Here is a 72089-nt window from a genome sequence, read left to right as displayed (position 1 = left end):
CTACTCAGTGTTCTTCCCTTATATCTTTTTGGAGTAGTTTGTCATTTACTCACGTGCTTCACGTATATCCTATGAGTAAATGGTTGAATGAATTGAATATCATAAATTTGAAATTATATACGTTTCATATGCTTATAACATGGGGAGTAATGACTTCACACATAATAATTATAGGTAGTAAACTTATTGAAAGTTAGCAAACGCAGAATTGGTCACTTGAATAATTCATGAAAGAATATTGAAGGAAGAGAGATTTCACATATAAATATACTATCTTGGACATCTTTTGTAATTGTGAGCACTCATTAAAATATGATATGCTAAAAAGTTGATGTTGGACAAGGAGGACAACTTAATGGGTTATGTTTTCCTATATTCGAAACGTTATATTGTCTTGGATCATCCAACATGTTGAGCTTGCCTTTCCCTCTCATGCTAGCCAAATTCTTTGCACCAAGTAGAGATACTACTTGTGCTTCCAAAAATTCCTTAACCCAGTTTTGCCATGAGAGTCCATTATACCTACCTATGGATTGAGTAAGATCCTTCAACTAAGTTGTCATCGGTGCATGCAATAAAAATTGCTCTTTAAATATGTATGATCTATTAGTGCGAAGAAAATAAGCTTTATACGAACTTGTGATAGGGAAGAAATAAAAGCGATGGACTACATAATAAAGGTCTTTATCACAAGCGGCAATATAAAGTGACATTCTTTTGCATTAAGATTTTGTGCATGCAACCATAAAAGCACATGACAACCTCTGCTTCCCTCTGCGAAGGGCCTAAATTTTAGTTTTACCTTCTACCCTATACAAGAGTCATGGTGATTTTCACCTTTCCTTTTACACTTTTTCCTTTGGAAATCACTTTGTGTTGGAGCGATCCGGATATATATATCCACTTGGATGTAGGTTTTCATAAAGTATTATTGTTGACATTACCCTTGAGGTAAAAGGTTGGGAGGCGAAACTATAAGCCCCTATCTTTCTCTGTGTCCGATTAAAACTTTAAACCCATAAATATCACGTGAGTGTTAGCAATTGTGAAAGATTAAATGATAGTTGAGTATGTGGAGTTTGCTTAATCAAAGCTCTTACGTAGACCCTTCCCGAAATAAAATGAATTGCAATTGTTTGATGACTAAGAGCACGATTTGTTAGTTTTCAAGAAAGTTTATAATCTATATTTTAACATGTGAATAGCTTGTTACTTGATCATGAGAAGTTTCACGAGTTGAGCTATTGTTATGATATATAATGATGCTAGAAAAAGTGATTGGAACTATCATTTATCAGACTTATGCACTTGCTAGCATTCACACTTCATAAATTATTTCTTTTATCATTTACCTACCCGAGGACGAGCAGGAATTAAGCTTGGGGATGCTGATACGTCTCCAACGTATCTATAATTTATGAAGTATTCATGCCATGTTTACAATAGTTTTTTATGATTTTGGTATGATTTGATTAGTACTAACCCGGACTGACGCTGTTTTCAGCAGAACTATCGAGGTGTTGTTTTTGTGCAGAAATAAAAGTTCTCGGAATGCGATGAAAATCAACGAAGAATTTTTCTAGAAAATATAAAAAATACTAGAACGAAGAGTTACTGGAGGGGAGGCCCGTGGGTCCCACGAGGGTGGAGGGTGCGCCCCTGTGCCTCGTGGACTTCCCGTGGGGCCCCCTGACTTGTTCTCGACGCCAACCTCTCCTATAAATACCCAAACCTCCAGAAAATAACCTAGATCGGAAGTTCCACCGCCGCAAGCCTCTGTAGCCATGAGAAATCAATCTAGTCCCTCTCTGGCACCATGCCGGAGGGGGCCATCATCACCGGAGGCTATGGAGAAGGATCCATGAGGGGCCATCATCGCCATGAAGGCCAAGATCCAGAAGGAGAACCTCTCCCCATCCAGTGGGGACGCCATGGAGGAGGAAGCACAAGGGGGAGAACCTCTCCTCCTCTCTCTCTCGGTGGAGCCACAGTGCGATTGGGAGGGGAATCATTGCCGCGGTGATCGTCTTCATCAACATCACCATCATCATCACCATCCTCATCTCTTTTACGCGGTCCACTCTCCCGCACCCCGCTGTAATACCTACTTGAACATGGTGCTTTATGCCACATATTATGATCCAATTATGTGTTGCCATCCTATGATGTTTTGAGTAGATATCCTTTGTCTTTGGGTTGATTGATGATCTAGATTGGTATGAGTTGTATGTTTTATTTTGGTGCTGTCTATTGTGTCCTCCGTGTCGCGCAAGTGTGAGGGATTCCCTCTGTAGGGTGTTGCAATACGTTCCTGATTCGCTTATAGTGGGTTGCTTGAGTGACAGAAGCATAAACCCGAGGAAGGGGGTTGTTGCATATGGGATAAAGGGGACTTGATGCTTTAATGCTATGGTTGGGTTTTACCTTAATGATCTTTCGTAGTTGTGTATGCTTGCTAGAGTTCCAATCATAAGTGCATATGATCCAAGAAGAGAAAGTATGTTAGCTTATGCCTCTCCCTCATATGAAATTGCAATGACGACTACCAGTCTTGTTAACGATTGCCTAGGATAATTCCACACACTGATCCATCATTATTTCACACTCGCTATTTATAATATTTATTAATATATTCTAACTTTATGATAACAGCCCCTACTTTTATATTTTATCTCTCCGATACCATGCAAAGTTATCCTCTTCATACCCACAACGTAGTTTTATTTCTCGTTTCTAGTTGGAAGCAAACGTTCGGTGTACGTAGAGTCGTATCAGTGGCAGACAGGACTTGAGAGAATATTGATCTTACCTTTAGCTCCTTGTGGGTTCGACACTCCATACTTATCACTTCCACCATTTGGAATTGCTACGATGATTCCCTGCACTTGGGGATTATCAAGGAGGAGGATTTGTTGTCAAAGGCTACTGCAGCCGCCGACGAGGAGGAGCACGAGGATGACCAAATCTTTAATGTTTTTGTGAATTATTTCTCACTATTGTAACACCCTTGTTAGTTCCAAAAATGGTCATGTTATCATGTACAGTGTCATGTAGATGCTCATGGGTATGGCCATCTTAGTTGAAAGTCATTGATCTTCATATGAGATAGGTTAGTTTTGTGAAGGTTTTTTTCCAAGTATGTGGTATTGTCAGTTTATCATTTTCCCACAAGCCATTACACATGAGAGGCCACCATGCAAAAGGATTTGAATGTTTGAGCATTTTTTTCATTTTCTACAATTTATTTCATAGTGTTGTCAAAATTGCATGGATGACTAATCATATAAAATGGTTGGGAATTAGAGTTTCCTTTGTGGGTACTACCTACATTAGTAATGTGGAAGGTGAAAATGATTTTTAAGAATTTATTGGACCAAACTAGAGCACACTTGTAGTTCAAATTTGAATTACTTGATGTAAATCACCGGAAATTCAATAAATCAATGAAAAATGGCAACATCACTTAGAAATTCATGAAAAATGGCAGTTGGAATACCATGTGGCATAATTCATGTGAAAATTGTAATGGAACTATTTGTAATATTATTTATGGCACTTGCTTCACAAAAAAGTCATGTATGGCACTAGAAAAATGAAAAATTAACCTTTTATTTGTGGTATTGTCAGTTTATCATTTTTCCCACAAGCCCTTGCACACAAGAGGGCCCCATGCAAAAGGATTTCAATTTTTGAGCCTTTGTTCTTTTTCTATAATTTATTTCAATGTGTTGTCAAAATTGCATGGATGACTAACCATATAAAATGGTTGGGAATTAGAGTTTCCTTTGTGGGTACTGCCTACATTCCTAATGTGGAAGGTGAAAAATGATTTTATGGAATTTATTGGACCAAACTAGAGCACACTTGTAGTTCAAATTTGAATTACTTAATGTAAATCACCGAAAATTCAATAAATCAATGAAAAATGGCAACATCACTTGGAAATTCATGAAATATTGGCAGTTGGAATACCATGTGGTATAATTCATGTGAAAATTGTAATGGCACTACTTACAATATTATTTATGGCACTTGCTTCACAAAAAAGTCATGTATGGCACTAGAAAAATGAAAAATCAACTTTTTATTTGTGGTATTGTCAGTTCATTGTTTTTCCCACAAGCCCTTGCACATAAGAGGGCCCCATTCAAAAGGATTTTACTTTTTGAGCCTTTTTTCTATAATTTTTTTCCAGAGTTGACGAGTTATTCCAAGTGCGTGCAAATAACTATAAACACAATCATTCCAAATGATTTCTGCGCATAAATCATGAGTCATTCTAAGTGCATGCAAAACAACTCCAAATACAATCTTTCCAAATGTTTGCACACATATTTAATACTAATTCATACATATTTTATTCAAATTAAATGACAACTTTGGCACGGCCCTACTCCCAAATCTGAAACTAATCTTCTTCGGCAACCTGCGAGCGGCACACGACAATGATCTCATCAAAGCTCATACCGTTCCAGAAGGCACGTCGCCCGACGATGTTAAAGCACGACATGGGTTGGGGCCGTCGGACTGCTGGATCCAAGTGGCGCGGTCCTTGTTGAGGATTTGCGGCCAGGTTGGGGCGTTAGGCTCGAAGCCTGAATGTGCCCTCTTCTCTTGCGTCATACGTGCTCGAAACCTACGGACAACATGCGCAAAGGCAACCATACCGATGGGGGGGAGGACAGGTGCCATAAGAAGACCCCCCCCCCCCCCCCCCCCCCGCACTCAGAATCCATACCATTGGCTGGCGCATGTCCGACGGCGCCGGTATGTCGCAGATGGCAAGAAGCTCTATGCGGCCACGCCATGGAAACGGAATGGGGGGAGTGAAAGGAGAGCTAGGGTTTGTACTGCAGTGGCGTCGGTGGTGGATAAGGTTGAGGAGGCGAGCGACGAAATGTGGCGGGGGCTGCATATATGGCATGGGAAGGGGTGGGTTGCGGTGTTAAGCCACCATTAACTGGAGTGGCGGCACGACTCCCGGTGTGTGAAAACGCGGGCGGCAGACGCTTACAGCATGCGTCGCTAATTCAGTTCTACATGCCAACGCGAATGCATGCGGCCGCCGTGCCCAGCCGAATGCATGTGGCCTTACGTGTCGGTGCCACGTGAATGCATGCGACCACCGTGCCAAGCCGAATGCATGTGTGATGACCCACATGTATAGAGGATCAATCATAGTCCTTTCGATAAGTAAGAGTGTCAAACCCAACGAGGAGCAGAAGAAAATGACAAGCGGTTTTCAGCAAGGTAATCTCTGCAAGCACTGAAATTGTCGGTAACAAGTAGTTCGATAGTGAGATAATTTGTAATGGGCAAGTAACGGTAACGGTAATAAAAGTGCATCAAGGTAGCCCAATCCTTTTTTAGCAAAGGATAGGCCGGAACGATCTCTTGTAATAAGCAAAGCGTTCTTGAGGACACACGGGAATTTCATCTAGTCACTTTCATCATGTTGGTTTGATTTGCGTTCACTACTTTTATAATTTGATATGTGGGTGGACTGGTGTTTGGGTGCTGTTCTTACTTGAACAAGCCTCCCACTTATGATTAACCCCCTCGCAAGCATCTGCAACTATGAAAGAAGAATTAAGATAACAATCTAACCATAGCATTAAACATATGGATCCAAATCAGCCCCTTACGGAATTGCGCATAAACTAGGGTTTAAGCTATGTCACTCTAGCAACCCATCATCTAATAAATACTCCACAATGCATTCCCTTAGGCCCAAAGATGGTGAAGTTTCATGTAGTCGACGTTTACATAACACCACTAAGGGGATCACAACATACATATCATCAAAATATCGAACGAATATCAAATTCACACGATTACTTGCAACATGACTTCTCCTATGGCCTCAAGAACAAGGGAAACTAATCACAAATAATATTCATGCTCAAGATCAGAGGGATATTAAATAGCATAATGGAGCTGAACATATAATCTTCCACCAAATAAACCATCTAGCATCAACTACAAGATGTAATCAACACTACTAGTCACCCACAGGTACCGATCTGAGGTTTTGATACAGAGATTGAACACAAGCAATGGACTAGGGTTTGAGATGAGATGGTTCTGTTGAAGATGTTGATGAAGATTGGCCTCCCAAAGATGATAGGGTTGTTGGTGATGACGATGGCTTCGATTTCCCCTTCCCGGAGGGAATTTCCCCCGGCGGAATCGCTCCGCCAGAGGGCAAAAGTGCTCCTGCCCAAGTTCCGCCTTGATACGGCGGCATTCCGTCCCGAAAGTCCTCTCCTCATTTTTCTAGGTCAAATGACCTTATGTACAAGAAGATGGGCACCAGAGGTGGGCCAGGGAGGCCACTACCCACGAGGGCGCGCCTGGCGCCCTAGTGCCTAGTGGGAACCTGGGTGGCCCCCTGTGGTATTTCTTTTCTCCAATATTTATTATATATTACAAAATAATTCTCCGTGAAATTTCAGCTCATTTGGAGATGTGCAGAATAGGTATATCTGACATAGCTTTTTCAGGTCCAGAATTCCAGCTGCTGGTATTCTCCCTCTTTGTGTAAACCTTGCATATTATGAGAGAAAAGGCATTAGAATTACTCCACAAAGTGTTAAAATGCATAAAAACACTATAAGTAATAGTAGGAAAATAGGATGCAAAATGGACGTATCAATGCGACATTACATGTCGGTCCCACGCGAATGCATGCGGCCTTTAGTCCCACATGAATGCATGCGGCCTTACATGTCGGCCCCATGAGTCAGCACCGGTGAAGTAATGGTCAAAGGCTCTGACCGGACTGCAATTCACTGCTTAGTCTTTTGTGAGGCGCGGGCGAGTGGAGGAGGGCAAAATTGAGCAAAGTTAGATGGGCTGGGGAAAAATGAGCACAACTAAGGAAGGAAGGGCACATAAATAGAAATCCCAAAAAACTATAGAGATGTTGGAGACACATCAGCACCCCCAAGCTTAATTCCCGCTCGTCCTCGAGTAGGTAAATGATAAAATTAAATTTTTGATGTTGAATGCTACCTAACATGTGCATCATGTAATTTCCATGAATATAAGAAGAATAATCATTAATTTTTCAAAATATATGATCCTTAATGATTGTTATCCCTACTCTTTTTATCATGTTAGCATGGCATGACTTCGCCTTCACCATGTAAATATAAATCATGAGCACCCCGATTTCAAACCATGCAATTGGATCGTACTTCTAATGTGCTTCAGCATTTTCATCTCCACATAATACATGAGCATGAGCCATGGATATAGCACTATAGGTGGAATAGAATGCGGTGGTAGAGATCAATAAGGGAAGTCAAAAAGGAAGAAAGTCTCGCATCAGCGCAGCTGATCAACGGGCAATGGAGAGGCCCATCAGTCGATCACTACTAGGGAAAAATCTAGCGGTAGCACCGGTTTTAGGTATAGCAGTAGCGCGGGATAGAACACTACTGCTACGGCGCTACGCTACAGCTAAAGGGTAGCAGTAGCGTGGGTTGGCCCACACTACTGCTATTCCTACTTAGCAGTAGCGCTTTCGGTACAATGCTCTACTGGTAGTTACTAGTAGTGCGCCTCTCTACCCGCACTACTACTATTATTACGTATTCTATTTTTTTATTTTATGTCGTATTCATACACCACTATACAAGTTTTCATACAATAGCAATTTAGAGATTGTTTTTACATCATTGGGTGAAAGAACCGCGAATTAGTTTCAAGTGGATGGATCCAAAGTGACCATCGCGGTTCTTTCACCTAATGACATAATAAGTCATCATCATCATCATCATCATATCATTAAAAACTTATCATCATGATACATCATTTTCATATAACAACTCCTCATCATCATCATTTTCGTCCATGAGACATCATGTAACAACCTGGTCACTAGTTATAATAACAACTCCTCCTCCTCATCATCATAGTACTCATAATCACTAATCCTCCTCCTCCTCATCATCAACTCTAACACATTGTAGCACATAATAAAAACTTCTCATCATCATCATAGTCATATATAATCAACACTAACTAATTGTTCTTAATACCTAGGACCTACTCTTCTCTCCTATGTAAAATACCATAAAACAGATAAACTGTCCATCTCCATAATGGAGAATGGAGATAAACCTATCTCCAGCTTGTGGCTTGCGCACATTCATTTTGTCTTCAATTAGTTGCGTGTGCGCATTCATCACTTTGCTCCATTCTTTGATTTTGAGCCTTCCATCGTTTGAAGAAATTGAGTATGCACTGTGGTAAGCCTTCGAAGGAGTTGGTCGTAAGCTATCCATATGCATATCACCTTCAATAAACATCAAGTCAGGCACAACCTCCTTCGGGAGCCTCTGTTGAAAATGTAATAGTAACATATATAGTTAGCAATGTAGTTTATGAAGAATAACGTATGCAATGAAGTTACCATCATTAACAGAATCTTACCAAGTTTTTGGCAATGAAGTTACCATCAAGCATTTTATGGACTAGTGGCACGTATCTAGTATAATTTGGGCTGATAGAGTGATTGGTTTTGAAGGCCTCAACTCTTCTATGAATGAGACAAGATAACCTTTCTCCTCACAATTAAGCTCAGACTCATAGATGTAGTATGTGTTGTCTACAACCTTCCGAGTATTTCTTGAAGATAAGAAATAAGCTTACAATTATAAATAAATAAGTTTAGTACCGAAGAACACCAAATATTTTTAAATTAGCAATATAAATTAGTTAACTTAACAAATTAGTTTGACAAACTCACATCTAGGCAAAACTAGAGGCATATCCACATCCACCCAAATGTCGATATTATCATCATAATCTTCGGGACGAATATCAAATCTTATTTGCATAACCTCCTCAAATCCATATGCCTTATAGAGAGTTTCCCAATTTGAGCAACCGAAATGGGAGTGATTGGCCGCATTGTACAACTTAACCATAAACTCATAACCATGTTTAGTTCTTAAGTTAGCCCTCCTCGTCTCGACATTCTCAAAGTCATCTAAACCAAAACCAAGCTTCTCCAATACATATGGTCTAGCATGGCATGGGATGTACTCATCGAATAGAAAAAAATCCAGAAATTACACGTTGAACAAAAGAAGCACAAGTGATGATATTAATTACAATGAAATGCTTGTCGTTGCGTACCGTACAAACATCAAAGGTCTCTTCCAGCTTCACGGTGAAAAACCTATCGTTTTGCAGGTGAGGAAACCTATCGCATAAAGCCTAGTCATCGTAGAAGTAAATACACTCCGGGATCCCATCATCATCAGACATCTCCTGTGTTCAAAATTCAAAGATTATAACTCGATGGCAAAACCAAAAATGGCGTTAAATGCTCTTTCCGGCATTTTCAATGCACTCGATATTTCCTATATTATAGCACAAGCCATGCCAAAATTCATGGAAAAATCCGGCATGACCTTTGCTAAAAAAGGACATATCGAGCGCCTGAAATTTGCCAGAATGGAAATTAAGCAACACTCCAGCAAAACATAGGCCACTCGGAGGTGTTCCCTACAAACATGGCCACTTGGGCAAGAACATATCCTATTTGAGCAACACTAGATATACATGCTTATATCTACATGATATGAGCATTCAAACTTGATGGTCATTGAATTTCAATCGTTGAAAATATGAACAAAAATATTTCAAAATATCTTATATATAATCCTAACATAACTAAATTTGCCAATATAGGTCTCTCTACACTAGTTCTATTAAGCACTTACTAAATAAACTAGCTCTATTAAGTACTTACTAAATAAACTAGTTCCATTAACTACTTACTAAATAAACTAGTTCTATTAAGCACTTACTATAAATAAACTAGTTATATTAACCACTTACTAAATAAATTATTTCTATTAAACACTTGCTAAAAATTCTAGTACCCTACTTCTACCCTAAATTTTCTTACTTCTATTAATAAATTTAATACTTAAAAATTTCCATTCTTAATACCTAAAAATTTCTACACTAAGTGGAGGGAGTAGGAACGAAGGGAGGGATGAGTGAGGGTGGAGAGGGAAGGAGGGATCAGGAGAGGGACGAGGCATGGAGGAAGGTGGGAGGGAGGAGGCGAGAGTGAGGAGGGAGAGGGACGAAGGGAGGGATCAGGAGAGGGATGAGGAGGGGACGGAGGTGGAAGGAGGAGGGATGGAGGAACTACCTCAGTGGAGGAGGAGCAGGAGCGCCGGCGGCGGCGGGCGACGACGGTGGTCGGGGAACGACAGCGGCAGACGACGGGAGGTGTGGGGAGATTGAGAGTGGAGTGGAGAGAGGAGAGTGAGGGGCGGCCGGTTGGAGAAGATAGGATGGCTTTAACAGTAGCACGCATTAGGATAAAGAACTACTGCTAAACGCCATAGCACTAGCGCCTTTTACTCGAGAAGCGCTACTATTATGCCTACAACGATAGTGCCTTCTATGAAAACACGCTACTGCTAAGGCTAAGCATGTAAAAATAAACATAAAAAATACATTGGTCATCAATGATCTTTTTGTGTACAATCTGAATTGTCAATATGAGTCCTCATTGGTTTAGGAACCGGTGAAGACTCATATTGCGGCCACAAATCCTACACATGGAGTTCAATGAAGACCAAGTGGTTGTGATAGTTTGAGAAGTAACATATTTAAGGTGGTAAACACCCTGTTCGCGGAGTGAGGTGGGACTAAACTTAGTTGCAAGGAGTGGACTAAACTTAGCAGTAGCTGGCGTTAGCAAAAGTGCTACTACTAAGCTCAATAGTAGTAGTGCGTTCATGAAACAGGCGCTACTGCTATACCTAGTCTGGTGGCAAGCTCGTGGCAATTGTAGTAGTAGCGTTGTTTCCTCCTGACGAGCTACTGCTATGTGGATATCAGTAGCGCGGGTTGCTGTCACGCGCTACTGCTAAGTAGCAGTAGCGCCTTATTTTAAACCGCGCTGTTGGTAAGATTCTGTGTATAAGGTTTTCCCTGGTAGTGGATATCAATGCGACGAGTAGGGATTTCCATGAAACGGATGCACTAAGAGCTATAAGTGTATGAAAGCTCAACGGAAACTAAGTGGGTGAGTATCCAACTTTCTTGATCATGAAGACCTCGGGCTTGAGGAAGCCCATCATCGGAATATACAAGCCAAGTTCTATAATGAAAAATTCCCACTAGTATATGAAAGTAAGAGGATACTCTCTATATGAAGAACATGGTGCTACTCTGAAGCACAAATGTGGTAAGAAGATAGTAACATTGCCCCTTCTCTCATCTTTTTGTTGGGCTCTTTTTAGCCTCTTTTTCATTTTATTTTATTTTTCATCCAGAGTCTCATCCCGACTTGTGGGGGAATCATAGTCTCCATCATCCTTTCCTCATTGGGACAATGCTATAATAGTGATGATCATCACACTTTTATTTACTTATAACTTGATAAAACTGAAACAAATATGACTATATGAATGCCTCTGGCAGTGTATGAGGATGTGCAATGATCTAGCATAACATGTATAATAATGATGAATGGTGTTTGTTCCACAAATATCATGTCAACTCTATATGATCATGCAAAGCAATATGATGATGAACACACAAGTCATGTGACGGAACGGTGGAAGTTGCATGGAAATATATCTCGGAATGGCTATGCAAATGCTATGGTAGGTACGTATGGTGTGTTTTCTGAGGAAGATATAAGGAAGCTTATGTGTGATAGAGTGTATCATATCACAGGGTTTGGGTGCACCGAAGAAGTTTGCACCAACTCTCGAGGTGAGAAAGGGCAATGCATGGTACCGAAGAGGCTAGAAAATTGTGGAAAGGTAGGAGTGCATATAATCCATGGACTCACATTATTCATAAAGAACTCATATACTTATTATCCAAGTTTATTAGCCCTCGAAGGAAATTACTACTCGCATGCCCCTTTGGAATTGGTTGGTAGGAATTAACCATCATGCGCATCCAATTATAACATCACTCAAGGATTTCAATCAGAAATACAAATGCTCAAACCTCCCCTCCATGCCATGACCAACACTTAGATGCGAAGTTAATAACAAGCTTTAATACCGATATTTGTACTAACCAATGATCATGAACCAATATCCTCTCATATTATGACATAAATATAATTAAACCATACATTTCATATTTAGTGATCTACATGAAAGTTTTTATTATACCCCCCTTGAATACCTATCCTTTTTGGACTAGTCTTATAACACATGCATATTGCCAACTACTATTTAGTGGACTCTCAGAAATATTTAAGTGAAGCATGAGAGTGTAACTATTTCTATCAAATATAACCACCGTCATGCTCTAACAGATATAAGTGAAGCGCTAGAGCAACTACCTAGCTCAAAAGATATAAGTGGAGCACATAGAGTATTCTAACGAATGACAATAAATGTGTGTCCCTCTCAAAAGGTGTGTCCATCAAACAATGATTATGGCAAAATAAAGAGCAAACAAAGCAAAACTATGGTACAAGATGCTCCAAGTACAACTCATATCATGTGATGAATAAGAATGTAGCTCCACGTAACATACCGATAGATTGTAGACGAAGGAGGGGATGCCATCTGGGGCATCCTCAAGCTTAGACGCTTGGGTATTCCTTGAATACTACCTTGGGGTGCCCTGTGCATCCCCAATCTTATGGTCTCGCCGCTCCTTATTCCTTCATCCATTGTGGTCTCACCCAAAACTTGAAAACTTCAGCACAAAAAGCTCAACAGAAACCTCGTTTGATCCGTTAGTATAATAGACAAATCATAAACTTTAGGTACTGTTATAAACTAACTCATAATTTATTCTTTCATAATACCTACTGTATTCTGACTTCTCCATGACTTAGACCCCCTGATATAATCCATAGTTGTTGGGGAACGCAGTAATTTCAAAACATTTCCTATGCACACGCTGTCGGGGAACACAGTAATTTCAAAAAAATTCCTACGCACACGCAAGATCATCGTGATGCATAGCAACGAGAGGTAAGAGTGTTGTCCACGTACCCTCGTAGATCGTGAGTGGAAGCGTTATGACAACACGGTTGATGTAGTCATACGTCTTGATGATCGACCGATCCTAGCACCAAAGGTACGACACCTTGATACGTCTCCATCGTATCTACTTTTCCAAACACTTTTGCCCTTGTTTTGGACTCTAACTTGCATGATTTGAATGGAACTAACCCGGACTGACACTGTTTTCAGCAAAATTGCCATGGTGTTATTTTGTGCAAAAATAGAAGTTCTCGGAATGACCTGAAACTTCAGAGAGAATATTTTTGGAATATATAAAAATACTAGCGAAAGAATCAAGGCCAGGGGCCCACACCCTGTCCATGAGGGTGGGGGGGCGCGCCCCCCTGCCTCGTGGGCCCCCTGGTGCTCCACTGACCTCAACTCCAACTCTATATATTCACGTTCGGGGTGAAAAAGAATCAGAGAGAAGGATTCGTCGCGTTTTACGATACGGAGCCGCCGCCAAGCCCTAATCTCTCTCGGGAGGGCTGATCTGGAGTCCGTTCGGGGCTTCGGAGAGGGAATCCGTTGCCATCGTCATTATCAACCTTCCTCCATCACCAATTTCATGATGCTCACCGCCGTGCATGAGTAATTCCATCGTAGGCTTGCTGGATGGTGATGGGTTGGATGAGATTTATCATGTAATCGAGTTAGTTTTGTTAGGGTTTGATCCCTAGTATCCATTATGTTATGAGATTGATGTTGCTATGACTTTGCTATGCTTAATGCTTGTCACTAGGGACCGAGTACCATGATTTCAGATCTGAACCTATTATGTTTTCATGAATATATGTGAGTTCTTGATCCTATCTTCCAATTCTATAGTCACGTATTATGTGTTATGATCCGTTAACCCCTAAGTGACAATAATCGGGATACTTACCGGTGATGACCGTAGTTTGAGGAGTTCATGCATTCACTAAGTGCTAATGCTTTGGTCCGGTACTCTATTAAAAGGAGGCCTTAATATCCATCAGTTTCCAATAGGACCCCGCTGCCACGGGAGGGTAGGACAAAAGATGTCATGCAAGTTCTTTTCCATAAGCACGTATGACTATATTCGGAATACATGCCTATAGTACATTGATGAACTGGAGCTAGTTCTGTGTCACCCTATGTTATAACTGTTGCATGAGGAATCACATACGACATAATTATCCATCACTGATCCATTGCCTACGAGCTTTTCAAATATTCATCTTTGCTTAGTTACTTTTCCATTGCCATTGTTACAATCACTACAAAACTGCTACTGTTACTTTTGCCACTGTTACCGTTACTTCCATACTACTTTGCTACTAAATACTTTGCTGGAGATATTAAGTCTTTCAGGTGCGGTTGAATTGACAACTCAACTGTTAATACTTGAGAATATTCTTTGGCTCCCCTTGTGTCGAATCAATAAATTTGGGTTGAATACTCTACCCTCGAAAACTGTTGCGATCCCCTATACTTGTGGGTTATCAAGACTATTTTCTGGCGCCGTTGCCGGGGAGCATAGCTCTATTCTTTGAGTCACTTGGGATTTATATCTGATGATCACTATGAAGAACTTGAAAGATAAAAGAACCAAGATTTTTTCCTCAACTACGAGGGGAGAAGGAACTGCCATATAGCTCTGCACTTGATTCACCTTCTGTTTTGAGTAAACTTACGACGCCTACACCTGCTATTTATTCTGATATGTCACATGTTATTGATGATGCCACTTCTCCTTTGCATGATGCTTATGATGAAACTACTTCTATGCTTGATAATACTGTGCCACTAGGTGAATTTCTTAATGAACAACTTGCTAGGGTTAGAGAGAATGAAATTATTGAAACTAATAATATTGATGAAAGTGATGATGAAGATTCTCCCCCAAGATATGAATTGCCTATTGTGCCTTAGGGTTATGTTATGGATGAAGAAACTACTAGAGACTTTTAAGCTTGCAATGATAGATATGATCTTAAGAAATTATTAGCTAAGATTAAAGAAAAATCTTTGAATGCTAGAATGAAATATGACCCTGCTTTTGCTACTTCACCTATCTATATTTCCGATAAGGATTATGATTTCGCTGTCGATCCTGAGTTAATTACTTTGGTTGAATCTGATCCTTTTTATGGCTATGAATCTGAAACTGTTGTGGCACATCTTACTAAATTAAATGATATTGCCACCCTATTCACTAATGATGAGAAAACTCGCTGGTATTATATCCTTAAGTTATTTCCGTTCTCATTAAAGGGTGATGCTAAAACATGGTTTAAGTCTCTTGATCCTGGTTGTGTGCGTAGTCCCCAGGATATGATTTATTACTTCTTTGCTAAATATTTCCCCGCTCATAAGAAACAAGCTGCCTTAAGGGAAATATATAATTTTATGCAAATTGAAGAAGAGAGTCTCCCACAAGCTTGGGGAGGCTTCTCCAATTACTTAATGCTTTGCCTGATCATCCTCTCATGAAAAAAATGAAATACTTGATATCTTTTATAATGGACTAAGTGATGCTTCCAGAGACCACCTAGATAGTTGTGATGGTTGTGTTTTCAAGGAAAGAACTGTTGATCAAGCTGAATTGCTATTGAATAATATGTTGAGTAATGAAAATGTTTGGACACTTCCTGAACCAACTCCTAAGCCAACTCCGAAGAAAAGGGGTATTCTATTTCTCAGTCCTGAAGATCTGCAAGAGGCAAAGAAATCTATGAAAGAAAAAGGTATTAAAGCTGAAGATGTTAAGAATTTACCACCTATTGAAGAAATGCATGGTCTTGATAACCCGACACAGGTAGTAAAGGTAAATTCTCTCTATAGATTTGATGAAGATGATATTCCTTGTTATAAGTCTGCTAGCCAATGTTTAGATGAGTTTGATAATTTTATTGTTAAACAAGAAAACTTCAATGCTTATGTTGGTAGACAATTGAAATGTAATGCTTATATGATTGACCACTTGAGTGATTATATGTCTAGAGTTAAAGGTGAACTTAAACTTATTAGTAAACATGCTTCTATGGTTACCACTCAAGTAGAACAAGTGCTTAAAGCTCAAAATGATTTTCTCAATGAATTAAATAAGAAAAATGATAATGCTGTTAGAGTTGTGACTAGAGGGGGTAAAATGACTCAGGAACCTTTGTATCCCGAGGGCCATCCCAAGAGAATTGAGAAAGATTCTCAGAGAATTAATGTTGAAGCACCTAGTTCTTCCAAGAAAAAGAAAAAGAAAAAGGATAGGACTTTGCATGCTTCTAGTGAACCTGTTGTTGACACACCTGAGAATCCCAATGATATTTCTATTTCTAATGCTGAAACACAATCTGGTAATGAACATGAACCTAGTGATAATATTAATGATGATGTTCATGTTGATTCTCAACCTAGCAATGACAATGATGTAGAGATTGAACCTGCTGTTGGTGTTGATAACCCACAATCGAAGAATCGACGTTATGATAAGAGAGACTTCATTGCTAGGAAGCACGGTAAAGAAAGAGAACCATGGGTTAAGAAACCCATGCCTTTTCCTCCTAAACCATCCAAGAAAAAGGATGATGAGGATTTTGAGCGCTTTGCTTAAATGATTAGACCTATCTTTTTGCGTATGCATTTGAATGATATGCTTCAAGTGAACCCTTATGCTAAGTACATGAAGGATATTGTTACTAATAAAAGAAAGATACCGGAAGCTGAAATTTCCACCATGCTTGCTAATTATACTTTTAAGGGTGGAATACCAAAGAAACTTGGAGATACAGGAGTACCAACTATACCATGCTCCATTAAGAGAAACTATGTTAAAACTGCTTTATGTGATCTCGGAGCCGGTGTTCGTGTTATGCCTATCTCTTTATATCGTAGACTTGATTTGAATAAGTTGACACCTACTGAAATATCTTTGCAAATGGCCGATAAATCAACTGCTATACCTGTCGGTGTTTGTGAAGATGTGCTTGTTGTGGTTGCAAACATTACTATTTTAACGGACTTTGTTATTCTTGAGATTCCCGAGGACGATAGTATGTCTATTATTCTTGGTAGATCCTTTTTGAAATTGCAGGGGCTATCATTGATTGCAACAAAGGCAATATCACTTTTCATGTTAATGGTAATGAGCATACGATTGACTTTCTAAGGAAACAACCTCAAGTCCACAGTATCAATTCTATTGGAAAAATTTCAACGATTATTATTGGAGGTTTTGAATTTCCTCTTCCTACTGTCAAGAAGAAATATGACATTCCTATTGTTGCGGGTGTGCTTATCCCCATTGAGGTAACCTAGTGTTATTCGAAAATTCTCCGGTTTCATGTTATTCGAAAAGAGATTGTTAACAAGACTTGATCAACCTTGTTATTGGATTCCTTTTGATGAGCATCGAATGGATGAAGTTAGAAAACACAACTCTCTATACCCTCTTTTTACTTTATGGTATTTAGATTAAATAAAGCAAAACTAGTATTTTCTTTCTATTTTCTGAATTATCCTTGCAATAAAAAATGCCCCAAAAATTTAATATGATTTTTTCTAGAATATTTAAGAATTATTGGCACTGAGAACACACCAGGGGGCCTCACCATGTGGCCACGAGGGTGGAGGGCATGCCCACCCCCTTGGGGCGCACCCCCTTCCTCATGGACCCCACATGGGCCCCTCCACTTATTATTGCACCCACACACTTCTTCTTCCTCCAGAAAAAATCATCCACCAGCTCAAACCCGAGTTCTAGCTCATCTTGCTGCCATTTTCGATCTCCTTGCTCAAAGCTCCATTCACAAAACTGCTTTGGGGGATTGTTCTTCGGTATGTGACTCCTCCAATGGTCCAATTAGTTTTTGTTCTAGTGCTTTATTTATTGCAAATTTTTGCTGCTTAGGTGACCCTGTTCTCGAGCTTGCATGTCAAATTTATGTGGTCAAAAAGTAGTTCTATTGCATGATATGGCCTCTAGGCACTTGTAGGAGTAGTTGCTATCAATCTTGTTGAGTTTGGTTCACTTTTATTTTGAGTTACTAAAAAATTTAGAAATTTTTCAGAGGAAGAAATATGTTTAGGAAAATGTACCAAGGTGGTTCCTCAAAGAAGCAAGGACCCAGGCCTGCGATACGTGAGCCGGACTATGAACTACCAAGAGAAGCTCAAGTGCGGCCTTGTGAATGGCCGTCAGAAGATTTTATGGTCCAAGCAGGAATTAAGGAGGAATTTGACGCGTATGTGCGTAATGCTGAACTTGAGGGCTTCGTGTCAGATAAGTGCCCCCAATATTATCACCTAACTGATTCCTTTGTTAGAAGGTTTAAATTTACATCATCACACAATTCTCACACTGTCCTATTTGATCTCTATGATAAATCTTATACCATGGACTTAGAAGATTTTAATACTCCTTGTAAACTCCCGCAGTGGGGTAGTGTTAGTGAACCTCGCAAATCTGAATTTAAAGAATTTCTTGCTAGTATCACTATGGGGGAATCTAGAGAAATAACACAAGCTACCATAGGGAGCATTCATTTTCCCGCGATACATTATTTTGCTCTCTTCGTGGGTAGATGCATTAACGGTAAAGATGAGGCTTGTCACATGTGTGTTCCAGATCTTAGTGTCCTCAAGAGTGCGGTATTGGGTGATAAACAATATAACTTGGGGCTATTGTTGCACGTAGGTTGCATCTTAATAGTTTAAGTGGAGACTTGTTTGGTGGAATTTATGCAACTCGTGTAGCTAATTTTCTTGAGATGCCCATACATGAGAATGATATTGAATTGCATCCTGCTTATCTAGATTATAATGCTATGGTTCTTCATCAGTTTGTTGAGAGGAATGATCAGTTCCTCCAGTACCGACTAATCTTTGACAGACGACGCACCGTCCATGTTGCTCTCCCTGCTCCTGCTTTCTTTGACTTTCAGGCGAAAAGGAGATATGTTATAACCAGGGAGGAGGCAAACGAGTACGAGAGGAGGACGGAGGCAGCTCGCCTCCAAGCTGCAGCTCTTCAGGCAGTAGCTGCTGCATCTCAGTACGACCCCAGCTTCAACTTTGGATATTGATACGTCCATTTTGCATCATGCTTTTATATCGATATTTATTGTACTATGGGCTGTTATTACACATTATGTCACAATACTTATGCCTATTCTCTCTTATTTTACAAGGTTTACATGAAGAGGGGGAATGCCGGCAGCTGGAATTCTGGGCTGGAAAAGGAGCAAATATTAGAGACCTATTCTGCACATCTCCAAAAGTCCTGAAACTTCACGGGAGCATGTTTCAGAATATGTAAAAAATATTGGGTGAAAGAAGTACCAGAGGGGGGCTACCCACCATCCACGAGGGTGGGGGCATGCCCCCTGCCTCGTGGGCCCCTGGCAGCCCTCTGATGCCCATCTTTGGCTATATGGAGTCTTTCGTCGAGGAAAGAATCATAAGCAAGATTTCGGGAAGAAACTCCGCCGCCACGAGGCGGAACCTTGGCGGAAACAATCTAGGGCTCCGGCGGAGCTGTTCTGTCGGGGAAACTTCCCTCCGGGAGGGGGAAATCATCACCATCGTCATCACCATCGATCCTCTCATTGGGAGGGGGTCAATCTCCATCAACATCTTCACCAGCACCATCTCATCTCAAACCCTAGTTCATCTCTTGTATCCAATCTTTGTCCCAAAGCCTCAGATTGGTACCTATGGGTTGGTTTACTTTGTGGAAGATCATATGTTCAGATCCATTATGCATATCAATACCACTCTTATTATGAACATGAATATGATTTGTGAGTAGTTACGTTTGTTCCTGAGGACATGGGAGAAGTCTTGCTATAAGTAGTCATGTGAATTTGGTACTCGTTCGATATTTTCATGAGATGTATGTTGTGTTTCCTCTAGTGGTGTTATGTGAACGTCGACTACATGACACTTCACCATTGTTTGGGCCTAGAGGAAGGCATTGGGAAGTAATAATTAGATGATGGGTTGCTAAAGTGACAGAAGCTTAAACCCTTGTTTATGCATTGCTTCGTAAGGGTTTAGTTTGAGTCCATATGTTTCATGCTATGGTTAGGTTTACCTTAATACTTCTGTTGTAGTTGCGGATGCTTGCAATAGGGGTTAATAATAAGTGGGATGCTTGTCCAAGGAAGGGCGGTACCCAAGCACCGGTCCACCCACATATCAAATTATCAAAGTACCGAAAGCGAATCATAGGAACGTGATGAAAACTAGCTTGACGATAATTCCCATGTGTCCTCGGGAGCGCTTTCCTTTATATAAGAGTTTGTCCAGGCTTGTCCTTTGATACAAAAAGGATTGGGCCATCTTGCTGCACCTTATTTACTTTTATTACTTGTTACTCGTTACAAATTACCTTATCACAAAACTATCTATTACCGATAATTTCAGTGCTTGCAGAGAATACCTTGCTGAAAACCGCTTATCATTTCCTTCTACTCCTTGTTGAGTTCGACACTCTTACTTATCAAAAAGGCTACGATATATCCCCTACACTTGTGGGTCATCAAGACTCTTTTCTGGCGGCGTTGCCGGGGAGTGAAGCGCCTTTGGTAGGTGGGATTTGGTAAGGAAAAAATTATATAGTGTGCTGGAATTTACTGTCACTTGTTACTATGGAACATAATCCTTTGAGGCGCTTGTTCGGGGTATCTTCACCCCGAACAGTAGAGCAAAGAGTTGCTCCTCAACCTACTGAACCTACTGAAAATGTTTACTTTGAAATTCCTTCGGGTATGATAGAGAAACTGCTAGCTAATCCTTTTTTAGGAGATGGAACATTACATCCTGATTTGCACCTAATCTATGTGGATGAAGTTTGTGGATTATTTAAGCTGGCAGGTATGCCCGAGGATGTTATCAAGAAGAAGTTCTTCCCTTTATCTTTGAAAGGAAAGGCATTGACATGTTTTAGGCTATGTGATGATATGGGATCATGGAACTACAACCGATTGAAATTGGAATTTCATCAGAAGTTTTATCCTATGCATCTTGTTCACCGTGATCGTAATTATATATATATATATATATATATATATATAATTTCTGGCCTCGCGAAGGAGAAAGCATCGCTCAAGTTTGGGGGAGGCTTAAGTCAATGTTATATTCATGCCCCAATCATGAGCTCTAAATAGAAATTATTATTCAAAAAATTTATGCTCGGCTTTCTCTCAGTAATCGCTCCATGCTCGATACTTCTTGTACTGGATCTTTTATGATGAAGACTATTGAATTCAAATGGGATTTATTGGAAAGAATTAAACACAACTCTGAAGATTGGGACCTCGACGAAGGTAAGGAGTCAGGTATAACACCTAAGTTTGATTGTGTTAAATCTTTTATGGATACCGATGCTTTTCGTGAATTTAGCACTAAATATGGACTTGACTCTGAGATAGTAGCTTCTTTCTGTGAATCCTTTGCTACTCATGTTGATCTCCCTAAGGAGAAGTGGTTTAAATATAGTCCTCCCATTGAAGTAAAAGTAGTTGCACCTATTAAAGTTGAAGAAAAGACTATCGGATCACGGGTTCCAGCAAAACCCTTAAGGTTCGAACACTGGGGTGCGCGCGAAGATCTCCCCCTACCGATCCACGTCCTAGCTTCGCTAAGATCTCAGGGACTAACTCGATGAACTCGCAACACAAAGGACACAAGATTTATACTGGTTCAGGCCACCGTTGTGGTGTAATACCCTACTCCAGTGTGGTGGTGGTGGATTGCCTCTTGGGCTGAGGATGAACAGTACAAGGGGAAGAACAGCCTCCTGAGGCAAGGTGTTCTTGTGCTTGGTGGGTGTATGGTCGTCCGGATCTCGCCCCCCCGACTATCGTGGTGGCTAGTCCTATTTATAGAGGCCCTGGTCCTCTCCCCAAATATTGAGCGGGAAGGGAGCCAACAACGACCAATTCGAAAGGGGACAACTAGTACAACTTGTCCTGGCAAAAGTAGTCTTCGCCTGCCAAAGGCTCTGGTGGTGACGCCGTCTTGGGCTCCACGGTGACCTCCGTCTTGCTGTCGTGCTGGTCTTGGTCTTGTTGCACCGATATGGAAATCTTTGCTTGACGCCTCGGTACCGTGCGTCTGTGCTTGCCTCCATAGCATCAAAGAGGAAACAAGGACACTGTGCACGTTGGCGCCCACCTAGCCTTGGTCGTCATGGCTCACGTCATTGGAACCTCGCGAGGTTTGCCTGGCCTTGATCTCTCTGCCCCTCGCCAGCTGGCTTGGTGAGGCTGCTCCTGAGGAGGTCTTGTGTTGTCCGCCTCATGAGGCTTGGCCCCTCGCGAGGGTCTTGAGTCCTTGCTGGTGAAGATGGGTTGTACGGGCCCGCTCGTAGAGCCACGCCGTGGGCCGCAGGCAGGCAAGTCTGGGGACCCCCGTTCCCAGAACGCCGACAGTAGCCCCCGGGCCCAAGGCACGCTCGGGCTTGACTTGGAGACGAAGCCAAGGGGCAAGTGCGGAGCGCCGCAGGCCCCAATAGCCTGCGGCCTTGGTCGACGCATGGCGGTTGATTGGACGTGGGCGTCTCCCCTTCCCCACGCAGCCTCGACAACTGCCCGACTGGACAAGTCCCTACGACATGCAAGGAAAAACCATCATTATTACCTTAGATCGTGGAGGCCGGCGGTCGGCCTCCCTTTGGCTATAAATGGGAGGTGGGGGCGGAGCCCCATCACCTGTCTCTCCTCTGCCTCTCCCGCTTCTCCTCCTTCCTTGCTCCACTCCTTGCTGGTGCAGTCATGGCGTCGATTCGGAGGTTCTCGGCCGCGGAGAAGGGCAAGGCTCCCCTCAATGAGACCGAGCTGGTCCCGCCGAAGAAGAGGAGGTCTCATCGCCGCGGGATGGTCGTGAGGCCGATGGTGTCGCGGCCTTGGTACGAGAGGCCACCTCCTGGGTACCCGCTGCCCTTGTATGCTCACGCCGATGATTCCGGAGGGAGGAGCAATGAATGTCGCCGCCCGCACCAGGGCCTTGACGGCCGCGCTGCGGAGGCGCACGCCGTTGCCCCAGGGGTCCACGCTGCGGACTCCTCGCGCGAGTTTGTGCTGTGGGCGGAGATGCCCCCGAGCACTTGGATTCGCTTCCCTTCCTTCTTCTCTGCAGAGATGCCGCCAAGGGGACCTCTCGAGCTCTGGCTGCAGCATGCCGACTGTGACGCCCTGGTGACTAGAGCAGAAATTGAAGCCGTCGCCTCCGGGAGGATCTTCATGACCCGTGACTGGGGCGAAATCGCCCGAGTCTGCCGCGCGGAGGGCGCCCTCGCAATCCACTTCGAGTACAACGACGCCTCCATGCTGTTCTTCAAGGTCTTCGACGAGGAAGGCCACCGCCTGGAGTGCTGTCCTAAAGGAGGTCGCCATGACGGTGCAGCGGCGGGCGCTGGGCCTGCCGCAAGCCTCGCTTGCAGCTCCTCTAGGGACTGCGGCGACTCCTGGTGGTCCAACGACTCTCCCGAGCTCGTGGAGTCTCCGGAGACAAGCGACGACCGCTACATGCTCTCGAGCTCCCGCCGAGCCCGGAGCAGAGCTGCAGCGTTAGGCCGCCGTCGCCGCTGATCTGGATGAGGTTGGCATCGGCCTCTCGTGGCCCATTGTTGATGATGGCGTCGGCGTCATTCGGCGCATGTAGATAGATCTCCTAGGGATTCCTTTTCTTTTGTTCCCTGCGATGAATCGAGAAATGGACCCCGTTGGGGTGTTTAAGGCGTCTGTAGTGTCCTTTGTTGACATTATCCTTATTATGAAGTCGTGCGTGTGTGTGCTCCATTCCGGCTCGGTTTCCCCTTTCCAACCTCACGACAGCATGGTGCTCTACGCCGACGGGTCCCGGTCCCCAGGCAGGCTTCAGCCGTCGCTGGTATGCCAGGTCGCGTGCCATGGTCAAGGCCAGGAGGTGAGAAGCCCGAGATCTAGTAAGAGCCCCTGAGACGCGATGCTTAGGAGGTCCCCTTTGGCGCACAAGCGACCGCCGAGAGGTAGGAGAGGGAGACTACGTTGCCGCAGCGGGGCTACACAAATGAGAACTCTACGTTTTAGCGGTTGATTGAGCGCGAAACTTATCTTGGCAATCCAGGGTTGGTCCCTCGCGAGATGCCAGGCTTGGGCGTCGGCCGCTGCTGAGTAGCTAGGTTAGGCCCGTGCGGGCCACCCCCTCCTCTCCATGTTCTTCCTGGTGCACTACGTCCTCAGGTCCCAGCCCTCGAGCGAGCTTAGCCGCCGCTGGTATGCCAGGTCGCATGCCATGGTCAAGGCCAGGGGTGAGGGCTGGAGAGCCAGTAAGAGCTCCTGAGTCGCGATGCTCAGGAGCCCTCCTTTTAACGCGCAAGCGAATCGCATGGGAAAAGAGGGAGAGTCCATGGTACCGTCCGCTGTAGCCTTCAGGAAGTTCCTGCAAGTTAGCGCGAGGAAGGGCACCGATCGCCGTGGTGATTGTCGATCCGCCTCTGGTACATGGGAGGGGACTCCCTGCTGCGGAGAGCCCCCGGGGCGTGTACAACCCCACCCTGACACGTGGCTTGCATGGTAGGGCTAGACGAGGTGTGTCTGGGCACTCGTGATCCAATGTGGGACTCACAAGGCCCTACCTCAAGGCGGGTAGCGCCTGGTCTTGATTATTGTTAGCTATGTTGGTCCCGCGAGGTGGTTAGACAACCTGCGCCGAACAAATCTCCTGAGGTTATCGCGTGAGAAAGCCAAGCACCAACGGCCCAAGGAGGTGACATAAACGGGGCCGGCCCGCCAGACAGAGCTCAGCCGTTGGATTTATCGACGCTGCAGGGATGAGCCCGAGCACAGACGCCGTGCCTAACCCTCTCACGCGAAGGGTCCCGAAGAAAGACGACTGGCGCGCGGCTCCCGCGATGGGTGACAATCAAGCAAGTGATAGTCATAGATAGATTAAGCACGAAAGTCAACCTAGCTCAGGTAAATGCATGAGCGATACGTGCCACTGGGGCAGGCCCGAGCGGCTTGGGGATGATGCAGCCCGAGGGGCACCCCCAACAAGGTAAGCTAAAGACATAAAAAGGAAGGGATACATGCCACAGGGACGGACCCACGCGGCTTGGGAATAATGCAGCCCTGAGGGCGCTCCCAACTAAATGAACTTGGAAAATGTCACTTGGTTCCATTGATGAAGGTGTGTTGAGGCAGCTGAAGGTACGCGGCGAAGGGGTTGCCCCTCATGAGCCACCGGGGCCCTGAGCCTCGGGAGGCTCTGGGGGTCCAGGTAGTTCCTTGAGGACCGTCTCCATCTTCGCCAGGACCGCGTGGTGCCTGACCTCCTAGCCCGCCATGATGCTCTGCAGGTTGCGCTGGAAGGCAGCGGCCACGCTCGACAGGCCGAACGGCATGCGAACATAGCTGTGAGGTGGACCTTCACAGCGCCCAACATGCGAAGGCCAGAATCGCTCCTGAGATGCGACTCGATTGAGCCCTGGTATGTCAATGCAGACACACAACTCACCACCCTCGCCTGGGTGGGGAGCAACACCAGGTGGGCGGCGGTCGCCGCGTATTGCTCTTGCTTCCTGAAGCTCCTGAGATACCTTGGTGATGAACTCCTGAGCGCCGGGCTCTCCTCGCCCAGCGTCCTCCTAAGGGAGACATGCCGTGAAGCATGCCTCCAAGTGGTGCCCGAGCGCCTCCCTCGTGCCGTTGGCAAGGTCTGAGACCCTCCAGAAAAGACCCCCCGAGCCCTGCTCGAGGAGGGTGCCGGGCGCGCCTTCCTATGCGATGGAGTGAGGCACGCCAGGTGCGGGCACTGATCTTGACGTGGTGCCACTTGCTGCGCTCCCCTCCTGAGGTCCGGCACGGAGTAGCTGCTTCTTCTTCTTGGGGACGACCTCAGGAGGGTACCGAGCTGCATTGTTGTCGGGGTCTTCGACTGATGCTGCTGGGAAGGCACGCTCGAGGGAGCACACCGCATCTCTTTCTTCGCAGGGGACTGTGATGATCCCGCCGCTTCCTGGCATCTTGAGGACGTTGTAGCCATGGTGCATCACTGCCATGAACGTGGCCAGGGCCGGATACCCGACGATGGCATTGTATGGCAGACGGATGTGGGCAACGTCGAAGTCGATGAGCTCTGTGCGGTATTTGTTGCATTCTCCAAAGGTGACTGGGAGGCGGACCTGACCTATTGGTGTGGTGGGGCAGTCGGTCACTCCTGAGAAAGGCTTGGTAGGCTGAAGCTGATTGTATGGCACTTAAAGGTTGTCGAACGTCTCGATGGACAGGACGTTGAGCCATGCTCCACCATCGATGAGGGTCTTGGTGACTTGCACGTTGCTGATGACAGGTGAACAAAGCATCGGGAGGATGCCGGCGGTGGCCGCGCACTTGAGCTGATCTGCTGAGCTAAAGGTAATGGCGCATTTGGACCACCTGAGCGGGCGCGTTGTTAGAATAAAACGCTAATGCAAGATCATAGACGACACACCGAGGCATGATATTTGTTAACGAGGTTCACCAATATGGCTACATCCCCGGGGCATGACTACAGGCGCTCCTCCCCAAGATACCGCAACACCGGCCGCCCGGGCGCCGGCACAAGCCGTCGGCTCCCCCGCGTACCTGTGGCTATCAAGTCGTCATGGGTTACAACGTGTGGTGCCCCTCCGTATATAAGAGGCCTAGGATACAAGTGTCCGACTCCTACACAACTCGTACCTAACCACACCAATTACAACTCCAAGTCCACGTAACCCCTTGCGTACATAATATTCAACACAAATATAACAAACTCCACCTTGGCGAATATTCTCCACCACTTAGAAGTCATCCATGCTCAAACCTCCATGTACTCCGGACTTGGGTTGTCTCCTTTGTATCTTACTGAGATCTACCCGACGGGCCAGACCCGCCGCCACCGTGAGACTCCACTGCTACTCTTGCAGCTCCACTCCCCATGGCTCCACCTGCAATAGTGCTCCCTTGCAACTTGTAAAGATGCGAAGCCGTCCTCTCTCCTATCATCACAGTCACCCCATCTTCCATGATTTCCATGGTCTTCGTATCCCGATCACAACGGAATTCCATACCACCATCATGAAGAACACCAAGCGAAATTAGATTCCTCCTTAGCCCTGGCACATGCCTAACTCCCCGAAGCATCCGCTTAACTCCGTCAAACATCTTGATTTTGATGTCACCTACTCCAGCAACACGATAACATGTATCATTGCCCACATAGGCTAAACCGAAATCACCAGACTTGTACGAAGAGAACCACTCCCTGTTGGGCGTCGCATGAAAAGAGCTAGCTGAATCCAACATCCACGCTTCAGTTTTTGTTGACCGCATGTTTGATACTATGAGAACATCACTACTGCTGTCTGAGTCATCACCACGAGTAGCCGCATTAGCACTTGCCCCACCCTTCAGTTCTGGGCATTCCATCTTTATATGTCCCCAATCCTTGCACCTGTAGCACTGCACCTTTTTCTTCTTTTTCTTCTCCGCCTCTTGTCCCTTCCTGAGCTGATAACCTTTAACTGCCAACCCCAAACCTTGAGTACTCTCCTTTGTAGCATTCTTTTGATTCCTCAACTCATGTCCAAGCAACGCTGCAGTGATTTCCTCATTATTGACGGTTGTCTCTCCATGTGTCAATGTAATGACCAAATGCTCATAGGACGGTGGCAACGAAACAAGCAGTAGTGCCTTATCCTCGTCCTCAATCTTCACATCCAGACGCGCTAGGTCCGTGACCAATTGATTAAAGGCATTCACATGCTCCACAAGATCCGACCCCTCCTGCATCTTCAGCCCATAGAACTTTTGCTTCAAATACAGCTTATTGGTCGCTGACTTGGACATATAACGATTTGCCAACTTGTCCCAAATTCCCTTAGGAGAATCTTCGTCCATGACATGATACATGAACTGATCCGCAAGACAAAGCCGTATGGTAGCGGCCACCTGCACTTGCATATCCTCCCATGCATCATTGTCAACCTTGGCCGGCTTCGTCTCCTGCAAACCCTTCAAGATTCCCTGCTGCGCCAGAATATCCTTGACTCTTGTCTGCCATAGACCGAAGTTACCCGTGCCATCAAATTTCTCCAAATCAAACCCGGTGAATCTCGGCGCCATGCCGAGCCGCGATCTAACTGACCTGTTGCCGCCGGTCTTAGCGCCCTTTTCCTATGCGACTTCCTCACGAAAAAGATCACTAATCCCGTATTCCTCATCTGAAGCCACGCCGCACTCCGCGATCTAACCAAGAAATCTGACCCGCACTGTCCCTGTCTGCCCTTCAGAAAATCACCATGAAGCCTTGCCGTAATGCAGATCAACTTGCTCTCTGCCAAACTTGACTGCTCCACCTTTTCCTGAACCTGCAGACAAGTTTTCTGTGTGTTCGATGTCTCGTCGTTCCCAGCCTTTTATTACCTGCTGGTACACCCGACCTTGCTTTTTATTTTCTCACACGGAAACCGAGTCCAAGTATTGCACGGCTTGCATCGAGTCCCTGATCCGAGTCCAGAACCAACTGTCATTGGACCCAACATGCGCGCACACCGCTCCACGTACATGTATATAGCTTCTTTCAAATCCAACCGACATGCATGCTTGCTTATTTTCAGAACTCTTCCTCGCGCTGCACGCCCCCCCGCTGAGTCCTGCTAATGCAGGCAGCCCAACGTGGATGTCTGCCATAGCCTGCCGCACGTGGAGACCAACTGCCGTACGCATCCGAGCAGCTGTCTCCCTTACGCAGCCCCAACAACCGAGGCCTGACCAACCTTCTTGATTTCGTTTGCCTCTGAAAAGATCGCCGCCGTATCCAACGACAGCTCCCGTCTCTGATCTTGGTTCTTCGCCAGCGATCTGTAACTTGTTCTGTCGCGCGCACACCGTACGTCAACCCTGCTGAAACAGATGCCACCTCGCGCATCATCCGTGCAAGAGCCGTGCCGTACCCTGGCCATCCACGTCTCCAACACAATCCGTCCGCAGTGCCGCGCCGCCGCCCTTGTACAACACCGAGCGCATCGTCTTGATGCTCTCACACTCCGATCTATCCGGCCGTCCCCCACGTCTGGTCACTTGTCTGATCGCGAGCCGAATCCGTTGCCTCCGCAATGTCTTCAACAGCCACTACGCTGGTCTGATCGCCACGTCTAGCTGATCCTTACCGGCCGCAGCCCATCGAACGGACCAGGCCTCCAGCCCGAAGTGTCCGACACCACCGACCGCCTTTGCGATCGCCGCCATGCTCCACCTTGCGCCAATCGGACGTTCCATGGCACCTACCGAGCATGATCCTCGTACCTCCGGATGATCTTCCGCATAGCCTTCTCGCAACCTTGCTCATGATACCACTTGTTAGAATAAAACGCTAATGCAAGATCATAGACGACACACCGAGGCACGATATTTGTTAACGAGGTTCACCAATATGGCTACATCCCCGGGGCATGACTACGGGCGCTCCTCCCCAAGATACCGCAACACCGGCCGCCCGAGCGCCGGCACAAGCTGTCGGCTCCCCCGCGTACCTGTTGCTATCAAGTCGTCATGGGTTACAACATGTGGTGCCCCTCCGTATATAAGAGGCCTAGGATACAAGTGTTCGACTCCTACACAACTCGTACCTAACCACACAAATTACAACTCCAAGTCCACGTAACCCCTTGCGTACATAATATTCGACACAAATATAACACGTGTGGCCTCGAGCTTGGGGAGGACTGCGTTCACCTCGCGAGCAAACTGCTTGAAGATACGCTATGAGGCTGGGGCTTGAGCTCTGCCCAAGATGCAGGCGATAGCACGCGGCTCCTCGAAGCCCCCAGCCCCCTCGTCCTGGTGGTGGTCATCGTTCCTTCTTGGTGGTGGCAGTGGAGGAAGCCCGGCATTGCCCCGAGGACAGTCCTCGTGAGGCTGATCCCTCCAGGCACCTTCACGAGGCTGGTCCTGCCAGCGGTCCTCATGAGGCCCGTCACACCACTCCTGACGCGGGCCACGGTCATCCCAGCGTCTGCCACCATGTCCTCCTCCTCGGCCGTAGCCCCGGTCATTGCGCTCGGGGCGTCGATCGAGGCATCCTTATCAAATGGCTCTGAGCTCTTGACAATCGCTGGTGTTGTGGCTATGCAGGTTATGGAAGGCGCAGAACGGTCAGCTACCCTTGGATGACTCGGGCTGGTCCCTGCCGCGCTCGGTGTCCGGCTCTGCCACGAGCACAGATGGTCCCTTGCGCTTCACGTCTTTGGCCTTGGCTTTCTTCTCCTCCGGGTCCGTAGCTGGGAGCTCAAGGAGTGAGAGGCGCCCCTCCTCAACTCTTGCACACTTGGTCACCAGGTTGAACAGTTCTAGGGACGTGCGCAGATCCTCGTGGATGGTGAGCTGCTCCTTCATCTTGACGTCGCGGACGCCATCGGAGAACACGGAGATGATAGCCTCAATGCTCAACTCATAGAGCTGCAGGAACTCCGCGGGGTCGGGGGTGCCGTCGTAGCAAGGAGGAAGATCCGGCTTGAACTTGCCCAACCAAGCAACACTACGCAGCTCAGGGGTGAAGGCGCGGTAGCCTGCCATGGTCACCGGGACTCTGCACTGGTGGAGAACTTGTCCTTGATGCGGTCCGCGCACCGCCGCCGCAGGCGGCACGCGGTCTTGCCGTGGTGGCGCAGGGAGCAAGGGGGCGTTTTCTCGTGGCCGAGGGACTTCTTGGCAGCTTCTTTCTTCTTGCGCGGGCGCTAGATGCGGCAGGTCCCACCGTGGGGCCGCACGCCTGGGAACCAAGACTCCGTCTTGGGGCAGAGGTGGTGGAGGCGCTCCAAGGGCCACGCCGCCCGCGGCTAGCGAAGGGCGAGGCAGCGAGAGGGACGGCGCAGGGGAGCCCCCTGCGGTGCTGACGAGCTCGGCGATGCGGTCGAGCCAGTCCTCATGGAGGTCGTCGACGGGGCGGTAGCACAGGAGCTCACGCGCCATGCACAGAGCGGCCTGCGCATCCACGGGAGCGCGACGAGTTTGGGATGACAAACCGGCCGGGGTCAGTGATGGAGTGGCGGTGCGGCCGTCCCGCCGCACCGAGGGGTGCAGCAAGGATGCTTGCTGCTCGTTCCCCGCCGGGCCGGTGGCGGCATTGGCGGCAGGTGACGGAGAACGATGGGGTGGCCCGCCGACGGGAGCCGTCTGAGCAACATGGGCGGCGAGGGCAGCCCAACGCTCAGCGCGAGCACGGCGAGCGTCCGACATGGAGACGATGAAGACAACGGGACGTGGGGCGACGAAAGGGAAGCTTTGGCGCACCCCTACCTGGCGTGCCAAATGTCGGATCATGGGTTCCGGCAAAACCCTTAAGGTTCGAACATTGGGGTGCGCGCGAAGATCCCCCTACCGATCCATGTCCTAGCTTGGCTAAGATCTCAGGGACTAACTCGATGAACTCGCAACACAAATGACACAAGATTTATAATGGTTCGGGCCACCATTGTGGTGTAATACCCTACTCCAGTGTGGTGGTGGTGGATTGCCTCTTGGGCTGAGGATGAACAGTACAAGGGGAAGAACAGCCTCCTGAGGCAAGGTGTTCTTGTGCTTGGTGGGTGTATGGTCGTTCGGATCTCGTCCCCCCGACTATGGTGGTGGCTAGTCCTATTTATAGAGGCCCTGGTCCTCTCGCCAAATATTGAGCGGGAAGGGAGCCAACAACGACCAATTCTAAAGGGGACAACTAGTACAGCTTATCCTGACAAAAGTAGTCTTCGCCTGCCAAAGGCTCTAGTGGTGACGCCGTCTTGGGCTCCACGGTGACCTCCATCTTACCGTCCTGCTGGTCTTGGTCTTATTGCACCGATATGGAAATCTTTGCTTGATGCCTCGGTACTCTGCGTCTGCGCTTGCCTCCTTAGCATCAAAGAGGAAATAAGGACACTGTGCACGCTGGCGCCCACCTGGCCTTGGTCGTCATGGCTAACGTCATTGGAACCTCGCGAGGTTTGCCTGGCCTTGATCCCTCCGCCCCTCGCGAGCCGGCCTGGTGAGGCCGCTCCTGAGGAAGTCTTGTGTCATCCGCCTCGTGAGGCTTGGCCCTCGTGAGGGTCTTGAGTCCTTGCTGGTGAAGATGGGCCGTATGGGCCCGCTCGCAGAGCCATGCCGTGGGCCACAGGCAGGCAAGTCTGGGAACCCACGTTCCCAGAACACTGACAAAGACTATCACTTATAATGATCCTGTTGTTCCTACTGCTTATATTGAGAAACCACCTTTCCCTGTTAGAATAAAGGATCATGCTAAAGCTTCAACTGTGGTTCGTAAGAGTAATACTAGAACACCTACTCCCTCTAAGCAAATTAAAGTTGAACCTAGTGTTGCTATGGTTAAAGATCTCTTGGCTGATAATATTGATGGGCATGTTATTTACTTCTGTGATGAAGCTGCTAGAATTGCTAGACCCGATACTAAAAATAAACATAGACCTATTGTAGGCATGCCTGTTATTTCTGTTAAAATAGGAGATCATTGCTATCATGGCTTATGTGATATGGGTGCTAGTGCAAGTGCAATACCTCATTCCTTATATAAAGAAATTATGCAGGATATTGCACCTGCTGAGTTAGAAGAAATTGAGGTTACAATTAAGCTTGCCAATAGAGATACTATTTCACCGGTTGGGATTGTTAGAGATGTTGAAGTCTTGTGTGGGAAAGTTAAATATCCTGCTGATTTTCTTGTTCTTGGTTCCCCACAAGATGACTTTTGTCCCATTATATTTGGTAGACCCTTCTTGAATACTGTTAATGCTAAGACAGACTGCAATAAGGATATTGTTTTTGTTGGTTTAGGGGATATGTCTCATGAATTTAATTTTGCTAAATTTCGTAGACAACCCCATGATAAAGAATTGCCTAGTAAAGATGAAATTATTGGTCTTGCTTCTATTGCCGTGCCTCCTAGTGATCCTTTAGAACAATATTTGCTAGACCATGAAAATGATATGTTTCTGAATGAAAGAAGGGAAATAGATGAAGTATTCTTTAAACAGGGACCTATTCTGAAACACAACTTGCCTGTTGAAATCCTAGGGGATCCTCCCCCACCCAAGGGTGATCCCGTGTTTGAGCTTAAACCTTTACCTGATTCTCTTAAATATGCTTATCTTGATGAGAAAGAGATATATCATGTTATTATTAGTGCTAACCTTTCAGATCATGAAGAAAAGAAATTATTGAAAACTCTGAAGAAGCATCGTGCTGCTATTGGATATACTCTTGATGATCTTAAGGGCATTAGTCCCACTCTATGCCAGCACAAAATAAAATTGGAGAAAGACGCGAAACCGGTTGTTGATCACCAACGACGGTTAAATCCTAAGATGAAAGAAGTGGTAAGAAAAGAAATACTAAAGATTCTGGAGGCAGTATAATTTATCCCGTTGCTGATAGTCAGTGGGTAAGTCCTGTCCATTGTGATAAATATGAGTTGATCCCACAAAGAATTGTTACAGGTTATAGAATGGTAGTTGATTTCCACAAATTAAATAAAGCTACTAAAAAGGATCATTACCCTTTACCTTTTATTGATCAAATGCTAGAAAGATTATCCAAACATACACATTTTTGCTTTCTAGATGGTTATTCTGGTTTCTCTCAAATACCTGTGTCAAAAGAGGATCAAGAAAAGACAACTTTTACTTGCCCTTTCGGTACCTTTGCTTATAGATGTATGACTTTTGGTTTATGCAATGCACCTGCTAATTTTCAAAGATGTATGACTGCTATATTCTTTGACTTCTGTGAAATGATTGTTGATGTTTTCATGGATGATTTCTCCGTCTACAGAACTTCTTTTGATGATTACTTAAGCAACCTTGATCAAGTTTTGCAGAGATGTGAAGAAACTAATCTTTTCTTGAATTGGGAGAAGTGCCACTTTATGGTTAATGAAGGTATTGTCTTGGGGCATAAAATTTCTGAAAGAGGTATTGAAGTTGATAAAGCTAAAGTTGATGCTATTGAAAAGATGCCGTGTCCTAAGGACATTAAAGGTATAAGAAGTTTCCTTGGTCATGCCGATTTTTATAGGAGGTTCATTATGGACTTCTCTAAAATTTCTCGGCCTCTAACTAATCTCTTACAAAAAGATGTTCCTTTTGTCTTTGATGATGATTGTGTAGAAGCATTTGAAATAATTACGAAAGCTTTGATTTCCGCACCTATTGTTCAGCCTCCTGATTGGAATTTACCGTTTGAAATCATATGTGATGCTAGTGATTATGCTGTAGGGGCTGTTCTAGGACAAATAGTTGCTAAGAAATTAAATGTTATCCAATATGCTAGTACAACTCTAGACAATGCTCAAAGAAATTATGCTACTATTGAAAAAGAATTTTTAGCAGTTGTATTTGCTTGTGATAAGTTTAGACCTTATATTGTTGATTCTAAAGTAACTGTTCACACTAATCATGCTGTTATTAAATATCTTATGGAAAAGAAAGATGCTAAATCTACACTTATTAGATGGGTTCTCTTGCTACAAGAATTTGATTTTCATATTATTGATAGAAAGGGAGCTGAGAACCCCGTTGCAGACAACTTGTCTAGGTTAGAGAATGTTCTTGATGACCCACTACCTATTGATGATAGCTTTCCTGATGAACAATTAGCTTTCATAAATGCTTCTCGTACTGCTCCATGGTATGCTGATTATGCTAATTATATTGTTGCTAAGTTTATACCACCTAGTTTCACATACTAGCAAAAGAAAAAGTTCTTCTATGATTTAAGGCATTACTTCTCGGATGACCCACATCTTTATAAAGAACGAGTAGATGGTGTTATCAGATGTTGTGTACCTGAGCATGAACAGGAACAGATCCTATGCAAGTGTCACTCCGAGGCTTATGGAGGAGACCATGCTGGAGATAGAACTGCACATAAGGTATTGCAATCCGGTTTTTATTGGCCTAATCTCTTCAAGGATGCCTGTAAGTTTGTCTTGTCTTGTGATGAATGTCAAAGAATTGGTAATATTAGTAGACGTGAAGAAATTCCTATGAATTATTCACTTGTTATTGAACCTTTTTGATGTTTGGGGCTTTGATTATATGGGACCGTTTCCTTCCTCTAATAGATATACTCATATTTTAGTTGATGTTGATTACGTTACTAAGTGGGTAGAAGCTATTCCAACTAGTAGTGCTGAACATAACACCTCTATTAAGATGCTTAAAGAAGTTATTTTTCTGAGGTTTGGAGTCCCTAGATATTTAATGACTGATGGTGGTTCACATTTTATTCATGGTGCTTTTTGTAAAATGCTTGCTAAGTATGATGTTAATCATAGAATTGCATCTCCATATCATCCACAGTCTAGTGGTCAAGTAGAATTGAGTAATAGAGAGCTTAAATTAAATTTGCAGAAGACTGTTAATAGATCTAGAAAGAATTGGTCCAAGAAACTTGATGATGCATTATGGGCTTATAGAACTGCATACAAAAATCCTATGGGTATGTCTCCGTATAAAATGGTTTACGAAAAAGCATGTCACTTACCTCTCGAACTAGAACATAAGGCATATTGGGCCATTAAATAGCTCAATTATGAATTCAAACTTGCCGGCGAGAAGAGGCTTTTTGACATTAGCTCACTTGATGAATGCAGAATGCAGGCCTATGAGAATGCCAGACTGTTTAAATGAAAAGTTAAAAGATGGCATGATAAAAGGATACAAAAGCGTGAGTTTAATGTAGGTGATTATGTATTGTTATACAACTCTCATTTAAGATTTTTTGCAGGAAAACTCCTCTCTAAATGGGAAGGTCCTGACGTCATCGAGGAGGTCTATCGTTCCGGTGCCATAAAAATCAACAACTTTGAAGGCACAAATCCGAGGGTGGTGAATGATCAAAGAATCAAACATTATATCTCAGGTAATCCTATAAATGTTGAAACTAATGTTATTGAAACCGTAACCCCGGAGGAATACATAAGGGACACTTTCCAGAACGTTTCAAACTCCGAAAAGGAATAGGTATGAGGTACGGTAAGTAAACCGACTCCGAAACAATTCTAATAGCTATTTTTCTCCGTTTTGGAATATTTAAGGAAATAGGAAAATAAGAAGCAGTCCGGGAAGGACACGAGGCGTCCACGAGGGAGGAGGGCACGCCCTACCCCCTGGGCGCGCCCCCTGCCTCGTGGGCACCTCCTGTGCTCTCCAGACTCCATTTTCTTGCACAATACTTATTTTGGTCGGTAAAAATTCATTATATAATCTCCCGAAGGTTTTGACCACCATACCACGCAAACATCCTCTGTTTTTGTTTCAAGCTGTTTCTTCTGCAGATTTAGAGCAAGATGCCTTCTCAAGAGTCAGTCGGGGCGTGTCGGGTGTCTCATCCGACACCGGGGCCAAGAGCAAATAGCAATGCTGACCACTTTGGGCCATCAATTGAGGAAGAGATGGAGGCCGACTTGAAAAGGATAGATGCCATGGAGGAGGATGAAGAAGCAATTCTCGTTTCCGAGCTGGATTCACGATGGGGGAACTACAGAGCTTGGCTATTCCAAACTCGGTCATCCCTTCCAATGTTAGATTTCTTTCTTATGAAAATATGAAAAAGCGTGTTACTTGTTCTCCTGCAGCTATGCAACATCCTTGGGTGAAAGGAGCTCTAGCCGTCACGGGCAAGCTCCGTAAGGAAATAATGAACCTCAAGCAGCAAGTCAATAAGCTCGAGGAAGAGAATCGCATCCTGAGGGGCATCATCGCCAAGAATATCACATCACCACCCCTGAAGAAGGAGACATAAAAACATGGGTATGGGCACACTCCTTGGCAACTGCCAAGCTTGGGGGAGTGCCCCCGTATCATATCACCATCACTTTTATCTTTACCGTTTTTCTTAGTTCGAATATCTTGATCTAGTAGAATAAAGTTTTAGTATGATTTAGTTTTGAGTTTTGCTTTATGATCCTTCTATGTAATCGAGTCCGTGATCTATATATAATAAAGATTAGTGTTGAATCAAGGGCTTGATTATCTTACTATGATCTTGAGGGAATAAAATAAAAGAAAAAGAATAAAAAGAAATAAAGAGATCATATGGATCTTATGGAGAGTAATGACTTCACATATAAAGAGTATGATGAATAAAAGTAGTTGAGAGTTGACAAGCATAGTTTTGGTCATCGTTGCAATTAATGGGAAGTAATAAAGAAAGAGAGGTTTTCACATATAAATATACTATCTTGGACATCTTTCATGATTGTGAGCACTCATTAAAATATAACATGCTAAAGAGTTGATGCTGGACAAGGAAGACAACATAATGGGTTATGCTTTCTTACAGTTGAAATAAATTATATTGTCATGGATCATCCAACATGTTGAGCTTGCCTTTCCCTCTCATGCTAGCCAAATTCTTTGCACCAAGTAGATATACTACTTGTGCTTCCAAATATCCTTAAACCCAGTTTTTCCATGAGATTCCACCATATCTACCTATGGATTGAGTAAGATCCTTCAAGTAAGTTGTCATCGTTGCAAGCAATATAAATTTCTCTCTAAATATGTATGATTAATTAGTGTGGAGAAAATAAGCTTTATACGATCTTGTGATCTGGAAGAAATAAAAGCAACAGACTGCATAATAAAGGTCCATATCACAAGTGGCAATATAAAGTGATTTTCTTTTGCATTAAGATTTTGTGCATCCAACCATAAAAGCACATGACAAGCTCTGCTTCCCTCTATGAAGGGCCTATCTATTCTTGTCTTATACTTCATACAAGAGTCATGGTGATCTCCACCTTTCCTTTTTACATTTTATCCTTTGGCAAGCACAATGTGTTGGAAAGATCCATATATTTATATATATATATATAGCTAATTGGATGTGAGTTTTCATGAACTATTCTTGTTGACATTACCCTTGAGGTAAAAGGTTGGGAGGCAAAACTATAAGCCCCTATCTTTCTCTGTGTCCGATTAAAACATCATACCCATAAATATTGCATGAGTGTTAGCAATTGTGAAAGACTAAATGATGGTTGAGTATGTGGACTTGCTGAAAAGCTCTTATATTGACTCTTTCCTATGTTATGATAAATTGCAGTTGCTTCAATGACCGAGATTATAGTTTGTTGGTTCTCAATGAAGTTTCTGATTCATACTTGAAATTGTGATTGAATTATTACTTTAGCATAATAGATCATATGAAAATATATGCATATGTTGTTGTTCTAAGAATGATCATGATGCCCTCATGTCCGTATTTTATTTTATCGACACCTCTATCTCTAAACATGTGGACATATTTATCAATATCGGCTTTCGCTTGAGGACAAGCGAGGTCGAAGCTTGGGGGAGTTGATATGTCCATTTTGCATCATGCTTTTATATCGATATTTATTGCATTATGGGTTGTTATTACACATTATGTCACAATACTTATGCATATTCTCTCTTATTTTACAAGGTTTACATGAAGAGGGGGAATGCCGGTAGCTGGAATTCTGGGTTGAAAAAGGAGGAAATATTAGAGACCTATTCTGCACATCTCCAAAAGTCCTGAAACTTCACAGGAGCATGTTTCAGAATATATAAAAAATATTGGGCGAAAGAAGTACTAGAGGGGAGCCACCCACCATCCACGAGGGTGGGGGGCGCGCCCTACCCCCCTGGGCACGCCCCTGCCTTGTGGGCCCCCTGGCAGCCCTCTGATGCCCATCTTTGGCTATATGGAGTATTTTGTCGAGGAAAAAATCATAAGCAAGCTTTCGGGAAGAAACTCCGCCGCCACGAGGCGGAACCTTGGCGGAACCAATCTAGGGCTCCGGCGGAGCTGTTCTATCGGGGAAACTTCCCTCCCGGGGGGGGGGGGGGAATCATCACCATCGATCCTCTCATCGGGAGAGGGGTCAATCTCCATCAACACCTTCACTAGCACCATCTCATCTCAAACCGTAGTTCATCTCTTGTATCCAATCTTTGTCCCAAAGCCTCAGATTGGTACCTGTGGGTTGCTAGTAGTGTTGATTACTCCTTGTAGTTGATGCTAGTTGGTTTACTTGGTGGAAGGTCATATGTTCAGATCCATTATGCATATTAATACCCCTCTGATTATGAACATGAATATGATTTGTGAGTAGTTACGTTTGTTCCTGAGGACATGAGAGAAGTCTTGCTATAAGTAGTCATGTGAATTTGGTATTCATTCGATATTTCGATGAGATGTATGTTGTCTTTCCTCTAGTGATGCTATGTGAAGGTTGACTACATGACACTTCACCATTGTTTGTGCCTAGAGGAAGGCATTGTGAAGTAATAAGTAGATGATGGGTTGCTAGAGTGACAGAAGCTTAAACCCTAGTTTATGTGTTGCTTCGTAAGGGGCTGATTTGAATCCATATGTTTCATGCTATGGTTAGGTTTACCTTAATACATCTGTTGTAGTTGCGGATGCTTGCAATAGGGGTTAATCATAAGTGGGATGCTTGTCCAAGGAAGGGAAATACCCAAGCACCGGTCCACCCACATATCAAATTATCAAAGTACCGAACGTGATGCAAACTAGCTTGACGATAATTCCCATGTGTCCTCGGGAGCGCTTTCCTTTATATAAGAGTTTGTCCAGGCTTGTCCTTTGCTACAAAAAGGATTGGGCCATCTTGCTACACCTTATTTACTTTTATTACTTGTTACCCGTTACAAATGACCTTATCACGAAACTATCTGTTACCGATAATTTCAGTGCTTGGAGAGAATACCTTGGTCAAAACCGCTTATCATTTCCTTCTGCTCCTCGTTGGGTTTGACACTCTTACTTATCGAAAAGACTACGATAGATCCCCTACACTTGTGGGTCATCAGATATCCACCAGTCCAGCCATGGCCATAGACCAACCTAGGCCAAAAGCCTAAGCTTGGGGGAGTACGCATCTCTCACCGACATTACATTCATGTTGACACACTCATGCTAGTTGTCGGTGCTCATACTTTTTCATTGTACTATCCATGCTAGTTTAATTTCTTTTTTAAGCCTTCTTCCTGTATGTTTGAAAAATCTTAAGAAAAACAAAAAAAAGTTGTAGCTTTTAGCTAGTTTACTTTCCATGCTTGTGGTAGTAATAATTAAAAGAAAACCCAAAAAGATTTCTCGTTCTTCTTTTGCTTGTTGGGAGTTTTCCCCTGTAAATAGTTTTGTTTCTTTTCTTTTCTTTGGGGGTCGAGAGGAGAAGACCATGATGAAAATTTTGAGTGGCTCTTATATGCATTATTGTTGATCTAATAAAGAGCCCATATTACCTTGTCTTCTCCCTTGAATTGAATGCTTGCAGATTCCAGCTTAGTCCAATGCACGTGCACTATTACTACTATTATTATTATTATTATTATTATCCACACTATTTGGTTGTGCAAGTGAAAGGCAATAATGACGATATATGATGAACTGATTGAGATGAGAGAAGCTGGTATGAACTCGACCTCTCTTGTTTTTGTAAATATGATTAGTTCATCGTTACTGCTTCAACCTATCATGAATAAAACATGTTTGCAATGACAATTAGAGATTATAGTTGCTCATGCCATGCTTAATTTGCTAGGAGTTTATAATGGTTTACCTTGCGTGCCAACATGATATTAAAATGGTTGTGATATGGTATGATAGGGTGGTATCCTCCTTTGAACGATTCTAGTGGCTTGACTTGGCACATGTTCACGCATGTAGTTGAAATAAAATCAACATAGCCTCCACGATATTTATGTTCATGGTGCATTATATCCTACTCATGCTTGCATTCAGTGTTCATTAATTTTAATGCATGTTCATGACTGTTGTCGCTCTCTAGCTGGTCGCTTCCCAGTCTCTTTCTAGCCTTCACTTGTACTAAGAGGGAATACTGCTTGTGCATCCAACTCCATAAACCCCAAAAAGTTATTCCATATGAGTCCACCATACCTTCCTATATGCGGTATCTACCTGCCGTTCCAAGTAAATTTGTATGTGCCAAACTCTAAACCTTCAAATGAAATTCTGTTTTGTATGCTCGAATAGCTCATGTATCAACTAGGGCTGTCTATATCTTCCATGCTAGGCGGGTTATTCTCAAGAGAAGTGGACTCCGCTCCTCACTGACGAGAAAATGGCTGGTAACCGGGATGCCCAGTCCCATGCTCAAATCAAATCAAAATAATTGCAAACAAAACTCCCCCAGGATTGTTGTTAGTTGGAGGCACCCATTGTTTCGAACAAGCCATGGATTGATGTTTGTTGGTGGTAGGGGGAGTATAAAATTTACCATTCTGCTTGGGAACCGCCTACAATGTGTGTAGCATGGAAGATATCGAGATCTCTCGGTTGTTATGTTGACAATGAAAGTATACCGCTCAAAATATTATTTATCTCTATTTCAGAATCGAGCTCTGGCACCTCTACAAATCCCTGCTTCCCTCTGACAAGGGCCTATCTATTTACTTTCATGTTGAGTCATCATCCTCTTATTAAAAAGCACCAGTTGGAAAGCACCGCTATCATTTGCATGTATTATTATTAGTTTACATTGAGTATGACTGTGACTGGATCTCTTTTACCATGAATTAAAATTTCCAGTCAGTCCTTGATCTTTAGAGGTGCTCTACATTTATGTTTTGCTGTCTCAGAAAGGGCTAGCGAGATACCATCTTGTTATATCATATTATGATTGTTTTGAAAGTGTTGTCATCCGAGATTTATTATTATTGCTCGCTAGTTGATTATGCCATTGATATGAGTAAACATGAGACCTAAATGTTATTGTGAATATGGTTAGTTCATAATATTTGCCAAAAACTTGAATGTTGGCTTTACATATTTACAACAACAAGAGCAAACAAAGTTTATAAAAGTTTTTCTTTATCACTTTCACTTTGTCAACTGAATTGCTTGGGGAGTTGATACATCTCTGTAACGACCATACCTCAAACGGTCCAATCTCTGTGCTCAGGTGTCATCCCTGGATCAGTAATGCTGACACCACACAGTACTTGCAGGATTGATAACAGAGTAGCAATCACACACTTATTACATCGACTATCTCAAAAGAGAACTTATTACAATAAATATGGCTTAAGGCCATCTAATAACGATAACAGCGGAAGGCTTGGAAGATAAGTGAGTCCATCAACTCCAACGGCATCACTGAGTATAGAACCACGACCTAAAAGGCACCTTACTCGTCGTCTGAAAAGTCTGCAACATGAACGTTGCAGATCGAAACGGGTCAACACATGGAATATGCTGGCAATGTAACACACAGAGACCAATGAAGGAATAAGACTATACTATATGCATATTTGGCTGGTGGAAAGCTCTATGGTTACAGTTTTGCGTAAAGCCAATTTTTCCCTACTGCAAAGGAATAAATTTTTATTTAACTATCATGGTAGTTGTTAAACATTGAGAGTGTAGACACCCTCTCAATCCCAATTAAGCATCATTATTAAAAACCCAACAAATTAATTAGAGTAACATGATGAGATTCACATGATAATCCAAGTACTAGATACTCAAGATGTCCATAACCGGTTTATACACTCTGCAGAGGTTTGCACACTTTTCCCCACAAGACTCGATCTCCTCCATTGGGATTCTCTCACTACATGGTGTTTGAGAAACGGATGACCGAGACATAGTCTTTCAGAAGTGCTAGCACCTTACGATCGGGTAGACCGTTACACCTACTTTCCCCTACATCTGCTAGTCTACCACTGTAAGAGTTCGCACGACTAAATCAACTATGCTAGAGCCCATAGTAGCTTGTGGCTGCACACGGAAGTTTCTAGCATGAATAATCTCATGATCCCTTTGAGCCTGGGTGGTGGTCCAAAAGACAAACAGGCAATCGCTGGAATACCCAGGCGCCTCAATCCACCCAGATGTGTATTTAAGTTGCCACCTTAGATAAACCATTAATTTAACAAACTCACATCTGTCATGGATACACTCACCCAATCCACATCCACTAGCATAGCATGGCATAATAAGAAAATGTAGAAGTAACTCCCAAAGGTTTGATAATAAAACATGTGATAGGTACTACCTCATCTACTCCCCAAACCCACAATTTAATTAGATCCTAATCATGCAATGTTTGAGGATTCATCTAATGCAATAAAACTGGGTAATAGGAGGTATGATCAAAGTGTTACTTGCCTTGCTGATGATCCGCAAAACCTAGCGATTCGAAGTAGCAAGTGGCGCACTCTGGGTACTCTATCACAAACAAACAAGCATACAATAAGTACTCAACTAATGCATAGGTAAAACTCAAATAAGAGATCTAACCAGAAAGTTCAACTTAAGAACTCCAGTTGGTAAAAAGAATCGAATCGAACGAAGCAACGAAAGTCAAACGGCGAAAGAAACAAACTTCATTTACTATTCTGGATCTAGGTCAAATTTTACAGAGGCAAAACCTTGTTTGAGTTGGTTAAACGGAAAGAGGGTTTCGAGACAAAACTCCAGGCGCTTGAATCGCCTGATTCCGATAAACGAGCGAAAAGTTATACTAGAACGAAAATTGGATCAGTAATCGTGATCAGAAAAATTGCGGATTTTATTCGGGAAAAAGAAAAAATGACGAACATATTAACAAAAGCATGTTCGTTATCTGGATCTAAACGATGAACGCGTTCGTTAAAACGAACAAATGAGCGAACGCTCGCTAAATAAACTAAACCGGAAAAAATAAACCGAACCGGAGAATAAAAAAATGGATCTAGGTTTTTGAAAAAAAACCGATCGGTTTTCTTCACGAAAACCGAGGCAACGACGGCTACCTCGGCGGCTTCGGCGAACGATGGCGGGGCGGCGCGGCTCCGGTGCGGCGGCGGCGGGAGGCGACGGCGGGAGGCGCAGCGCGCGGATCGAGGCGGCGGCGCGCGGCTCGAGGCGAGGCGGCGACGGCGGCTCCTGGCGCTAGGGTTTCGGCTGGGGTTGCGGCTCTGGTTGGGCCCTCGCTGTTATGAAGGCCGGCCGGGCCTGGTGTCCTGGTCGGACACGGCCCGGTTAGGTCGGTTCGACTTTTTTTTAAATAATTTCGCGTAGAAGAAAAAAAAACAAAAAGAATACTAAACGGACTCCAAAAATCCCGAAATGAATTTTCCCCTGCTTCTAAAATCAAGCCGCACATGATGAACATTTATTTGGGGCCTAAATGCAATTTTGAGATACGTGCATTTTTCCTAAATTCAAATAAAATAGCAAATAAAACCAAAATAAAATCTTATTTGATTTTTTTGTTAAATCCTCAATATTTCTTTATTTTGGGAAAGTCATTTTATTCCCTCTCTCATATTTTGATAATAGAAATAATTGAAGATAAAATAAATAAAATCAAATGATCCTATTTTCAAAATTTGAGAAAACTCAAGTATGAAAATAACGAAATCCCCAACTCTCTCCGAGGGTCCTTGAGTTGCGTGAAATTTCTAGGATAAACCAAAATGCAATAAAATATGTTATGCAGTGATGATCTATTGTATAACATTCCAAATTGAAAATTTGGGATGTTACAAACCTACCCCCCTTAAAATGAATCTCGCCCTCGAGATTCGGGTTGGCTAGAAAATAGGTGAGGGTGGTCCTTCAGCAAATCATCCTCTCGTTCCCAGGTGGCTTCATCCTCCGTGTGGTGGCTCCACTGAACTTTGCAAAACTTGATAACCTTGCTGCGGGTGACTTAGCTGGCATACTCAAGAATCTTTACTGGTTTCTCGCCATAGGTCAAATCACTGTCCAACTGAATCGCTTCCAGCGGCACTGTATCTCTTAGCGGTATATCAGCCATCTCTGTGTGGCACTTCTTTAACTGGGAAACGTGGAACACGTCGTGCACTCCTGACAATCCTTCGGGCAATTCCAACTTATAAGCTACTTCTCCCATACGTTCCAAAACTTTGTATGGTCCTACAAAACGTGGCGCAAACTTTCCCTTAACTCCAAAGCGCTTAACTCCTCGAAGTGGAGATACTCGAAGATAAACTCGGTCTCCGACTTCGTAAACTGTCTCCTTGCATTTAGAATCTGCGTAGCTCTTCTGCCTGGACTGGGCTACCTTGAGCCTATTGCGAATCAATTTTACTTTCCGTTCAGACTCCTTAATCAGATCCGGTCCAAACAACTGACGGTCTCCAACTTCATCCCATGATAATGGGGTCCTGCACCTCCTTCTGTACAAGGCTTCGAAAGGGGCCATCTTCAAACTGGATTGATAACTGTTGTTGTAAGAGAACTCTGCATATGGCAAATTCTTGTCCCAACTAGATCCATAATCTAGCACACAAGCTCTCAGCATATCCTCCAAAATCTGATTGACTCTCTCGGTCTGTCCATCTGTCTGCGGGTGGAAAGCTGTACTGAACTCTAGCCTGGTACCCAAAGTTTCATGCAACTGATTCCAGAACTTTGAGGTAAACTAGGTTCCTCTATCTGATACAATGCTCCTTGGAACTCCATGAATACATACGATCCTGGTAATGTATATTTTTGCTAACTTGGCACTGGTATAGGTAGTCTTCACTGGGATGAAATGAGCTACCTTTGTCAAATGATTGACTACAACCCATATCGAGTCATAGCCTGAGCGTGTTCTGGGCAATCCTGTGATAAAATCCATGCCTAACTTATCCCACTTCCATTCGGGTATTGGCAATGGCTGTAGCAATCCCGCTGGCTTCTGATTCTCTGCCTTTACTCTCTGACATACATCACAAACTGCTACATACTCTGCAATATCCTTCTTCATTCTGGTCCACCAGAAAGTATCCTTCAAATCCAAATACATCTTGGTATTTCCTGGGTGAATCGAATATGGTGAATCATGGGCCTCTTGCAGAATCAACTTCCTGATCTCCGGGTCGTTGGGCACATAAACATGGTCTTCAAACCATAAGGTATCATGCTCATCCTCACGAAATCCTTTAGCTTTTCCTTTGCTCATTTTCTCCTTAATAGAGGCGATCTCCTTGTCAGTCCTTTGAGCTTCTCTGATCTTATCCATCAAATTAGACTGAATCTCCAATGCTGCTACATAGCCTCTCGGGACTATCTCCAAACATAGCTCATGAAGATTTTCGGCTAACTCCCTTGGTAAATCTCCCGTCATTAGTGTGTTGGCATGGCTCTTACGGCTCAGTGCATCGGCTACTACGTTAGCCTTTCCGGGGTGATAATGCAATCTCATGTCATAATGCTTGATGAGCTCCAACCATCTCCTTTGCCTGAGATTCAACTCCTACGTGAAAATATACTTCAAACTCTTGTGATTCGTGTACACCTCGCAATGGATTCCAATGAGAAAATGTCTCCAAGTCTTCAATGCATGCACTACGGCTGCTAACTCCAAATCATGCGTGGCATAATTTAACTCATGAGGCTTAAGCTTTCGTGAAGCATATGAAACAACTCTTCCTTCCTGCATAAGCATTGCTCCAAGTCCTCGACGTGAAGCGTCGCAATACACCTCATAATCCTTGGTCTGATCTGTCAAAATCAACACTGGTGATGTAACCAAACGTTTCTTCAACTCCTGTAAACTGGCCTCACATTCCTCGGTCCATATGAACTTGGTATCCTTCTTCAACAACTCTGTCATAGGCTTCACAATCTTTGAGAAATTTTCAATAAACCTCCGGTAGTATCCTGTGAGTCCAAGAAAACTCCAGATCTCTCCAACTGTTGTTGGCGCTTCCCAACTTGTCACCGTGTCAACCTTGGTGGGGTCTACTGCTATACCTTCTCTGGATATAACGTGTTCGAGAAATCCAACCTCCTTCAACCAAAATTCACATTTGCTAAACTTGGCATATAACAGATGTTCTCTGAGCTTCCCAAGTACCAAACACAAATGCTCCTTATGCTCCTCTTCATTCTTCGAGTAAACCAAAATATCATCAATGAACACTATGACGAACTTATCCAAAAACTCCATAAACACTTTGTTCATCATGTTCATAAAATATGCAGGTGCGTTAGTCAGACCAAATGACATAACGGTATACTCGTACAGCCCATACCTGGTGGTAAAAGCCGTCTTAGGTATATCCTGTTCTCGAATCTTCAACTGATGGTATCCTGATCGCAGATCGATCTTGGAAAATACCTTAGCTCCTTGCAATCGATCAAACAGATCATTGATCATCGGTAGTGGGTACTTGTTCTTCATGGTTACTTCATTCAATCCTCGATAATCAACAACCATCCATAACGATCCATCCTTCTTCTCGACTAGAAGTACTGGCGATCCCCAAGGCAAAGAACTTGGGAGAATATAACCTTTATCCAGTAACTCCTTAATCTGCTTCTTAATCTCTTCCAAATCCTTTGCGGGCATCCTATATGGTCTCTTAGATATTGGACCTGTGCCTGGCAAAAGCTCAATCAAAAACTCAATATCTTTATCCGGTGGCATGCCTGGCAACTCCTCAGGAAATACATCAGGGAAATCCTTTACTACTGGTACTTCCTCCTGCACAACTCCTGTTAACGAATTTACTTGAGTCCTTTTCGGCACATGCCGGCATACATAATTGATCCTTCTTCCTTCTGGGGTGGTAAGAAAATTGACTTACTGGCGTAATCGATGTTTCCTCCATACATCGACAGCCAATCCATACCCAGAATTACATCCAAACCTTGTGATTCCAAAATGATTAAATCCGAGGGAAACACATGCCTGCCTATACTCAATGGCACTTGAAAACATCCCTTACTAGCCATATACTCCGCTCCTGGTGAGCTTACTAACATAGGTGTTCTAAGAACTTTGGTGGGCAGGTTATACTTATCCACAAATCCCCTTGATATGTATGAATGCGATGCACCAGTATCGGAAAGAACGAGTGCAGTAAATGACTTAACCAAAAACTTACTGATTACTGCATCCGGCTGCTCTTCAACCTCCTCCATGTTAACGTGGTTCACCTGTCCCCTATTGAAAGGGTTCGGCTTCTTCCCAGAGCTTCCATTGCCATTTCCATTCTGGGATTCAGGACATTCATTGGCATAATGTCCGGTCTTCTAGCACTTAAAGCAAGTGACTTGGCTCAGGTCTCTCTTGGCTGGGGTTGATGGGTTGGTGCGGTTCTGGCCGTTGCTTCCTCCATTCCCATTACCATTCTTGGTGCCATTGTGGTTGTGCGAGCTACCTCCTCCATGGGTATGTTGAAATTGTCCTCCCGGTCTAGGGGTAAAACGTGGCTTCTGCTGAGCTCCTAAGTTGTACTTCCCTTGTCCATACTTTCTCTTGCGATTCTCAATCTACTGCTGCTTCCCTTCAATCATAAGAGCACGATCTACCAACTCCTGGTAGTTGTTGAAGGTTGCTACCATCAACTGCATGCTCAACTCATCATTCAGTCCTTCCAGAAACTTCTCCTGCTTAGCTGCATCCGTAGCAACGTCATCTGGGGCATAACGTGCTAGCTTACTAAAGTCCTCCACATACTAGCCAATTGTCCATCCTGCTTGGCGCAAATTGCAAAACTCTCGCTTCTTCATGGCCATAGCTCCTGCTGAAACATGGGCAGTACGGAAAGCCTGCTGGAACTGGTCCCATGTGACAGTGTCGATATGGAAAGTGGCGGTGAAATTCTCCCACCATGATGTTGCAGTTCCTTCAAGCTGATGTGCGGCAAACTTCACCTTTTCCACATCTGTGCATCCTGTTGTGGTCAACTCCCTTGCTGTCTTGCGGAGCCAATCATCTTCTACTATCGACTCGGTGCTACTGGAAAACACCAGCAGATTCAGCCTAAGAAAACGGGCTAAGTGATCAACAGGTGGTGGTGGTGGTGGGTTGTTGTTGTTGTTCCCCTAATTTTGATTCTGGACTAGCAACTGCATCAATGTGTTCTGCTGCTGGATCAACTAGGTGAGCTCCGGTGGGAAGGTAAATCCGGGGTCACGTCTCGGAGGCATCTGAGGGTTTAGAAAAGATGAGATTTAAGAATAGAGAGGGGTCTAGAGATAAAACACTACCCATATGCACATGAGGCAAAAGCAAACAATTCACTTCATTCAATCAAGCAAGAGCATACAATCGATCTAACTATCACAAATGTGCTCGGACTACTATATTTACATGGTGGACTACTACTACTGTTGGGGTGGTCTACTAGAAATATTCTTCGGTTGCAGACTCCATGATATCTGCTCCTGCTTCATCAACATAGCCATCATCGCTATCATCTGGATCCGAGTCGGTGTCGTCGATGATAATGTAGTCTTTCAGGCGAATCTCCTTGGGTTCTTCGTCTTCTTCTACTGGTGTAGGGCCTCCCATAAATATTCTGATCTTCTTGATTAGATCGTCATTCTTCTCCACTAATACTTCGATTTCCTCTTCATAATCCTCACGTGTAGCCTTGAGTTCTTCCTCCAGTTCCATGATTCTTGTCCTCGCCTTCTTCAGATCTATCATGTCGGCGCACATCTGGTTCTCCTGACGTCGAATGTGCCAGTTTAACTCCTGGATTAAAGCTGCAATTGATCTGTCCTTCCTGGTGCTGATCATCTCCCAGAGCTCATCTCGGCGCCCACAAATCTGGTATATAGTATCCTTGAGATCATTACGGTAAGCTTCTCCAATGCGTCCCATGGCGATGTGAGCTGCCACGCTCTTTCCTAGACTCCAGGTTGCTGCATCAAAGGAAAAATCTATGGGCTCAGTGACTGGCATGAACGTCCTTCCTGGAACTTGAACTTGAATCATCCAGCGCTCCTCTTCCGGTAAAGTGGCGTTGTAGGTTCCGGTGAAGCTTGGTACTCCTCTGTTCAGATATCTAGTGACTTCCTTCAAATGACGTCCAAAGGGTGTATCTTCATCCGGTTGCGTGAACTTGTTCCTTGCATCCACCATCCTAAAAGAGTAGAGAAGATGAGGAGTCAGAATGAGAAGAGTGAGTAGTGGTCTAGGGCTTTAGCTTAGTGGTCGTGTCATACAGTCACCGTGTGCTCTGATACCATTTTGTAGCGACCAGACCTCAAATGGTCCAATCTCTGTGCTCAGGTGTCATCCCTGGATCAGTAATGCTGACACCACACAGTACTTGAAGGATTTATAACAGAGTAGCAATCACACACTTATTACATCGAGTGTCTCAAAAGAGAACTTATTACAATAAATCTAATAACGATAACAGTGGAAGGCTTGGAAGATAAGTGAGTCCATCAACTCCAACGGCATCACTGAGTATAGAACCACGACCTAAAAGGCACCTTACTCGTCGTCTGAAAAGTCTGCAACATGAACGTTGCATCCCGAAACGGGTCAGCACATGGAATATGCTGGCAATGTAACACATAGAGAGCAATGAAGGAATAAGACTATACTATATGCATATTTGGCTGGTGGAAAGCTCTATGGTTATAGTTTTGCGTAAAGCCAATTTTTTCCTACTGCAAAGGAATAAATTTTTATTTAACTATCATGGTAGTTGTTAAACATTGAGAGTGTCGACATCCTCTCAATCCCAATTAAGCATCATTATTAAAAAACCCAACAAATTAATTAGAGTAACATGATGAGATTCACATGATAATCCAAGTACTAGATACTCAAGATGTCCATAACCGGGGACACGGCTAACCATGATTAGTTTATACACTCTACAGAGGTTTGCGCACTTTTCCCCACAAGACTCGATCTCCTCTGTTGGGATTCTCGCACTACATGGTGTTTGAGAAACGGATGACCAAGACATAGTCTTTCAGAAGTGCTAGCACCTTACGATCGAGTAGACCGTTACACCTACTTTCCCCTACATCTGCTAGTCTACCACTGTAAGAGTTCGCACGACTTAATCAACTATGCTAGAGCCCATAGTAGCTTGTGGCTGCACACGGAAGTTTCTATCATGAATAATCTCATGATCCCTTTGAGCCTAGGTGGCGGTCCAAAAGAAAAACAGGAAATCGCTGGAATACCCAGGTGCCTCAATCCACCCAGATGTATATTTAAGTTGCCAACTTAGATAAACCATTAATTTAACAAACTCACATCTGTCATGGATACACTCACCCAATCCACGTCCACTAGCATAGCATGGCATAATAAGCAAATGTAGAAGTAACTCCCCAAGGTTTGATAATAAAACAGGTGATAGGTACTACCTCATCTACTGGCCAAACCCATAATTTAATTAGATCCTAATCATGCAATGTGTGAGGATTGATCTAATGCAATAAAACTAGGTAATAGGAGGTATGATCAAAGTGTTACTTGCCTTGCTGATGATCCGCAAAACCTAGCGATTCGAAGTAGCAAGCGGCGCACTCCGGGTACTCTATCGCAAACAAACAAGCATACAATAAGTACTCACCTAATGCACAGGTAAAACTCAAATAAGAGATCTAACCAGAAAGTTCAACTTAAGAACTCCGGTTGGCAAAAAGAATCGAATCGAACGAAGCAACGAAAGTCAAATGGTGAAAGAAACAAAATTCGTTTACTATTCTGGATCTAGGTCAAATTTTACAGAGGCAAAAACTTGTTTGAGTTGGTTAAACGGAAAGAGGGTTTCGAGACGAAACTCCAGGCGCTTGAATCGCCTGATTCCGATAAACGAGCGAAAAGTTATACTAGAACGAAAATCGGATCATGAATCTCGATCAGAAAAATCGCAGATTTAATCCGAGAAAAAGAAAAAATGACGAACAGATTAACGAATGAACGTTTGTTATCTGGATCTAAACAATGAACACGTTTGTTAAAATGAACGAACGAGCGAACGCTCGCTAAATAAACTAAACCAGAAAAAAATAAACCGAACCGAAGAATAATAAAACGGATCTAGGTTTTCGAAAAAAACCGATCGATTTTCTTCGCGAAAACCGAGGTAACGGCGGCTACCGGCGGCTCCGGCGTACGACGGCGGGGCGGTGCGGCTCTGGTGTGGCGGCGGCGGGAGGCGGGAGGTGGGAGGCGTGGCGCGCGGATCGAGGCGGCGGCGTCACGCGGCTCGAGGCGATGCGGCGGCTCCTCGCGCTAGGGTTTCGGCTGGCGCCGTGGCTCTGGTCGGGCCCTCGCGGCTATAAAGGCCGGCCGGGCCAGGTGTCCTGGTCGGACACGGCCCGATTAGGTCGGTTCGACTTTTTTTTAATTAATTTTGCGTAGAAGAAAAAAACAAAAGGAATACTAAACAGACTCAAAAAATCGCGAAATAAATTTTCCTCGGCTTCTAAAATCGAGCCGCACAGGATGAACATTTATTTGGGGCCTAAATGCAATTTTGAAAAACACGCATTTTTCCTAAATTCAAATAAAATAGCAAATAAAACCAAAATAAAATCTTATTTGATTTTTTATTAAATCCTCAATATTTCTTTATTTTGGGAAAGTCATTTTATTCCCTCTCTCATATTTTGACAATAGAAATAATTGAAGATAAAATAAATAAAATCAAATGATCCTATTTTCAAAATTTGAGAAAACTCAAATATGAAAATAACAAAATCCCCAACTCTCTCCGAGGGTCCTTGAGTTGCGTGCAATTTCTAGGATAAACCAAAATGCAATAAAATATGTTATGCAGTGATGATCTATTCTATTGTATAACATTCCAAATTGAAAATTGGGGATGTTACAGTCTCCATCTTATATACTTTTCCAAAAACTTTTGCCCTTGTTTTGGACTCTAACTTGGATGATTTGAATGGAACTAATCCGGACTGACGCTATTTTCAGCAGAATTGCCATGGTGTTATTTTTGTGCAGAAATAAAAGTTCTTGGAATGGCCTGAAACTCCACGAGAATATTTTTGGAATATATAAAAAATACTGGCGAAAGAAACAAGGCAGGGGCCTCACAGCCTGTCCACGAGGGTGGGGGAATGCCCCCTGCCTCGTGGGCCCCCTGGTGCTCCACTGACCTCAACTCCAACTCTATATATTCATGTTCGGGGAGAAAAAAATCAGAGATAAGGATTCATCGCGTTTTACGAAACGGAGCCGCCGCCAAGCCCTAATCTCTCTCGGGAGGGCTGATCTGTAGTCCGTTCGGGGCTCCGGAGAGGGTAATCCGTCGCCATCGTCATCATCAACCTTGCTCCATCACCAATTTCATGATGCTCACCGCCGTGCGTGAGTAATTCCATCGTAGGCTTGCTGGACGGTGATGGGTTGGATGAGATTTATCATGTAATCGAGTTAGTTTTGTTAGGGTTTGATCCCTAGTATCCATTATGTTCCGAGATTGATGTTGCTATGACTTTGCTATGCTTAATGCTTGTCACTAGGGCCCGAGTGCCATGATTTCAGATCTCAACCTATTATGTTTTCATGAATATATGTGAGTTCTTGATCCTATCTTGCAAGTCTATAGTCACCTACTATGTGTTATGATCCGTTAACCCCGAAGTGACAATAATCGGGATACTTACCTGAAGGAAATATGCCCTAGAGGCAATAATAAAGTTATTATTTATTTCCTTATAATCATGATAAATGTTTATTATTCATGCTAGAATTGTATTAACTGGAAACATAATACATGTGTGAATACATAGACAAACAAAGTGTCACTAGTATGCCTCTACTTGACTAGCTCGTTAATCAAAGATGGTTATGTTTCCTAACCATGAACAATGAGTTGTTATTTGATTAACGAGGTCACATCATTAGTCGAATGATCTGATTGACATGACCCATTCCATTAGCTTAGCACCCGATCGTTGAGTATGTTGCTATTGCTTTCTTCATGACTTATACATGTTCCTATGACTATGAGATTATGCAACTCCCGTTTACCGGAGGAACACTTTGGGTGCTACCAAACGTCACAACGTAACTGGGTGATTATAAAGGAGCATTACAGGTGTCTCCAAAGGTAGATGTTGGGTTGGCGTATTTCGAGATTAGGATTTGTCACTCCGATTGTCGGAGAGGTATCTCTGGGCCCTCTCGGTAATACACATCACATAAGCCTTGCAAGCATTACAACTAATATGTTAGTTGTGAGATGATGTATTACGAAACGAGTAAAGAGACTTGCCGGTAACGAGATTGAACTAGGTATTGGATACTGACGATCGAATCTCGGGCAAGTAACATACCGATGACAAAGGGAACAACGTATGTTTTTATGCGGTCTGACCGATAAAGATCTTCGTAGAATATGTAGGAGCCAATATGGGCATCCAGGTCCCGCTATTGGTTATTGACCGGAGACATGTCTCGGTCATGTCTACATTGTTCTCGAACCCGTAGGGTCCGCACGCTTAAGGTTACGATGAAAGTTATATTATGAGTTTATGCATTTTGATGTACCGAATGTTATTCGGAGTCCCGGATGTGATCACAGACATGACGAGGAGTCTCGAAATGGTCGAGACGTAAAGATTGATATATTGGAAGCCTATGTTTGGATATCGGAAGTGTTCCGGGTGAAATCGGGATTTTACCGGAGTACCGGGAGGGTTACCGGAACCCCCCGGGAGATAAATAGGCCATAGTGGGCCTTAGTGGAAAAGAGAAGGGGCTGCTCTAGATGGGCTGCGCGCCTCCCCCTTCCCCTAGTCCTATTAGGACTAGGAGAGGTGGCCGGCCCCCTCCTCCTCTTTTCCCCCTCCGCGAATCCTATTCCAACTAGGATTGGGGGGGGGGGGATCCTACTCCCAGAGGGAGTAGGACTCTCCTGGCGCCTCCTCCTTGGCCGGCCAGCCTCCCCCCTCTACTCCTTTATATACGGAGGCAGGGGGCACCTCTAGACACACAAGTTGATCCACGTGATCTATTCCTTAGCCGTGTGCGGTGCCCCCTGCCACCATATACCTCGATAATACTGTAGCGGAGTTTAGGCGAAGCCCTGCTGCTGTAGTTCATCAAGATCGTCACCACGCCGTCGTGCTGACGAAACTCTTCCCCGACACTTTGCTGGATCGGAGTCCGGGGATCGTCATCGAGCTGAACGTGTGCTCGAACTCGGAGGTGCCGTAGTTTCGGTGCTTGATCGGTTGGATCGTGAAGACGTACGACTACTTCCTCTACGTCGTGTCATCGCTTCCGCAGTCGGTCTACGTTGGGTACGTAGACAACACTCTCCCCCTCGTTGCTATGCATCACATGATCTTGCGTGTGCGTAGGAAATTTTTTGAAATTACTACGTTCCTAACAGTGGCATCCGAGCCTAGGTTTTATGGTTTGATGTGATATGCACGAGTAGAACACAAGTGAGTTGTGGGCGATATAAGTCATACTGCCTACCAGCATGTCATACTTTGGTTCGATGGTATTGTTGGATGAAGCGGCCCGGACCGACATTACGCGTACGCTTACGCAAGACCGGTTTCCCCGACGTGCTTTGCACAAAGGTGACTTGCGGGTGACTGTTTCTCCAACTTTAGTTGAACCGAGTGTGACTACGCCCGGTCCTTGCGAAGGTTAAAACGGAGTCTATTTGACAAACTATCGTTGTGGTTTTGATGCGTAGGTGAAATTGGTTCTTGCTTAAGCCCATAGCAGCCACGTAAAACTTGCAACAACAAAGTAGAGGACGTCTAACTTGTTTTTGCAGGGCCTGTTGTGATGTGATATGGTCAAGACGTGATGAGATATAAGTTGTTGTATGAGATGATCATGTTTTGTGGAAGTTATCGGCAACTGGCAAACGCCTTATGGTCGTCTCTCTATTGCATGAGATGCAAGCATCCAATAATTGCTTTACTTTATCGCTATGCGATAGCAATAGTTGCAAGAGCAATTGTTGGCAAGACGACCACGTGACGACACATTGATATAGATCAAGATGATGGAGATCATGGTGTCATGCCGGTGATGATATAGATCATGACAGTACTTTGGAGATGGAGATCAAAGAACCAAGATGATGATGGCCATATCATGTCACATATTTTGATTGCATATGATGTTTATCTTTTATACATCTTATTTTGCTTAGTTTGACGGTAGCATTTTAAGATGATCTCTCACTAATTATCAAGAAGTGTTCTCCCTGAGTATGCACCGTTGCGAAAGTTCTTCGTGCTGAGACACCACGTGATGATCGGGTGTGATAGGCTCTACGTTCAAATACAACGGGTGCAAAACAGTTGCACACGCGGAATACTCAGGTTATACTTGACGAGCCAAGCATATACAGATATGGCCTCGGAACACGGAGACCGAAAGGTCGAGCGTGAATCATATAGTAGATATGATCAACATAGTGATGTTCACCAATGAAACTACTCCATCTCACGTGATGATCGAACATGGTTTAGTTGATTTGGATCACGTGATCACTTAGAGGATTAGAGGGATGTCTATCTAAGTGGGAGTTCTTAAGTAATATGATTAAATTGAACTTAAATTTATCATGAACTTAGTCCTGGTAGTATTTTGCAAATTATGTTGTAGATCAATAGCTCGCGTTGTTGCTTCCCTGTGTTTATTTTGATATGTTCCTAGAGAAAATTGTGTTGAAAGATGTTAGTAGCAATGATGCGGATTGGATCCGTGATCTGAGGTTTATCCTCATTGCTGCATAGAAAATTATGTCCTTGATGCACCGCTAGGTGACAGACCTATTGCAGGAGCAGATGCAGACGTTACAAACGTTTGGCTAGATCAATATGATGACTACTTGATAGTTTAGTGCACCATGCTTAATGGCTTAGAATCGGGACTTCAAAGACGTTTTGAACGTCATGGACCATATGAGATGTTCCAGGAGTTGAAGTTAATATTTCAAGCAAATACCCGAGTTGAGATATATGAAGTCTCCAACAAGTTCTATAGCTAAAAGATGGAGGAGAATCGCTCAACTAGTGAGCATGTGCTCAGATTGTCTGGGTACTACAATCGCTTGAATCAAGTGGGAGTTAATCTTCCAGATAAGATAGTGATTGACAGAATTCTCTAGTCACCATCACCAAGTTAGTAGAACTTCGTGATGAACTATAATATGCAAGGGATAACGGAAACAACTCCCAAGCTCTTCGTGATGCTGAAATCAACGAAGGTAGAAATCAAGAAAAACATCAAGTGTTGATGGTTGACAAGATCACTAGTTTCAAGAAAAGGGCAGAGGGAAGAAGGGGAACTTCAAGAAGAACAACAAGCAAGTTGCTGCTCAAATGAAGAAGCCCAAGTCTGGTCCTAAGCCTGAGACAAAGTGCTTCTATTGCGAAGGGACTGGTCACTGGAAGCGGAATTACCCCAAGTGATTGGCGGATAAGAAGGATGGCAAAGTGAACATAAGTATATTTGATATACATGTTATTGATGTGTACTTTACTAGTGTTTATAGCAAACCCTCAGTATTTGATACTAGTTCAGTTGCTAAGATTAGTAACTCGAAACGGGAGTTGCAGAATAAACAGAGACTAGTTAAGGGTGAAGTGACGATGTGTGTTGGAAGTGGTTCCAAGATTGATATGATCATCATCACACACTCCCTATAATTTCGGGATTAGTGTTGAACCTAAATAAGTGTTATTTGGTGTTTGCGTTGAGCATGAATATGATTTGATCATGTTTATTGTAATACAGTTATTCATTTAAGTAAGAGAATAAATTGTTGTTCTGTTTACATGAATAAAACCTTATATGGTTACACACCCAATGAAAATAGTTCGTTGGATCTCGATCGAAGTGATACACATAATCATAATATTGAAACCAAAAGATGCAAAGTTAATAATGATAGTGCAACTTATTTGTAGCACTGCCGTTTAGGTCATATTGGTGTAAAGCGCATGAAGAAACTCCATGCTGATGGGCTTTTGGAATCACTTGATTATGAATCAGTTGATGCTTGCGAACCATGCCTCATGGGCAAGATGACTAAGACTCTGTTCTTCGGAACAATGGAGCGAGCAACAGATTTGTTGGAAATCATACATACTGATGTATGTGGTCTGATGAATATTGAGGCTCGCGACAGGTATCATTATTTTCTGATCTTCATAGATGATTTGAGCAGATATGAGTATATCTACTTGATGAAACATAAGTCTGAAACATTTGAAAAGTTCAAAGAATTTCAGAGTGAAGTGAAAAATCATCGTAACAAGAAAATAAAGTTTCTATGATATGATCGTAGAGAAGAGTATTTGAGTTACGAGTTTGGCCTTCAGTTAAAAACAATGTGAAATAGTTTCACTACTCATGCCACCTGGAACACCACAATGTAATGGTGTGTCCGAACGTCATAACCGTACTTTATTAGATATGGTGCGATCTATGATGTCTCTTACTGATCTACCACTATCGTTTTGGGGTTATGCATTAAAGACAGCTGCATTCACGTTAAAAGGGCACCACCAAAATCCGTTGAGACGACGCCTTATGAACTGTGGTTTGGCAAGAAACCAAAGTTGTCGTTTCTGAAAGTTTGGGGCTGCGATGCTTATGTGAAAAAGCTTCAACCTGATAAGCTCGAACCTAGATCGGAGAAATGTGTCTTCATAGGATATCCAAAGGAAACTATTGGATACACCTTCTATCACAGATCCGAAGGCAAGACTTTTGTTGCTAAATTCGGAAACTTTCTGGAGAAGGAGTTTCTCTCGAAAGAAGTGAGTAGGAGGAAAGTAGAAAACTTGATAAGGTAATTGTACCTTCTCCCTTATTGGAAAGTAGTTCATCACAGAAATATGTTCTTGTGACTACTACACCAATTAGTGAGGAAACTAATGATGATGATCATGTAACTTCAGATCAAGTTACTACTGAATCTCGTAGGTAAACCAGAGTGAGATCCGCACCAGAGTGGTACGGTAATCCTGTTCTGGAAGTCATGTTACTAGACCATGACAAACTTGCGAACTATGAGGAAGCGATGATGAGCCCAGATTCCGCCAAAATGGTTTGAGGCCATGAAATCTGAGATATGATCCATGTATGAGAACAAAGTATGGACTTTGATGGATTTGCCCGATTGGCAAGCCATAGAAAATAAATGGATCTTCAAGAGGAAGACGGACGCTGATAGTAATGTTACTGTCTACAAAGCTCGACTTGTCGAGAAAGGTTTTCGACAAGTTCAAGGGGTTGACTACGATGAGACTTTCTCACCCGTAGCGATGCTTAAGTCTGTCCAAATCATGTTAGCGATTGCCGCATTTTATGATTATGAAATTTGGCAGATGGATGTCAAAACTGCATTCCTGAATGGATTTCTGGAAGAAGAGTTGTATATGATGCAACCGAAAGGTTTTGTCGATCCAAAGGGAGCTAACAAAGTGTGCAAGCTCCAGCGATCCATTTATGGACTGGTGTAAGCCTCTCGGAGTTGGAATAAACGCTTTGATAGTGTGATCAAAGCATTTGGTTTTATACAGACTTTCGGAGAAGCCTGTATTTACAAGAAAGTGAGTGGGAGCTCTGTAGCATTTCTAATATTATATGTGGATGACATATTGCTGATTGGAAATGATATAGAATTTCTGGATAGCATAAAGGGATACTTGAATAAAATTTTTCAATGAAAGACCTCGGTGAAGCTGCTTACATATTAGGCATTAAGATCTATAGAGATAGATCAAGACGCTTGATTGGACTTTCACAAAGCACATACCTTGACAAGATTTTGAAGAAATTCAAAATGGATCAAGCAAAGAAAGGATTCTTGCCTATGTTACAAGGTGTGAAGTTGAGTAAGACTCAATGCCCGACCACTGCAGAAGATGGAGAGAATATGAAAGATGTTCCCTATGCATCAGCCATAGGCTCTATCATGTATGCAATGCTGTGTACCAGACCTGATGTGTGCCTTGCTATAAGTTTAGCAGGGAGGTACCAAAGTAATCCAGGAGTGGATCACTAGACAGCGGTCAAGAACATCCTGAAATACCTGAAAAGGACTAAGGATATGTTTCTCGTATATGGAGGTGACAAAGAGCTCACCGTAAAAGGTTACGTTGATGCAAGCTTTGACACTGATCCGAACAATTCTAAATCGCAAACCGGATACGTGTTTACATTAAACGGTGGAGCTGTCAGTTGGTGCAGTTCTAAACAAAGCGTCGTAGCGGGATCTACATGTGAAGCGGAGTACATAGCTGCTTCGGAAGCAGCAAACGAAGGAGTCTGGATGAAGGAGTTCATATCCGATCTAGGTGTCATACCTAGTGCATCGGGTCCAATGAAAATCTTTTGTGATAATACTGGTGCAATTGCCTTGGCAAAGGAATCCAGATTTCACAAAAGGACCAAACACATCAAGAGACGCTTCAATTCCATCCGGGATCTAGTCCAGGTGGGAGACATAGAGATTTGCAAGATACATACGGATCTGAATATTGCAGACCCGTTGACTAAGCCTCTTCCACGAGCAAAACATGATCAGCACCAAGGCTCCATGGGTGTTAGAATCATTACAGTGTAATCTAGATTATTGACTCTAGTGCAAGTGGGAGACTGAAGGAAATATGCCCTAGAGGCAATAATAAAGTTATTATTTATTTCCTTATAATCATGATAAATGTTTATTATTCATGCTAGAATTGTATTAACCGAAAACATAATACATGTGTGAATACATAGACAAACAAAGTGTCACTAGTATGCCTCTACTTGACTAGCTCGTTAATCAAAGATGGTTATGTTTCCTAACCATGAACAATGAGTTGTTATTTGATTAACGAGGTCACATCATTAGTCGAATGATCTGATTGACATGACCCATTCCATTAGCTTAGCACCCGATCGTTCAGTATGTTGCTATTGCTTTCTTCATGACTTATACATGTTCCTATGACTATGAGATTATGCAACTCCCGTTTACCGGAGGAACACTTTGGGTGCTACCAAATGTCACAACGTAACTGGGTGATTATAAAGGAGCATTACAGGTGTCTCCAAAGGTAGATGTTGGGTTGGCGTATTTCGAGATTAGGATTTGTCACTCCGATTGTCGGAGAGGTATCTCTGGGCCCTCTCGGTAATACACATCACATAAGCCTTGCAAGCATTACAACTAATATGTTAGTTGTGAGATGATGTATTACGAAACGAGTAAAGAGACTTGCTGGTAACGAGATTGAACTAGGTATTGGATACCGACGATCGAATCTCGGGCAAGTAACATACCGATGACAGAGGGAACAACGTATGTTGTTATGCGGCCTGACCGATAAAGATCTTCGTAGAATATGTAGGAGCCAATATGGGCATCCAGGTCCCGCTATTGGTTATTGACCGGAGACATGTCTCGGTCATGTCTACATTGTTCTCGAACCCGTAGGGTCCGCACGCTTAAGGTTACGATGACAGTTATATTATGAGTTTATGCATTTTTATGTACCGAAGGTTATTTGGAGTCCCGGATGTGATCACGGACATGACGAGGAGTCTCTAAATGGTCAAGACGTAAAGATTGATATATTGGAAGCCTATGTTTGGATATCGGAAGTGTTCCGGGTGAAATCGGGATTTTACCGGAGTACCGGGAGGGTTACCGGAACCCCCCGGGAGATAAATGGGCCATAGTGGGCCTTAGTGGAAAAGAGAAGGGGCTGGCCTAGATGGGCTGCACGCCTCCCCCTTCCCCTGGTCCTATTAGGACTAGGAGAGGTGGACGGCCCCCTCCTCCTCTTTTCCCCCTCCGCGAATCCTATTCCAACTAGGATTGGGGGGGGGGGGGAATCCTACTCCCAGAGGGAGTAGGACTCTCCTGGCGCCTCCTCCTTGGCCGGCCAGCCTCCCCCCTCTACTCCTTTATATACGGAGGCAGGGGGCACCTCTAGACACACAAGTTGATCCACGTGATCTATTCCTTAGCCGTGTGCGGTGCCCCCTGCCACCATATACCTCGATAATACTATAGCGGAGTTTAGGCGAAGCCCTGCTGCTGTAGTTCATCAAGATCGTCACCACGCCGTCGTGCTGACGAAACTCTTCCCCGACACTTTGCTGGATCGGAGTCCGGGGATCGTCATCGAGCTGAACGTGTGCTCGAACTCGAAGGTGCCGTAGTTTCGGTGCTTGATCGGTTGGATCGTGAAGACGTACGACTACTTCCTCTACGTCGTGTCATCGCTTCCGCAGTCGGTCTGCGTTGGGTACGTAGACAAGACTCTCCCCCTCGTTGCTATGCATCACATGATCTTGCGTGTGCGTAGGAATTTTTTTGAAATTACTACGAATCCCAACATTACCGGCGATGACCGTAGTTTGAGGAGTTCATGTATTCACTATGTGTTAATGCTTTGGTCCGGTACTCTACTAAAAGGAGGCCTTAATATCCCTTAGTTTCCAATAGGACCCTGCTGCCACGGGAGGGTAGGACAAAAGATGTCATGCAAGTTCTTTTCCATAAGCACGTATGTCTATATTCGGAATACATGCCTACATTACATTGATGAACTGGAGCTAGTTGTGTGTCACCCTATGTTATAACTGTTGCATGAGGAATCGCATCCGACATAATTATCCATCACTGATCCATTGCCTAAGAGATTTTCACATATTGATATTTGCTTAGTTACTTTTCCATTGCCACTGTTACAATCACTACAAAACTGCTACTGTTACTTTTGCCACCGTTACCGTTACTTCCATACTACTTTGCTACTAAATACTTTGCTGCAGATATTAAGTCTTTCAGGTGCGGTTGAATTGACAACTCAACTGTTAATACTTGAGAATATTCTTTGGCTCCCCTTGTGTCGAAACAATAAATTTGGGTTGAATACTCTACCCTCAAAAACTGTTGCGACCCCCTATACTTGTGGGTTATCACGCCTCCACGATCTGCACACGTTCGGCTCGGTGACGTCCCACAAACTCATGATCCAGTAGACTGTTGAGAGAGATCTTCGTCAGCACGACGGCATGATGACGGTGATGATGATGCTACCGGAACAGGGCTTTGCCTAAGCACCGCTACGATATGACCGAGGTGGATTATGGTGGAGGGGGGCACCGCACACGGCTAGGAGATCAATGATCAACTTGTGTGTCTATAGGGTGCCCCCTTCCCCTGTATATAAAGGAGTGGAGGAGGGGAAGGGGGCCGGCCTCCTAGGCGCGCCCCAAGGGGAGTCCTACTCCCACCGGGAGTAGGATTCCCCCCTTCCCTAGTTGGATTAGGAGAGAAGGAAGGGGGAGGAAGGAGGAAGGAAAGGGGGGGCCGGCCCCCCTCCTAATTCGGATTGGGCTTGGGGGCGCGCCCCCTCCTTTGATCCCTTCTCCTCTCTCCCACTATGGCCCAATAAGGCCCATATACCTCCCGGGGGGGGGGGTTCCGGTAACCTCCTGGTACATCGTTAAATGCCCGATCTCACCCGGAACCATTCCGATGTCCAAATATAGTCGTCCAATATATCAATCTTTATGTCTCGACCATTTCGAGACTCCTCGTCATGTCCGTGATCATATCCGGGACTCCGAAATACCTTCGGTACATCAAAACAAATAAACTCATAATACGATCATCACCGAACATTATGCGTGCGGACCCTGCGGGTTCGAGAACTATGTAGACATGACTGAGACACGTCTCCAGTCAATAACCAATAGTGGAACCTAGATGCTCATATTGGTTCCTACATATTCTACGAAGATCTTTATCGGTCAAACCGCATAACAATATACGTTGTTCCCTTTGTCATCGGTATGTTACTTGCCCGAGATTTGATCGTCAGTATCTCAATACCTAGTTCAATCTCGTTACCGGCAAGTCTCTTTACTCGTTCTGTAATGCTACATCCCATAACTAACTCATTAGCTACATTGCTTGCAAGGCTTATAGTGATGTACATTACCGAGAGCGCCTAGAGATACCTCTCCGACAATCGGAGTGACAAATCCTAATCTCGATCTATGCCAACTCAACAAACACCATCGGAGACACCTGTATAGCACCTTTATAATCACCCAGTTACGTTGTGATGTTTGGTAGCACACAAAGTGTTCTTACGGAATTTGGGAGTTTCATGATCTCATAGTCATAGGAACATGTATAAGTTATGGAGAAAGCAATAGCAACAAACTAAACGATCATTGTGATAAGCTAACGGATGGGTCAAGTCAATCACATCATTCTCTAATGATGTGATCCCGTTAATGAAATGACAACTCATGTCTACGGTTAGGAAACATAACCATCATTGATTCAACGAGCTAGTCAAGTAGAGGCAAACTAGTGACACTCTGTTTGTCTATGTATTCACACATGTACTAAGTTTTCGTGTAATACAATTCTAGCATGAATAATAAACATTTATCATGATATAAGAAAATATAAATAACAACTTTATTATTGCCTCTAGGGCATATTTGCTTCACACGCAAGATCCATCTAGGTGATGCGTAGCAACGAGAGGGGAAGAGTATGTCTACGTACCCTTGTAGACCAAAAGCGGAAGCGTTATGAAATGCGGTTGATGTAGTCAAACGTCTTCGCGATCCAACCGATCAAGTACCAAACGTATGTCTCCTCCGCGATCTTCACACGTTCAGCTCGGTGATGTCCCTCGTACTCTTGATCCAGTTGAGGCCAAGGGGAGTTTCGTCAGCATGATAGCGTGATGACGGTGATGATGAAGTTACCAACGTACGGCTTTGCCTAAGCACTACAACGATATGACCGAGGTGGAATTCTGTGGAGGGGGGCACCGCACACGACTAAACAATCAACTTTGATGTGTTATAGGGTGCTCCCCTCCTCACATATATAAAGGAGGGAGGGGGAGGCCGGCCGGCCCTCATAGGCATGCCAAGGGGGGAGGAATCCTCCTTCTAGTAGGAGTAGGACCCCCCCTTTTCCGAGTCCTACTAGGAGAAGGAGGGGAGAAGAGAAGGAAGGAGGGGGCGCCGCCCCTCCCCCTAGTCCAATTCGGACTAGGCCTATGGGGGGCAGCCCTTGGCAGCCCCTCTCTCTCCCCTAGGCCCAATAAGGCCCATTACTTCTCTGGTGGTTCCGATAACCCTTTCGGCACTCCGATATATATATCCGGTGACCCCCGGAACTCATCCGGTGTCCGAATATAGTCATCCAATATATCAATCTTTATGTCTCGACCATTTTGAGAATCCTCGTCATGTTCGTGATCACATCCGGGACTCCGAACAACCTTCGGTACATAAAAACACATAAACTCATAATACCAATCGTCATCGAACGTTAAGCGTGCGGACCCTACGGGATCAAGAACTATGTAGACATGACCGAGACTCATCTCCAGTCAATAACCAATAGCGGAACCTGGATGCTCATATTGGCTCCCACATATTCTACGAAGATCTTTATTGGTCAAACCGCATAACAACATACATTGTTCCCTTTTGTGACAGCCTGGTTTTTGCCCTCTTTTCCTTGTCTGATTTTCATTTGGTTTGGATTTGAATTTGGAATTTTGAATCACTTCAGATGGACTTAAGCACTTGGGTACCACCTTGACTTTGACCCAAGTGACTCATTTCTCTCTCTAGCCATCATTTCTTCTCTAATCCACCTCAAAATAATATTATGAATATTTTTCTTAAATGAAAAATATTCATTTTCTCTCTCAAAACCCTAACTAGACCATTGTGTTCCAAAGCAACCCCAATTTTTCTTGCCCACAAAAATCTGAGAAAATTCACAAATATTCTTTGAACCCTAGGGCACCTTCTTGAGCAAAAATATTGCATCACTTTTTGGAATATTTTTGCTACAGAAAATATTTTCTGTTCTGGACAGAAATGGTAGTTTCTACAGGAACTACCATTTTACTTGCTCCAATGCAGCTGAATTTTTTGTGCATCACCACCCTCCTAGATGATTGCTAACCTCCAAAGCTCAGCCTCCAACTCTTAGTATTTTGACCACAGTAAGCACTCAAAGTTACAGTCCAGAAACTCACCAGGAAGTGAAACTCCAACTTACTGCGCGTGAGCTCAACCTAGAGTGTGGTAATTACTCAAACTACCAAGGACTACACGCCAGACATGAAGTTTAAGCTTAGCACAGCCTGATGTCATAGTTCACGCGGTGACCGCGTTCGTCCAGGCATGCCGGCATACGGCCGACGCGCCCGAGCCACTGTTGTGTGCATGCTCGCTTCCCCGCCTGCCGCGCCTTGCCAAACTTTGTCACGATCATCGTCCCGACCCCCTTAACTCCCTCCTGGCACTCGCTGATACCGGAGCTCGCCGCAGCGAGCACGGGCGTGGGCCGGCCAACCCAACAGTGCGATGCGCACTGTGTTCGTCGCCACCCCCTCGCTCATGTGCTCGTCTCCGCTCGCCCATAGTGCCCGGGTGAGCTGCGTCGCCTTCCCCCTTGCTCACTGACGACGTTCGTCGCCGGGCACCATGTCCAGGTGTCCTCCGGCGGAGCCCGAACCCCCTTGCCTCGCCAGGCTATAAATACAGCCCTCCCCAGCCTTCTCGAGCATCATCCACTCCTCTCACACACTCCACAAGCCAGTAGAAATCCGTAGCCTGGTCGGGCAGGCCTCGGGCCGCCGGCGATCCCCTCGGGTCGTCTCCGCAGCTCCAGCCCCTCCCAGTCTTGGGCCACACTTCCAGGGCCTCCGTTGTGCTTCGGTGGTGTCGTCCTGCCCGATTGGAGCCTCTGGTGCCGCCTCTGGTCGTCGTCATCTCCAACTCCGGCGACCCCGCTCTTTGTCGTCGCTGGAGAGGTCGTTTCCGACGCCGTCCGACCACCTCTAGCTAACCTACGGGTACGGGCAGGTGCGCCTTCGTTTTCTCTTTCGATCCATCCCTCTAGTTCGGGCCAAGATGCCCTACTCGCCGGTGTGTGCTCCGGCGGAGCCCCGCCGCTCTCTGTTTCCCTCTCCCCTCCCTCTCACCTGACTAGCGAGGCCCGCTAGTCAGCCACTCTGGCCGCGCCCGAAGTGGTACGAGTGGTGGCACCCCGCGGGGTTTACACTTTCGATGTCACCCCAGTTCTGTTTTATTTAAATCAAATTCAAAATATTGCAGAGAGCTTCAAACATCCACAACTTTTTAACCATAAGTCCAAATGAATTGATTCTTTTTGCATTGTGTTCTTTATGAAAAGATCTAGCAGCTCACCAAAAACGAGATTTCTCTATGCTGTCTAGATTTTTTGGTGAATTTCAGAATGTTTCTTGATGTTTTATTTTTGTGTTTATAATTGTTTTCAGAAGGTGAAGCTTGTCTTGAGGATCACCAGGAGGAGTGTGAACCTCATCTGCACTACTGCAAGCCACAACAACATTTTCATGGTGCCATTACAATATTTGTGATTTTTCAACTTGAACAAATGATTTAACCCATGCATTTAAATCACTAAAATAAATATTTATATTCTTTTGGATGCTTGTTTGAGTTGATATGCTTAGTTACAGAAGTTTGAAGCTAACTAAGTTTGGCTAAGTCATTAGAAGTAATATTTGTTTATGTAGAAGTAATATGGTTATGAAAAAAAGAATTATTGTGAGTTATTCTCCTTGGATAAGAAAAATGAAATATGCTAAGTAAAGATTCTGTTTAAATTTGTTGATCGATCATAGCCAGAGAGGTGTTATGATTTATTGATATCTATGCTTAGTGTTTGATATAGTTGACCTAGTTATTTCCGTTGATATATGATGCATATGTTAGTGTTGCATGTTCATGGCATATCATGACACTGGTTATTTTCACTTTAAGTTGAACCTGTTAAAAACTCAACTTGAACATATCGTTGATCGGGTCATGGTGCCACTGAATCGAGTTTTTCCCAGTGCAACCACATTTGCCTTTATGGGAAGGCCTTTATTCGGTTCGTTGTCATGTCTCTGGTTGGTGCCTCCAACGAGGGAAGGTTATGGGCGTGCGTTACCCTGGCCCGGTAAGCAGACATAACCTTGTGTGCCCGTTGTTGTTATGGTACCTTGTCCCTGTTTGGGACCGTTTATGTTTTGCCACGACGGTGGTCGTTGGTGTCTTTGGTAGACACGGGGCCACCCAGGACTAGCCCAGTGGGGAGTAAGTCGGAGTGGCCAGGAGAGTGTCATGGCAATGGAGGGGTTTCGTCGGAATGCCGTTGGTCCACCCGAATGGGAGTACGAGGCCATGGGTTCCGTGGTGTGGGTACAATGCGCTACCTCTGCAGAGTGTATTCAATCTATCGATAGCCGAGTCCACGGTTACGGACACGCTCAAAAGTAGGTCACAACATGGATCAACGTTTAAGTAATTTTGCACACTAAGATAATAACTTGGCACTGTTGGAGAGATGATGGTTGAGAAACCAATTGGATGTTGGAGACCAAATTGTTGGTCAGGTTGTGGTCCCAGAAAGATCACCGTTCGGTTATGAGGTAACCCGATTAAAGGCCAAGATGTTGGTCTGTTTGTGATCCAAGAGCGATCACCGTTTGGTAAGCAAGTCCGAGGGACTTAAGTCACAAGATCATGATCGCTGCATGTCTGATATGATTTTGTATTCGTAATTCAATTGGTTCATTATCATGATATTGTTTGCCATTATGTTTATGTTTGTTGTGAGCTTGAAAGTACATTCAATGTACTGACCTGGCGTGTCATGCCAGCTTTCAGGAAAGTCTCGTTGGAAAGGAGTGCAGTCCGAGTCTAGATCGTGTCCACATCGGTGTCCCTGTGCTATGGATTTCCGCTTCGACGTCATTCCGCTGCCGCGTAGTTGTCATGAGCGAGGCTCCCTTTATGCTCACTAAATAACGTACATATTGTTCAGCCACACCGTGTGTGCCGCTTGGCCTCGCAACTCATTGTAATAGGAACCTTGTTCCGCTAGCATCAATAAAGCGGTTGTTTTCTGTACCAAGATGTTGTGTGTTGCCAGAAGACATGGTCTCTGGACTGGCAATACATGGTAAACCGGTTGCTCTGAGCCGGGGTGCCACACCTTTGTCATCAGTATGTTACTTGCCCGAGATTCGATCGTCGATATCTCAATACCTAGTTCAATCTCGTTACCGACAAGTCTCTTTACTCGTTACGTAGTGCATCATCCCGTAACTAACTCATTAGTCATATTGCTTGCAAGGCTTATAGTGATGTGCATTACCGAGAGGGACCAGAGATACCTCTCGGATACACGGAGTGACAAATCCTAATCTTGATCTATGCCAACTCGACAAACACCATCGGAGACACCTATAGAGCATCTTTATAGTCACCCAATTACGTTGTGACGTTTGATAGCACACTAAGTGTTCCTCGGTATCCGGGAGTTGCATAATCTCATAGTCATAGGAACATGTATAAGTTATGAAGAAGGCAATAGCAATAAATTAAACAATCATAGTGCTATGCTAATGGATGGGTCAAGTCAATCACATCATTCTCTAATGATGTGATCCTGTTCATCAAATGACAACTCTTGTCCATGGCTAGGAAACTTAAGCATCTTTGATTAACGAGCTAGTCAAGTAGAGGCATACTAGTGACACTCTGTTTGTCTATGTATTCACACTTGTACTAAGTTTTCGGTTAATACAATTCTAGCATGAATAATAACATTTATCATGATATAAGTAAATATAAATAACAACTTCATTATTGCCTCTAGGGCATATTTCCTTCAAGAACATCATTAAAACAAGCAACTTATGAAAAAAATAGAATATGTCTAAAACAGAATAGTCTATAATGATATGAACAAAAACTATACTTCCATAACTCCACAAATTCTGAAAAATTAGGACACCATGGGCAATTTGTATCAATCATGTATACATGATTTTATCGTGTTCCAATGAATTATAGTAATTCCATCACTGGGCACAAAACTTTCTATTTTTCACAAAATCAAATCAACTGTTATCCAAATCATCCCAAAGGCTTTAGTTGGCACAAACACTAATTAAAACATAAAAACACAATCATTACAATAGCAATAATTGTGAACACACAATAATATAAAGTAAAAGAAAAAAATTTAAGATAACTATTGGGTTGCCTCCCAATAAGTGCTATTGTTTTACGCCCCTAGCTAGGGGTAATGCATAGTTTCAACTGTTGTCATCCTTCAAAATAATTCCATAGGTGGCTCTCATAATAGATTCATATGGTGGTTTAGTTATCTTCCTTGGGACGTGTTCCATCCCTTTCTTTAATGGAAATTGGAACCTTATGTTTCCTTATTTCATGTCAATAATAGCACCTATGGTTCGTAGGAAAGGCCTACCGAGTATTATAGGACAAGACGGATTGCATTCAATATCAAGCACAATGAAATCCACATGCACATAATTTCTATTAGCAAGTATGAGAAAATCATTTATTCTACTGAATGGTTTCTTAATAGTTGAATCCGCTAAATGCAAGTTGCGTGAACATCCATTCATATCGGTGAGATCTAGCATGTCACGTAAATATTTTGTTATAGTAGAGACGCTATCATCTAGACCATACAAAGCATTACATTCATAATTTTTAATCTTAATTAACTTCAATAGTAGGTTCCCATTCATAATGTAATTTCCTAGGTATAGAAACCTCCAATTCTAGATTTTCTTCACGAGCTTTTATCATTGCTTCTACAATATGTTTAATAAAAGCTTTATTTTGTAAGCCTTAGGTGAATTTATCATGGATTGCAACAAGCAAATCCATTCAATAAAAGAACAATTATCATAATTAAAGTCCTTGTAATCCAAAGTAGTGGGTTCATCACTATTTAAAGTCTTGACCTCTCCAAACCCATTTTTATCATTAAGATCATCACCCTCCAAACAATTGGGATGCCTTCTAGCTAAAATTGACTCATCTCCAGTCCCTTTTCATCAAGTTTTATATTAAAAAAGTGTCAATGCATGCCACACCAATCATTTTAATATCTTCATCATCAGTAGTAAGAGGATGTGACTCAAGTTTAGCAGCCATTTTATTTACTAGCATGGTTTGTTTATTGGATATCTTTCCTATCAAATTTTCAGCACGAGCAAGTTCAGATTGAAGGTTGACAACTTCTTGATTAACTTCATCAAGTTATATACTAATAGCATCTAATAAGGTAGAGTGTTACTTAATTTCCCCAGGAAAGAATCTATTGTGCTCATACTGCGTAAACACGAAGTTCTTAGTAGAGTTCTCAATTTCAGCCAACCTCTTATGGTAAGAACTATCATATAACTTATCTTGAGACATAGTGTAGGATCAAAAGTATGTCTAGAGGGGGGGTGATTAGACTACTTAACCAAATAAAAATCTAGCCTTTTCCCAATTTTAAGTCTTGGCAGATTTTAGCAACTTAGCACAAGTCAAGCAATCAACCTACACATGCAAGTCTAAGAGTATAGCAGCGAAATGTAAAACATTTGCATATGAAGGTAAAGGGAGGAGTTTGGAGGGTGTAAATGCAATGTAGACACATATATTTTTGGCGTGGTTCCGATAGGTGGTGCTATCGTACATCCACGTTGATGGAGACTTCAACCCATGAAGGGTAACGGTTGCGTGAGTCCACGGAGGGCTCCACCCACGAAGGGTCCACGAAGAAGCAACCTTGTCTATCCCACCATGGCCATCGCCCATGAAGGACTTGCCTCACTAGGGTAGATCTTCACAAAGTAGGCGATATCCTTGCCCATACAAACTCCTTGGTTCAACTCCACAATCTTGTCGGAGGCTCCTAAGTGACACCTAACCAATCTAGGAGACACCACTCTCCAAAAGGTAATAGATGGTGTGTTGATGATGAACTCCTTGCTCTTGTGCTTAAAATGATAGTCTCCCCAACACTCAACTCTCTCTCATAGATTTGGATTTGGTGGAAAGATGATTTGAGTTGAAAGCAACTTGGGGAAGGCTAGAGATCAAGATTCATATGGTTGGAATGGAATATCTTAGTCTCAACACATGAGTAGGTGGTTCTCTCTCAGAAAATGAATGCTGGAAGTGTAGGCACGTTCTGATGGCTCTCCTTTATAATGAAGGAAGGATGAGGGGGTATATATAGCCTCCACACAAAATCTAACCCTTACACACAATTTACCAAACTCGATGGGACCGAATCAGAAAACTCGGTCAGACCGATTTAGTTCAAAATCTGAACGTTAGGCTTTTCGGTGGGACCGACATGTCAACTCGGCGGGACCGATTCCATTAGGGTTAGGGCATAACGTAATCTTGGTGAGACCGATTACACAAACTCGGTAGGACCGACTTTGGTAATAACCTAACCAGAGAGTTGGT

Source organism: Triticum urartu, chromosome 7A, assembly GCF_056163025.1.
Source record: "Triticum urartu cultivar PI428250 chromosome 7A, HENAU_Tu73, whole genome shotgun sequence".
Classification (NCBI taxonomy): Eukaryota; Viridiplantae; Streptophyta; class Magnoliopsida; order Poales; family Poaceae; genus Triticum; species Triticum urartu.
The sequence above is the reverse complement of the archived record's forward strand: the minus strand, read 5'-3'. Positions refer to the sequence as shown.